We start from the raw sequence: 72,089 nt of genomic DNA on the forward strand, positions 1-72,089 counted from the left end.
CTTAACCAGGTGTGCCAAGTAGGTACACTTATTATTAATAAGTACCCCCCTTTTCTTTCTTGTCGATCTGCATCACATGTATCTGATTCTTTGTCCAGATTCTAAGGAACCCAAGGGGCATATTGGATGGTTTCTTCTCTGCCCCAACAACTGGGGCAGGAACTATGACACGCCTTTCCCAGACCTTTGTGGTGACTCAGGCCCTGTCTGCCAGCAAGCCCACAAGTCCCATGTTAATTAGTGAATCTGGGAGGAAGTAGATAAAACACAAGCAGCACCTGGGGTGGGGGGTGGGGGGCAGCAGATCCAAATCCATCTGGGTCTGCTTCTCTTGTGGCTGGGGAATGAAAAATGACTCAAGTCTTGAAAGCACCCAGTTTGACAAAGAATATATAGTTTTTTTGTGTGTGTGTGTGTGTTTTGTTTTCATCAGAGTTCCTGGAGGCACAGAGACACAGCACAACAATGACAAGAAAGGACAATGGCAGATCCAGAGAACTTTTGGCATTACCCAAATTGATGAAGTTTGACAAGGCTTCTCGCTTAAGCAACTGACCAGTGCTGGCACACAGCTGCTTTGTCTGGGTTTTGTCTCTAAGCCTTTCAGTTGGCTTGTCTGATGCTCTGACTAAATTAAATCAATGAGTTGTTGAACTTATTAGTCAGACAACAGGTGTTATTAAGGGGACAACTACGGGCCCCAAACTGTGTGTGACTTCGTAATAAAGATAGGTTCTTCATTGAAAACTGGAGATTGAGCCCATTGACATTCCCATTAGCAGTGCAGGAGGGTTCCTTTGTCCCCACTACCTCTCCAGCATTTGTTGCTGCTACCTTTTCTGATGTGTGACATTCTCACAGGAGTGAAGTGGTATCTCATTGTTGTCTTTATTTGCATTTCTCTGACAATCAATGACTTGGGGCGTTTTTCATGTTTGTTGACCTTTTGGATCTCTTCTATGGAGAATATTCTGTTGATATCCTCTCCCTATTTTTGGATGGGGTCGTTTGTTTTCTTGTTGCTGAGTTTTGTGAGCTCTTTCTATATTTTGGTTATTAGCCTCTTGTCTGATGTACGGCATGTAAAGATCTTCTCCCATTCTGTGGGAGGTCTCTTTGTTTTTTGGGGAGTTTAATTTGATTTAGTCCCATTAGGTTTATTTTTGATTTAGTCTTCTTTGTAATTTGATTCATTTCATCAAAGGTGCCTTTAAAATTTAGATGGAAGAGTTCTGCCAATATTTCCCTCTAAGTATTTGATAGTTTCTGGCCTAACATCCAGGTCCTTGATCCATTTAGAATTTACTTTTGTGTTTGGTGAAATATAGTGGTTCAGTTTCATTCTTCTGTATTTTTCAACCCAATTTTTCCAACACCATTTGTTGAAGAAACTCCTCTTTCCCCATTTGATATTCTGGGCACCTTTGTCAGAGATTAGATATCCATAGGTATGAGAGCTTATTTCTGGGCTCCCAGTTTTATGCCACTGGTCAGTGTGTCTATTTATGTTCCAATACCAAGCAGTTTTGATTACAAAGGCCCTATAATACAAGTTGAAATTTTAAAGAAATTAAGAGAAAGAGAACACATTGAAAAAAAAAAAGAAGAAGAAAGAAACTGGAGGTAAGAACTCTCATCACTCATCTGAGTATTGCTTATAGCATGTAAACCAAGTCAAACAGGAAGAAGGCAGCTATTCTTAATCCCTTTCCACTCCTGTCAAATCAATTCTCCAAGATATAGTTAGGGTGATTTTGTTTGTTTGTTTGTTTTTCCAGAACACTGCTCAGATCTGACTTAAGGTGGTGCCAGGGATTGAACCTGGGCTTTAAAAACCTCAGGCCTGAGGGTCTTTTACATAACCATTATGCTATCTCCCCAACCCCACCCCTTGATATGATTAGAAGGATTGGTAGAGGAGATGCACGAGGTTATAGCTAACCCCTCTGTGGTGACTCCCCATTAAATTGAGAATCAAATATAAGCTCTAGCTACCACCCAACCTCCCTGACCCCAACCACTGTGACTCTACTGTGACCCCAAACACTGGGCCACACCAGCCCCATCCTCAGAGCCTCCTCCTTAGAGTCAAGACACTCTTGACTTCAGAGTCCTTGCACTGGTTGCTGAATCCCTCCTTCTAGAATGTTCCCTTAGCTTTTAATAAGAGAACAGCAAAGGTAGTGTTCAAATGGACTGGTTTGGGAAAGGCAGAGAAATCAGTTGAGGGAGAACAGGTTCAGACTTGAAACACAAAGGTGTCTTGAGGAGGGACCCAGCTCAGGTGTTTTTGTCAGGGGGTGAAAATAACAAGTTCACGGTCAGACGAAGGGGCCATCAGGTTAAAATGATCAGGTGAAGGGTCACTAAATAAAGGCAGGTAAATCTTTTTTTTTTTTTTTTTGTAGTCCTTCCAAGCAGGATATTCTCATTCATGTTGGCTTTGGGGAATAATGAGGGTTTGGCCCAGCCTGAGGGTCAACTCCAGTTTAGAACAACCATAAAGTAGCTTCTGCAGCAGCAACTCTCTCCAGCCTTATTTTAATAGCATTCCAGTGATGTCACTTCTATTTTTCTTTTTCTTTCTTTTTGCTTCCAAGGGGCTCAGTGCCTGCACTATGAATCCACTGCTCCTGTGGCCATTTTTTTTTCTGATTTTTTTTTTTTTTTTGGATAGGACAGGGAGAAATGGAGAGAGGAAGGGAAGATAAAGTGGGGGAGAGAAAGACAGACACCTGCATTCCTGCTTCACCGCTTGTGAAGCGACCTCCTCCTGCAGCCAGGGAGTCGGGGCTTTGATCCAGGATCCTTGGTTGGGTCACTGCACTTTGTACTATGTGCACTTAACTAGGTGCACCACCACCTGGCCCCCAGTGATGGCACTTTTCATAGTTTGCCAGTCCCTGTTCAGGGCGCCATTATGCCAGGCTAGCTTCGCGTTCGGGAGAGAGAGAGAGAGACCAGAGACTCATGGCTGAGTGTCATGCAGTTCAGTCTTTATTCATGTGGAATGCAGCACAATCTAAGCTATCTCTAATCACCATCCTGTCCATATATATATATATATATATATATATATATATATATATACTCGCCAAGTAGTGTGGAAACAGGATGTAAGGTAGAGAGGGTGGAGCGAAAAAAGACCGGTGGAAATCAGGGTGACTACAAGAGGGGGCGAAGCAAATAGACATCATGAACCAGTGGGGATTAAACCAATGCCCTGGAGGCAGGGCGGTGCTTAGTTAACTGTGGTTATGTAAATAGAATACAGTGTTAAGCAGGGGGGATTAAATCAATGAAACAGAAGGGGTTTTAGAAGGAGAATTAGAAGCATATCAACATTTCCCCCTTTCTTTTTAACTAATGGCCATAGTATCAGGAGTGTGGGGTGAACAGAAACCTAGATTGTACAGGCATTTTCAAAAGAACTGGCACAAGACAGGGAGGAACAAGTAGGAGAGCAGCAAGAACCAGTATGATGCCAAGGGGAGGCCTGAAGGGGCGCTTCCTGCCTCGGAGCCTTTGCTGCCATCCAGTCTAAAGTATCTTCAGCATCACTCTGGACAGTAATGTTCTGATCTTGCTTTCCTTTCACTGGAGTACTTGCCGTGTTCTGCCTGACATTCTCTGGTTGGTTGGTTGACTTTCTGTTTTCCTCCAGTGGAGCAGCCAGAAGAAGTCCTGTCCTCCACGGACTCTGGCGCTAGTGCAGCAGGTTAAGCGCATGTGGCGTGAAGCACAAGGACAGGCATAAGGATACCGGTTTGAGTCCCCGGCTTCTCATTTGCAGGGGAGTCTCTTCATAGGCGGTGAAGCAGGTCTGCAGGTGTCTCTCTTTCTCTCTCCCTCTCTGTCTTCCCCTCCTCTCTCCATTTCTCTCTGTTCTATCCAACAACGACAACAACAATAAAAAATTGCAACAAAAGGGAAAATAAATAATAATAATAATAATAATAAAAGAAGTTCTGTCCTCCAAGTGGGACTTTGCCCCATTCACCCTATAAAGTCTGCAATTCCTTTACAAAGCTCAACTGGACCCTATAATATCTATATATCTATGTGTGTGTGTGTGTGTGTGTGTGCGTGCGCGCGCGTGTGAAAGATGATTGAATTAGTGAGAGAGTTTGGGGACAAGGTAGCTGTTATGCAAAGATCCAAACTTCAATATAAAGTTTAACTATAATCTAAGTTTTCTTTTTTAAAAGTACAATTAGAGGATTAGTTGTCTGACTCCTCTGAGTATAGGCTTTGGATCTTTCTGGACTTCTGTTTCCTTTTCTCTAAAGGGGGGGGGGGCTTATTTCAATAACCTAGTGAAGGTGTTTAGAAGAAGAGTGTTTAATTAACTTTAAAAAAATGTATGAGAGGTTTTCTTGAGTGAGTACAGATTTACAGATGGCCCCATACCTTGTCCTGAATGGCCACTTGCCCCTTGAATTTTAGTGTTTAGATGTTTTACGGACTCCTTCAATAACATCTTCCATGTTCCTCTTTTTTAATCTTTGATTTTTTTCTTATTTATTTAAAATACTTTTTATTATCTTTATTTAGTGGATAGGGGTAGCTAGAACTCGGGAGGGAAGGGGGTGATAGAGAAGGAGAGAGACAGAGAGACACCTGAGGCCCTGCTTTACCACTAGTGAAGCTTTCCCCCTGCAGGTGGGGAATGCTGGCTCAAACCCGGGTCCTTGAGCATTGTAACATGTGCACTCAACCAGGTGTGCCACCACCCAGCCCCCCAAGGTTCCTTTGAAAACCCACAGCTGCCCATGTTCCCTCTTTCATGAATGACATAGTCATTCTTACCCCTCTGTTCTTTTATCTCCATATTCAAGAGCTGATGACTTGTCATTTAAATCCATTTATATCCATTGTCTTTTCCCCACACCCCCTACTGTGGCCCAGGCCTAATTTTATATCTTGGACTTGGACTACTGAAATGGTTTCTTTCCTGGTCTCCTTGCCTCCGTTCTATCTGATCTCCATTTCTCATACCACGGATACCCTTGGAGACTGTGTCATAAAATAGGGAGGTGGCTGAGTAGGAGAATGCATGTCTTGCATGCCTAAAGCCCTGACTTAAACCCCCCCCCCCCCGCACCATATAAAAACAGGAAAGACAAAAACAAAGAACATCGTAAGTAGTGACATGATGCTGTAGTCTGTCACTCTCACTATTTCATACAAGATGGAGAGGGAGAGACAGAGAGAGAGAGAGAGAGAGAGAGAGAGCTAGAGAGAGGGAGAAAGAGAGGGGGGGTTTCACACGAGCAAGAGAAGTCAGAGCACTATTCTGGTACATATGATTCTGGGGAATAGAACCAGAAGCCTCAGGCATGCAAGTCCTGGTCATTATCAGAAAAAGCAAAACTCTTGAACCTGCCTTATACATTCCTCATTTCTTGCACGTTCTCTTTCCTGCTACATCTTAGCTTTTTCCTATTCCCAGGGATCCATGTGTCTCCTGTGCAATTGCTGGTGTTTACATTGTCCTCTCTGCCCAGAACATTCTCTTGCCCTTTGCTTTGTCTCGTTCCTTCAGCCTCACATCTGTGCCAGGATTTCAGGTCCCCAGGTTGTTCAGTGTCCCTCTTTAGCATACTATGAACAATTGCTACCCCTTTTCTCCCTCCCCTCAGTCATACAGCAACACACAGATAAACAATAATCTACAATCCAGGGGGAGATCCTTTGTCAAGAACTTAATCCAGCTGGAGATCTTATGTCATACTTCAAGTTCCAGAACTGTGAGAAGCAAAGATGTGTTCTGAAGATACCCAGTTCATGCCATAGCAGGTGAGATAGAGGGCAGTGAAGAGACCAAGTCCCTTCTTCCTGGTTCTCTCCAAGCGTCATCTGGAGATAATCACCAACTTACACGGAGCTGGAACACAGCTAGGACAGCTTGCCCTCTATGTAGAGCACTGTGTTGACACGCCTTTTCCCTTGTGACCCTCTCAGCCATCTTCTGGGGGAGGTGTCCTTCCTCTTCTGATCCTCCCTCCCTGTGTCTTTTAAAACAAATGTTGTTTTATCAACAAGTCAGTTTGGCAAAGCTGTGAAACAGTAAGAAGGGACTGTTGACCCCGCTCATCATGTGATGGCAGTTCTTTCTCAGAAAAGCTTGTGTGTGATAGTCAATGTGACTCTGATGTTTGTGAAGAAACATAGGAAGAGATTTCAACACTTTCGGATCTGCAGTGGCCACTGGTTTTGAATCTAGTTTAATGTTTGTCGGAGTCATGTGTGCGCACAGAGTCAGGAGTTGCACCCGTTGTTGTTGGCACTCCTCCTCACTGCTTTTTTCTATTGTCCAGAGAACCATTTCGTTTGTTTATTTATTTATTTCACACTCTTTTTATTGAGGGCTGGAGAGATAGCTCACCAGGTAGGGCATATGACTTGCCATGTGTACAGCCCAGGTTCAAGTCTCGGTGTGGGAGTAGCACATCACCAGGGGAAGCTCCACCACTGTAGTCTCTGTCTCTGAATGAAGAAGACGACTTGAGAGTGCATTAGTGAGGTCCCAATTCAACATCAATGAGATAAGAACAGTCTTTTTACGGATGGCATTGCTTTACAAGGCTGTTTGTGTCTTAGGAGTTCAGGTTCACATCTCTTCAAATGTGACCACAGAATTGATAGCCTTCCACCTCAGTTCTTTGGATCTTGTCCACCCTTTTACTCTTTCCTTTCTGTTCTGGTAAATTCAGTTCTGCAGTAAGAATCCAAAGGTTCACTTTGCTTTGGATTTTTATTTTATTTTATTTTTAATCTCTTTATTGGGGGATTAATGGTTTACAGTTGACAGGAAAATACAATAGTTTGTACATGCATAGCATTTCCTAGTTTCCCACATAACGATTCAACCCTCACTAGGTCCTCCTCTGCCATTATGTTCCAGGACCTTAACCCTCCTGCCCATCCACACCAGAGTCTTTTACTTTGGTGCAATACAGCAACTCCAGTGCAAGGTCTGTTTAGTGTTTTCCCTTCTGATCTTGTTTTTCAATTTCTGTCTATGAGTGAGATCATCCCATATTCATCCTTCTCTTTCTGGCTGATCTCATTATGATTTCTTCAAGCTCCATTCAAGATGAGGTGGAAGGTAAAGTCACCATTTTTAATAGCCGAGTAGTATTCCATTGTGTATATAGACCACAACTTACTCAATCACTCATCTGTTGTTGGACACCTGGGTTGCTTCCAGGTTGTGGCTATTACAAATTGTGCTGCTAAGAATATGTGTGTACACAGATCTTTTTGGATGGATGTGTTGGGTTCCTTAGGATATATCCCCAGGAGAGGAATTGCAGAGTCCTAGGGCAGGTCCACTTCTAGCTTTCTGAGAGTTCTCCAGACTGTTCTCCACAGGAGTTGGACCAATTTACATTCCCACCAGCAGTGCAGGAGGGTTCCTTTGTCTCTACAACCTCTCCAGCATTTGTTGTTGCTACTTTTTCTGATGTGTGACATTCTCACAGGGGTGAAGTGTTATCTCATTGTTATCTTTATACTTTGGGTTTTTATTTATGCATTTACTTTAGCTTAATAAGACACAGAGAATGGGAAGGAAGGAGAGGGAGAAAGGGAGAGAGAGAGAGAGGGAGAGAGAGAGGGAGGGACACCTGCAGCCCTGCTTCACCATTTGTGAAGCTAACCCTCCCACAGGTGGGGGTCAGGGGTCTTTGTACATGGTAATGTGTGCACTCAATGGAGTGCACCATGACCCAGCCTCCCTGTGCTTTGATTTTGAAGTAATGACTTTTGAGTGTTATAGCAAACTCTGTTGTTTACTTCTGTATCTCAGTCACATGCCTTGATTGCTGTCCTATGAATTTTTTTTCAATTTTACACTTTCTCCAGAGTCTCTGCCAATAGGAGATGAGGATATAGCTTTGCATCAATCTGTCATTGTGCAAGGTGTTTGTACACACACACACACACACACACACACACACACACTTTCTCCCCATTCTTCTATCCTCCCTGTTTAGATGCAACTTAATTTTAGCCGTGATCAGTATTTTCACAGCTGTGTCATCTAGAACACTAGATTTATTTTACTTTTGCTGCACAGTTTTAAGAAATCCCCCTGCCATTATTTCTTATTTTTCATTCTCTCTTGATTTCTGTGGACATAGCTCGGAGTCAACCTCCAGCGTGCAAATACACTTGGGATCCTGCCAATCTCATCTTTTCAAAGAAATCTCTCTGTGGGCTTGCAAAGCAGCTCTGATCTATACAGGTGGTCTCCGGGGCTGCTAGATTGCTGAGGTCCTAGGAACCCCTGTCACCATCATTCTTGGTCATGTTTAACCTCTCCTCTGAAGCTAGATCTCCTCACTCCTGGGCTTCATGCTATCCTCTTCTGTAGACTAGTCTGTAATTTTTGAGCACTGGAGAGAGGTCATGGAAGTCTTCTGACCTGAACCCATGGACATGAGTTTACCTTGCCATCTTTAACAGTAATTTTTAGCTTCATGTCAGAGATGAAGCAACTGAATTTCAGAGAGATTAGGTAACGTGGAAATGACCAACTCTGTCTACTAGGGTATTTCCCCTTTCAGGGCACTCATCAGACACTTTCCCATTTATTTTCTCTTCTCAGCCACAGGCTTCCTTAGGGCAAGCACCAAATCCTTTCTGTTCTCTCTGGCAGTTTCAGTGGCCAGTCACTCCCTCTTGGTACTCAACAGATGTTTCTTGAATATGATTTTGAAAGACATCATTGTTTGCACACCGGCTACATGCATTCTGTTTCCAACTCCTCAAGCCTAAATTATCTGGACTTGCTGTAATTATTTCCCACCCCCGTGGCGTCGTGTCTGCTGTCATCTCTGGAACGAGATAGACGTCTTGTCTGCACCTGAAAGAACTCAAAGAAATCCCCAGGGAAGCTCTTGTAAGTGCTTTATTTCTGAATCATAGAACACTCCAAGTTTATGTGTGTGAGATATACAATAGTATCAGCTGCAAAATATTTTTTTCCTTTAGGAAAACAAAATCTTACTCGAGCAAAAGCAATGCTGTAGTAATGCTGTTCCTTCCCCTTGTTTTCCAGATACCTCATGGAAACTTGATAGAACAAAGGCTTTATTTTTATTAGGTTAAATTTGTGTATTGAGTTGTGTTTGCTCTTTGCCCATTAAGTCTGAACATCTCAACTTGGGAAGAAAAAAAATACTCTTTGATTAATGAAAACAGCCTGAAACAGATCCCTTCAGCCTGGTGACTCTGTATTATGTTAAATCTTAATGTAACAAACACAGCCCCAGCGCCCTCCCCAGCATCCAAACCTACCACAGCTAAAAATAGGTGTCGGTCTTTCCCCAAAGCTCAAAAACAGGAACAGCATAACTTGTTTGCTTTATTCTGTGTTCTGCACAAAGCTCCAGCCTTCCCCCCACACACACATCCTGGCTCCTTGCACACATGCCAGTGAATTCTAATGGGCCTCTTAGAACTCCCACAGGCCCTATGATAGGAAGTGAGTTCTGCATAAACATGGCTGCCAGGGGTCCCCAAACAACAATGCATTTCTGAGTCTGCCTCTCCTCCCCCTAGTGAGAACAGGCACCAGAACCAACGTTGAGAGGAACCTCTCAACATTTGCCGGGGACGTGGGCAAAGAAATAGGTTCTCTTTTTATGTATTAACTCTTTTAATCCTTACCATTCATGAGGGTAGATCCTGTTATTAGCCCCGTTTTATAGATGAAGGCGCCAAGGCCTCAGGAGATAAAGGAACTTGCTCCCTTACCAACATGGAGTAGGAGTGCTATCCACACCCACCAGGGCTTGACTAATGAGATCATACCTAGTTACTTCACCCAAGCGCCCAGAATGCTATGACCGTTCAAAAGTAAAGTGAAATGAAGAAATGCCTTCCCTTACCAGCCTCAGTCTATGACTGTTGGCACAGATAAAGGCATTGCTAGTCTGCATGAGTAAAATTAGATAGTCTTAGTGGAGGGTCACAAAGAGTATCTCTCCTTGAGTAATTTGCTTTCTTTTTAAAATATTTTTTACTTATTATTGGACAGAAGCAGAGAGAAATTGAGAGGGGAGATAGAGTAGATAGAGTGGATGGAAGACAGAGAGATTCCTGTAGTCCTGCTTCACCACCCATGAAGCTTTCTCCTGCAGGTGGGGACCAGGGGCTTGAACCTGGGTCCTCTCACAGTGGAATGTGAGTGCTTAGCCAGATGCGCCACCACCTGGCCCAAGTATCTTTCTACAGTAGACCTGATGAGTCTTCCTCCACCTTTATAGGGAAGTTGTAGGGTTTGGGATTAGCTTAAGATCTCACTGGTCTCACTTACTAATTGTTTAATATTGGACAATGTCGATAGGGACAATAACAGGTAAAGAGTGTACTAGATATGCCAGAAACTGGGGTTAAACTCTTCCTGCTGTGTTATCACCTGCAGTCCTTCTAAGTGCAGTGAAGCCTGTCACATGTCACTTTCCACTTGGACCTCTAAAGTATGAAGAGGTATAAAAAGGGGGCCAGGTTAATATGAAAATTAAAAATAAAGGCTATACACAGAGCAGGACTTGAACTGGATTTGGTGTATTCCACCAAAGTAAAAGACTGCTCTGTGTGTGTGTGTGTGTGTGTGTATGTATGTGTGTGTGTGGTGTGTGTGTATGTGTGTGTGTGTGTATGTGTGTGTGTGGTGTGTGTATGTGGTGTGTGTGTGTGTGTGTGTGTGCGCGCGGTGTGTATGTGTGTGTGTTCAGATCCTGGAACATGATGGCCGAGGAGGACCTAGGTAGGGCGTGGTAGTTAAAGTGTCATGCAGAAAATTGAGAAATGTTACACATGTATCAACTACTGTATTTTATTGTTGACGGTAAATGGTTATACCCCCTCTCCAAAAGGCTAAAATGTAGCCGCACACTGTTGTCCACCGAATTTTTTAAAAAATATTTATTTATTTATTCCCTTTTGTTGCCCTTGTTGTTTTATTGTTGTAGTTATTATTGTTGTTATTGATATTGTCGTTGTTGGATAGACAGAAATAGAAAGAGGAGGGGAAAGACAGAGGGGTAGAGAAAGACAGACACCCGCAGACCTGCTTCACCGCCTGTGAAGAGACTCCCCTGTAGGTGGGGAGCTGGGGGCTCAACCTGGGATCCTTAGGCCAGTCCTTGCACTTTGTGCCACATGTGCTTAACCCACTGCACTACTGCCCAACTCCCGTCCACCGAATTTTAAGTTCCTTTTCAGAGAGTCAGCTTTGGACTCAAAACCCTTCTGTAGTACTTGAATTGAATACATGCTTTGAAAAAAATTAAATTACTGGAAAAGACTTAAAAAATAATTTTAAAAAATGGGGTGGGGTGGGCTATAGAAAGAAACACCACTGGTTCCGATCCCCCTTCCTGCTGTGTGATTGTGGGCTGGTTCCTTCACTTCTCTGAACCTGTTTCTCCACACGTACCTGAGTATGATGATATGGTAAACAAGACGTGAGACAGACCATTAGAACCAGTACCAAATGCTAGGTCCCTGAGCCAGTCCTCCTTTCAAGAGCCCCGACCATTCTGAGCTCAAATTTCTTGAAAGGGCTCTTTACGTTTCATCTGAAAAATCTTCCTTTGGCTTGCTCCTGCTTCCTCTCACAATCAGTCTAGACACAGAGACAGCTTCTGTGAATGTGTGTGTGTTCAGGGAATGGGGAGCACATAGCTTGCAATTCACTCAGAGCTGGTAAGCTTCTGACTGTCACTCAGGTAGCTATTCTCTCCTCCTAGACTCATAGACAGAAAATGATGTAGACTTTAAGTGTGTGTGTGTGTGTGTGTGTGTGTAGATTGATACTAAATCTGCAAACAAATAGATGAAAAGGACAAGTAGTATTTGTTACTCACCATTTAAGAGACAATTCTGGCAAGATAACTGGATCGCAATGACATGCATGTGGTGATGTGGTAGGTGAACCTTAGGCTGGTGATGGTGATGAGGAGAGACCTCTTCAAGGATGCTACACTTCAGCTGAAATACAAGAAGGAGCCGCTCCTTCATGCCCTAAAGGTCTAGAGGAAAAGCACTATAACAGAGAGCAAGGAACAGAGAGGAAAGGAGGGAAGGGGAGGGGAGGGGAGGGGAGGGGAGGGGAGGGGAGGGGAGGGGAGGGGAGGGGAGGGGAGGGGAGGGGAGGGGAGGGGAGGGGAGGGGAGGGGAGGGGAGGGGAGGGGAGAGGAGAGGAGAGGAGAGGAGAGGAGAGGAGAGGAGAGGAGAGGAGAGGAGAGGAGAGGAGAGGAGAGGAGAGGAGGAGAGAGACAAGAAGTAGAGCATTATTCTGGTAAATGCAATTTCCGAGATTGAACTTGGGACTTCATACAAGCAAGCCTGGCTTTCAAGCCACTGTCCAGCTGGGCCACTCACTAAATTATAAACATGAAAAGATCAACAAATAGCAAATACAGGCTACTTTTCGAGAATCCTGTGGCAGTATTATTCCATCACCCCACAGTCTGGCTGCAGAGTAAAATGCAGTGCTTTCTTCTGTTAAGCTGACAGGGAATAGATCATCAGTGGTCAGTGATCACAGGAAAACACCCTTTAGAAGACCTGTGAAATGATGCCCCTAAAGAACTTCAAGTCTAAGAGGCTGTGGAGTGGCGCACCTGGTTGAGCACACATGTTACAATGTGTAAGGCCCTGGGTTCGAGCCTCCAATCCCCACCCGTAGGGGGAAAGCTTTGCAAGTGGTGAAGCAGTGCTGCAATTCTCTCTCTCTCTCTTTGCCTTTCCTCTTGATCCTGTCTCTATCCAATAAATAAATACAGATAATAAAATTTTAAAAACCGGGAGTCGGACTGTAGCACAGCAGGTTAAGCGCATGCGGAGTGAAGCGCCAAGGGCCAGCATAAGGATCCCGGTTTCAGCCCTGGCTCCCCACCGGGGGGTCGCTTCACAGGTGGTGAAGCAGGTCTGCAGGTGTCTATCTTTCTCTTCCCCTCTCTATCTTCCCCTCCTCTCTCCATTTCTCTCTGTCCTATCCAACAACGATGACATCAACAACAACAATAATAACTACAACTACAAGGGCAACAAAAGGGAAAATAAATAATAATAAATTTAAAAAAATTTAAAAACCAAGGTTTTCTATTCACCAGAGGGTGTACTCAGTAAAGACCCAAGGTGAATTCCAGGAGACGGACCTTGAGAAAGTCAGCTCCCTCTCTAAATTTCCAGCTCAGTTTATGCAACTCACTCTGATCTCTGATGCTACAGAGATTGCAACAGGCATGGAACGGACCAGAAGCATTGCAGGTAGAGTACAGGCAGACACCCTCCGAGCCAGGCCTAGGGTTCTAGTAATGTGGAGAGAAAGTCCTGAAGGTGAAGTTTCCAAAGTAAGTGGCTACTTCAGGGATGAAACATTTAGCAGGATGAAACTCATCAACCGGTCTAGACTAGTCTGTTGGCTTCACAGCTGTAGTTTATGAATATCAGGGTCTGTGGTCATCAGGTGGGGGAGGGCTGAGGGGTGGGGGGCATATGCATGTGACCCCTCACCTGGCTGCCTCAGGAATGATAACATGTACCACCGCAGGTCTTAGACCAAATCCTTCCAGGTTCATACTTATTCTTGGTTTAGGCACAAAACCCATAATCAGCTATTTTTAAAGCAGTGGGGAATCCCACAAACACTCTGCAAGAAAAAAGCCATTCCAGGGAAGAACAGCTCACTGTGGAGAAACACACCACATTTAGAAGTACTCTCTCAGGTCCAAGTCCTCAGGGGCTGCACCGAGGCCATAGGCTGTTTGATTTGCTGACTCCTATGCGTAAACACTGCAAGCAGGTCAAACTGTCCGTTATCTGCTGTTTGGCATATGAAGGTTATCTCCCAGGTAGTTGGGTGTCTTTTTGTTTTGGTGATGGTTCCTTTTAGCTTGCAGACACTTTGCAGTTTGATGTAGTCCTGTTGGCTTATTTTTGCTTCTGTTTTCCCTGATGGTGGGCTCCATTTTTAGATGGAGCTCAGCTCTACCAAACTGGTATGGAATATTTGTATTCGCTATCTACACTCATTTTCTAACAATCTCTGACAGAGATTAGATCCAAGAATATAACGTTAGGTAGCAAAGTTAGAGCAAAAGTGTCCTAGGTTAATTGTTCAACATATGCTAATCTCAGCTTCTTCATCTGAAAAGTGGAGTCAGAAAAATTGTTTATCATTCACAGGCTATGTGAGTGAGTGAGTGTGTGTGTGTGTGTGTGTGTGTAAGGAGATGGGGGGTAAGGAATAAAATATTTAAAAAAAAAGCCAGTCCTACAATGTTTCCCCAACTAGCTGCAAGCTCCCTAAGGACCAAGATAGCCATGGTCTGGATTTACAAGCCAGTACTCTGACATGCCTGAAGATATCACACTACTGATGAATTCTTGACAAGTGCTTTGAAATCCTTACAGGGAAAGGCATTTGCAAAGCACAGCCCCCGCCATTTTCTCTCTTTGGTTGATTGACTTGTTCAGTTTCACTGTTGCATAATGACCTGGATAGCAGCTTCTGAGAGAGAGACTAAATTCAAGTCCAGCTTCTCTCACTCACTAGTTTGGGCAAGTCACTTGACCTCTCTGAACTCACTTTTCACACTTAAGACGGCAGCATAACGCTCTCCCTGTTCAATTGTGGTGACGACTGGCTGAGATTCGATGAGATGATGTGTACGAGACAGCAGGGTTCTGTAAGTGGCCTCTGTTGTTCCTGCTCTGAAGACAGTGCCGAGTCAGAGGGCCATGCTGGGTGCTGACTCGGATGCAGGCCTGGCATGACTGGCTTAGTGAGCATTCCTGAGTCTTTTATTGACAGCCCTGAAAGATGCCAGCAGCTGGCAGCAAACTGGCACCACTGTCTGGCAGAAACATAAAAATGGGACCTCACCCCGGCAAGCCCTGTTCTTGCCCTGCCCTGCCTAGAGGCTGGTTCCAAACACTCCCTGGACCTGTGGGTGGTGAGAAGTGTCTGCTTTGAAGTTGGAGATTGCACCCATAGTCCTTTCTGCTTCATTCTCTCTCTCTTCCTCTCTCTCTCTCTCTGAACCATCAACAATAAACCTCTCTGTGAGGCCTACCACACACATGATAAAAGTCCTACAGTGTTCAGCCAGACTTTTGGGATAAAAGTATAGAAATTTCCTTTAAGAATGCAAACATCTGTCTGTTCTTTTTTTAAATTATCCTCATGTATTGGATAGAGACAGCCAGAAATTGAGAGGGAAGGGGAAGACAGAGAGGAAGAGACAGAGAGACACCTGCAGCCCTGCTTCACCACTCACAAAGCTTTCCCCCTGCAGGTGGGGACCGGAGCTTGAAACTGGGTCCTTGCGCACTGTAACATATGTGCTCAACCAGGTGCGCCACCACCTGGCCCCCTATTTTTTTTTTTATTATCTTTATTTTTTCACAGAGCATCCTTCCTATTTTCCAGAGTAACTGTATCATTTTACATTCCCAGTGACAGTATTAAGGTTTCTAATTTCTCCTACCCTCACTAGTTTATCTTTCTTTCCGCATCCCCCTCCATCTTTCTTTCCTCCCTTTTTTTTCTTATAACCACCCCCAAAGGTGTTTTTTAAAAGGTGTTTCATTGTGGTTTTAATTTGTACTTTTTTCCTTTAATATTTTATTCATTTATTTTGGACAGAAACAGAGAGAGGAAAACAGAAAATTAGAAATCAAATAGGAATTGAGAGAGAAGGGGGAAAGATAAGGGGAGAGAGCAAGCGTGGTGGTGGTGTACCTGGTTTGAAAGCACATGTTACAATGCACAAGGAGCCAGGTTCAATCCCCCAGTCCCCACCTGCAGGGGGAAGCCACATGTGGTGAGGCAGGGCAGCAGGTGTCTCTCTGTCTCTCCCCCTCTCTATTACCCCTTCCCTCTTGATTTCTGGCTGTCTCTATCCAATAAATAAATAAAGATGAAGAGAGAGAGGAGGAGGAAAGAGAGAGAAGGGGAGAGAGGAGAGAGGGAGAGGGAGGGACAGAGGGAGAGAGAGAGAGGGAGAGAAGGAGAGACCTGCAGCAGTGTTTCACCACTTATTAAGCTTTCTTTGCTGCAGGTGGGGGACTGAGGATTTGAACCTGGATTCTTGTGCTCTGTAATGTGTGTGCTCTACTAGGTGTGCCCCAGCTTGGCCCCAGGATTTGTTTCTTGAAGTCATCATTTTGCACAAGAGGAAGTTGAGCTTTTGGAATACAAGGCCACTTGCCCCAGGTTGTCCAACTAACCCACACAGAAACCAGCCACCCTCCCTGTCTGCTTTTGAGCTTAGCACTGCAGTTTAGCAGCCCAGAACTTGACCCCAGGTGCTTCTAGCCACTTGTTGCTCCAGTCAGCTCCTTTCTTCCCACCCCGGTGTGCAAAAACCCCTATGGCAGTATGGTGCCATGGGAGAGCAAGAGGACTCAGCTTGGCTGTGCGCTTGGATGCCCTGCCTTTGGGCTGCAGCCTACCCTGTCAGATCATGAGCCTTGTTATGCCTCGTGCTCATATGGTCAAAAGGGGCTTGATAAACTCCACCATTCACAGAGCTTTGCGATGAGACCTGAGAGGTTGCCACCTGCCAGGAGCTCAGACGTACAGGTAACATCAGGCAGAGGTCGACCAGAAAGCCAGTTTCAGGCTTCCTGCTCCTTGGAAGGTCCCATCAGCAGGATAGACAGCAGTTAATTTTCATGGGGACAAGGGTCATAATCTAGTGTCCGGAAGGAGAAGGCTGGTGAGAACCACTCTTTGTCACAGACTTGGGCGGGCGCTAGAACATGTCCTTCCATGTAATAATGTCCATTATTACACCCCACCTTTCTATTTACATAAACTACAACTCTGGTTAACATATGAGAGGGTCAAGGGGAAGATTAGGAGACTTCTTCTAGTATTTCTACTGTAAAATGCTTAGCTAGTTTGGGATGTTGTGAACTAATAATCCTTTTTTTTTTTTTTTTTCTTTTACCAGAGCACTGCTCAGCTCTGGCTTATAGTGGTGTGCGGAATTGAACCTGGGACTTGGAAGCCTCAGACACGAAAGTCTCTTTGCATAACCATTATGCTACCTACCTCTGCCCATATTCTTTAATTCTTAAGGTTGAAAAAAACTGTCTTTTTTTTTTTTTTTCTGACAAACATGCATGTGAGCAGTTTTTGTGGTCATTTTAACTGAGCAAACATTCCAGTGGTGTTTGTTTGTTGTTTGCCTGCAGGTTTATCTCTGGAGTTTGGTGCTGGTGCTATGAATCCACTGCTCCTCATGGTCATTTCCACCCCCTCATTATATTGGATAGGACTGAGAGAGAGAGAGAGACATCTGCAGACCTGCTTCGTCACTTGTGAGGCAACCACCTTGCAGTTGGGAAGCCAGGGGGCTTGAACCGGTCCTTGTGCTTCCCACAATGTGCGCTTAACCCAGTGCACCACTGCCCGGTCCCCTTAGTGGTGCCTTTTAAATGCAGAAATAAGAGATCAAGATGATAGCCTATCAGGAATAAATTTTCATACAGATTGTTTCATCAGCCTTGAGTGGGTCTGAAACTTGCATGTGCTGATTTCTATAAAGTGTGATGTCACTGGACATCATACACGTGGTTCTGTATATGCAGATTTGCAAATTATAATTTTACTTTCCACTGATCAATGCAGAGTTCTATTCCATCATAATAAAATATGCAATTGAGAAAAATTCACAGAGGGTGAATCTCAAAGTTCACGAAGGTTCTTATCTGACACACACATGGACTCTGTGAGGGTTCACCAGTGTGGCTGATTGCTGCAAAAACCCCATTTTTCTTTTTTTTTTTTTCCTCCTCCAGGGTTATTGCTGGGCTCGGTGCCTGCACCATGAATCCACTGCTCCTGGAGGCCATTTTTTTCCCCCTTTTGTTGCCCTTGTTGTAGCTTCGTTGTGGTTATTATTATTGCCCTTGTTGACGCAATTCGTTGTTGGATAGGACAGAGAGAAATGGAGAGAGGAGGGGAAGACAGAGAAGGGGAGAGAAAGATAGACACCTGCAGATCTGCTTCACCGCCTGTGAAGCGACTCCCCTGCAGGTGGGGAGCCGGGGTTCGAACCGGGATCCTTACGCCGGTCCCTGCGCTTTGAGCCACATGCGCTTAACCCACTGCGCCACCGCCTGACCCCCCAAACCCCATTTTTCATGGCCCGTAGTAGATAACTCAGTATTCCTTGCACGAGAAGACTCAACTGACTAATAATACAAGCAACTGTTATTCTCTAGGTATTACCATTATTAAGGAACATTAATAAAGTAATGGCTTTATTCATGTTTAGTGCAAACAAATCTAAGCCTTACAACTCTGAGGTCAGAAGTGGTATTCCCACCTTTTGATTTTTTTTTTTTTTTTTTACCAGAGCATAAGCTCTGGCTTATGGTGGTGTGAGAGACTGACCTTGGGATTTTGGAGCCTCAGGCATTAGGATCTCTTTACATAAGCATTATGCTAATTACCCCTGCAAATAATTTTTTATCTTATTTTATTTTATTTTTGCCATCAGGGTTATCGCTGGGGCTCCAAGCTCGGTACTACAAATCCACTCCTCCTGGTGGCCAATTTTTCCATTTTTTTAAAATATATTATCTTTATTTATTTATTGGCTAGAGACAGCCAGAAATTGAGAGGGGAGAGCAAGATAGAGAGGGAGAGAGACAAAGAGACACCTGCAGCCCTGATTCACTACTCATGAAGCTTTCCCCCTGCAGGTGGGAACCAGGGGCTTGAACTAGGGTCCTTTCCCACTGTAACATGTGCGCTCAACCAGGTGCGCCACCACCTGGCCCCTACTTTTTTCCATTTTATTGGGTAGGACAGAGAGAAATTGAGATGAGGGGAAGCTAGAGAGGGGAGAGAAAGATAGACACCTGCAGACCTGCTTCACCATTGGTGAAGCAACCCTCCCACCACCACCACCACCGCCCTGCAGGTGGGGAACCGGGATCCTTAGCCAGGTCCTTATGCTTTATACCGTGTGTGTTTAACCCAGTGTGCCACCGCCCAACCCCCAGCCTTTACATTTTATTTGTTTGCTTGTTTGTTTATTTATTTACATGTTGGACAGAGACAGAGAGAGAGAGAAATCAAGAGGGACGGGAGAGATACAGAGGGAGAAAGACAAGACAGACACAGCACTGCTTGGATTGAACCCTTGTGCATGGTAATGTGTGAGTTCAACCAGGTGCATCACCAACTTGTCCCAGGTTGCATCCACCTTTAGGCTCTACTTGGCTCCTTGTGGATGATGATGATGATGATGATGATGTCATTACCCAGGTTACACTGCTCCAGGTAGAGACAGGTAGAGGAAAAGACACACACAGAGAGAGAGAGGGGGAGGGGGAGAAATCATCGCACTGAAGCCCCCTCACTGTGGTAGGGGTAGGGCTCGAACCTGGCTTGTACACATGGCGAGGCAGCTTACTATCCAAGTGATTTATTTGGCCTCCCTCCTCTGCGTATAATTAATACCTATTCATTCAGATCAGCCTGTGCTGACAAAAAAAAAAAAAAAAAAAAAAGGATGAGGCTTACTTTCACTGTCTTCTCTCACTCCATTGACGTGCACACACATTTTCTTCCACCCGTGAAGGGTCCCAGAATCCTGGGGCTGGGAGAATCCTCTGGCGGTGTGCAAGTCTGGGGTGGAATCTGTAGAAAGCCCCGTCTAGGAGCTATAACTAGCACTCTGGGAGAACAAGGGGTGGAGTCCACCCTGGTTGGCCTGCCTGCGGTCATACTGGCTCCACTAATTAGATCCCCTTTCATCTACTGAGCTCCAAGAGCTTTTACCCACATTAACTTGTTAATCCTAACCCCATCCCTCCCTCTGATGATAATGACAAGCATAATTAAGTCTAGTCGGGAGACAAAACAGAAGCAGGAGACAGCGGCAGAGACAGAAGAAAAACACTGGCTAGCTTCCTCCTGCTCCCTGGCTCACTGTCTGTCTTCTACTGAAGTGTTTTCAGCTCTGTCTTGAATTGGCTTCTGATCTGCCTCGTGTGTGTGTGTGTGTGTGTGTGTGTGTGTGTGTGCGTGTGCGTGTGCGTGTGCGTGTGTGTGTGTGTATGTGTGTGTGTGTTCAGTCCTGAGAACAGAGCGTAGTTGATTTGAAGAAGGCACAAATCTGAGTGGGCAAAGAAAGGGGCCATGTTTTCTGATGAGCTTCAAGTTCAGGTGGGTTTCACTGGAACCCTCCCTCCCATGGGCTGATGGAGAGTCCGTCAGACTCTCCTTTTATGGGTGTTAACTGCACCCTAAGACCTCCAGAGGCCATATCAATCCGAGGGCCCACAGTAGAGGGGGTTATTATGGTCCTTGTCCACAGCCCTGGGGACAAGGTCCAGAATCCAAGACAGGAGGTGCTCCGTTACCTCAGAATTGAGGCCGGCTCAGTCATTCAGCTGCCCGGGCTGCAGCTAAGTTGTGGTTGCCGCAAGAAAACGCGGCTTAGCTTCCACTCAAAGTTACTTTCAGATTTCCACACCTCTTCATCTCAGAGCATCTGTGTGGTTTGACAACATAAGACTCTTCCATCATTTTCTCCTCTGGAAGGTACTCAGCAGTTTCCACAATGAATTTTACAAAGGAGAGAAAGGGAGAGAAATTATCTCCTAGCAACTTTAATGTGAGGTTAGAAAAAAGTTCCAAATACTGAGAACAGCCGTTAACCCGAAACAAACTGTTCCTTGTTCTGCATAAATATTTTCACCTGTACCCACCCTGTGATAACTATAAAATGGTGGGATTATCTTGCCCCATGAAAGTTGGGGAGCTGGTAGGATGACTCCCTGCTTCCTCCACAGGGTCTGGAGCTGTGCCGCATAGTGGCCGTGCACGTGGAGAGCCTGCTGAATGCCTGTGAGAAGCGGCTCACGCTGCCACCCAGTGAGATCACACTGCTTTGAGTACCCCTCCCAGAAGCCAGAGCCTGGGGAGACCAGGGGAAGGGAGGGGGAGCACTCAAGCTCCAAGGAACTGGAAAGGACCAGCCCAGACTCTCTGAGCCAGACTGTAGGAAGAACTTCCAGATCAGCTGTGCCCAACACACTTCCTGTCGTGAACAGAGCTTCCAGCCAAGACCCTTATCCCCACTCTCTAGTCCCTGGGATGAGCCACATGGGGTTAGAGACTGAAGAGAAAGAAGTTTCATCTCAGGGGCTGGGAGGCAAAGTCTGGTAGGACTTCCTAGAAAATGGACTTCGAGCTTAAGTTTTGAAGAGTAGTATTTTCCTTTGAATAAGGAAGGTAAGGGAAATAAACATTCCAAAGAGAGAAAATTCTTTGTTGTAGTTTCAGAGGCTAGGACAATGTCTACCAGAATGCAAACTTAAAAGATATCTGCCTTGATTTGGGGGTGGGGAGGATAGTGGATAAAGCACTGGACTTCAACCATGAGGTCTTGAGTTCAATCCCCGGCAGCACATGTACCAAAGTGATGTCTGGTTCTTTCTCTCTCTGCCTATCTTTCTCATAAATAAATAAATTATTTAAAAAAAACAAGTCTTAAAAAAAAAAAGCACTGGACTCTCAAGCAGGAGGTCTTGAGTTTGATTCCTGGCATCAATGTGCCAGACTGATGCTCTGGTTCTTTGCTTTCTCTCATAAATAAATAAATCCTTTAAAAAATGCCTGTCAGATTAATGAAAAAATAAATCAGTGAACTAACATGAGGGAAAGTGATGTTGTAATTTGGGGTGGGAGTGCTGGGCTTAGGAGTAGGATGTTGGGAGAGGTAGTTGGGCATAATTGATTCATGGTATCAAGACTGATATATTCACTCAATACTTATTCAGCACCCACTGCAAATGTAGGGAGATGCTCTGGGTTAGTACTGCTAGAGACCAGGACAAGACTTTGCAAGTTGCAGGTGGGGAGAGGAGGGAACAGCATTCTAGATAAAAAGAACAGCATACGTGGAGCCCCAAGGTAGACATTATTGAGAGGTGGTTGTTCCCAGAGACAGAACTTGAGAGTGAGCATGTTAGCTTTGATGGGCTGTTTCACTCTCAAGAGCACTCTGACCACAGAACAGTTGGGGTGGGAGGTGGCTGTCCAGAGGGGAGGCTGCTGTGGATGGGAGAAAAAAAAATGGTGGGATTAAAAATGATGGGGCTTGCAGACTCTCCCCTTGCTTGGAAGGGTGTCGGTGGCCCAAGCTTAAGCTTGATAATAAAGGCTCTTGCTATTGCATGTGATTATGGCCATCTTTGTGTGAGACTGGGACTTGAACTTCTTGGCGTAACATTTACTTTAGCAGGATCTCTTCAGGCAGCAGTGTGTCAGTGAGGGGACAGAGGGAGAACACAACTTCAGATGCTTCATTTTCCATCCATCTCCTCTTCCCTTCCCCCCTTCCTTACTCCCCCTCCTTCCCCTCCTTCTCCACCTCCTTCTCCTCCTCCTTCTCCTGAGGACCTTATTTACTTATGGGAGAGAGGGGAAGAGCTAGAGTCTCATTCTGGCATGATATGCATTGCCAGGACATGAAGTCTGGGTGTCAAGCTTGAGAGTCCAACGTCTTAACCACTGTGCCACTTCCCAGACCACTCTCTATTATTCTTTTTTTTTTTTTTTTAAATTTATTTTATTTATTCCCTTTTGTTGCCCTTGTTGTTTTATTGTTGTAGTTATTATTGTTGTTGTCGTTGTTGGATAGGACAGAGAGAAATGGAAAGAGGAGGGGAAGACAGAGGGGAGGAGAGAAAGACACCTGCAGACCTGCTTCATCGCCTGTGAAGCGACTCCCCTGCAGGTGGGGAGCCGGAGTTCGAACCGGGATCCTTATGCCGGTCCTTGTGCTTTGCACCACCTGCGCTTAACCCGCTGCGCTACAGCCCGACTTCCACACTCTTTATTATTCTACAGGAGAGAAAATGAAACAATTAACATGCCTCCCGGTTTCCCATTTCAAAGCAATGTCCCCAACAAGAAATCAAGACATATTCATTTGCTAGGTCTGCCATGATGAAGTACTGAAGTTTTGCAGGAGGGGTGGGCAGGGGGTAAAAAGCAGAGACTAGTTTTCTCGTGGTTCTGGAGGTTAGACACCCAAGATCAAGGTCGAGGTCAAGGCAACTTGACTTTCTCTTCCTATGAGACATGGGTTGCACTAGGCTAGGGTCTACCCTAATGACCACAGGTTAACTCAATAACCTCTTTAAAGACTATGGAGAATAACATGGAGAATCCTTAAACAAATACTATGTGATCCATCAATTCCACTGCTTGGCATATACCAAAAAAACGTAACAACACTGATTCGAAGGGATACATGCCCCCCCCCATGTTCACAGCGGCTTTATTCACAATAGCAAAAGCCTAGAAACAACCAAAAATGCCCTTTGACAAATGACTGGATAAAAAAAAGCTATGGGGGGAAAGAGAGAGGCAGACTGGGAGTATGGACCGATCAGTCAACATCCATGTTCAGTGGGGAAGCAATTACAGAAGCCAGACCTTCCACCTTCTGCATCCCATAATGACCCTGGGTCCATGCTCCCAGAGGGATAGAGAATGGGAAAGCTATCAGGGGAGGGGATAGGATATGGAGATTGGGTGGTGGGAATTGTGTGGAGTTGTACCCCTCTTATCCTATGGTTTTGTTAATTTTTCCTTTCTTAAATAAAAAATAAATAAAAAAAAAAAACAGCTATGAGACAGATACTCAACAGAGTATTATGCAGCAAGAAAAAGGGATGATATTGTGTCCTTTGGGATGAAGTGGATGGAATTGGAGAAGATGATGCTCATTGAAGCAAGTTACGAAGGTGAAGGGCAACTGTGGAATGCTTTCACTCAGGTGCGGAATATAGAGAATTGAGTATACGAATGTGAAAAAACAAAATTGCTAACCTATTTCTAAGACTGTGGGAGAATTATAGTATTTATCTGTGGGGGTGGGGATGGGGAGATAGAACTTTGGTGAAGGGAGTGGAATAAAAGGAAGGAAGGAAGGAAGGAAGGAAGGAAGGAAGGAAGGAAGGAAGGAAGGAAGAGAGGAGACTTTAACTGCAAATACAAGGCATAATCTAAGGCACTAGAAATCAGAACTTCAGCAATTGAGTTCCAGGGCAGGGGTGGAGGGATGGAGTTAGCTATGTTTTGGAAAAAAAAAAAAAAATTCCTGGTCTAATTGTTTTGTCCTCAGTAAACAGCAATCAACTCTTGTAAGGCTCTGGAAACTACAGTTCCCTAGGTTATCTTGCCCCAACCGTGTGGTTTTATGCAAGTTACTTGTTTATTTTTTATTTTTTGCCACCAGGTTTCTTGCTGGGACTTGTACCCACACAGAATCCACGGTTCCTGGTGGCCATTTTTTTTCTCACCCTCCACTTTTCTCTTTATGTGATGATTTAGAGTGAAATTAAGAGGGAGACAGGGGAATCAGGCGGTAGCACAACAGGTTAAGCACACGTGGCCCAAAGCGCAATGACATGTGTAAGGATTTCGGTTCAAACCCCCGGCTCCCCACCTGCAGGGGAGTCGCTTCACAGGTGGTGAAGCAGGTCTGCAGGTGTCTATCTTTCTCTCCCCCTCTCTGTCTTCCCTTCCTCTCTCCATTTCTCTCTGTCCTATCCAACAACAACAACAACAATAATAATAACTACAACAATAAAACAACAAGGGCAACAAAAGGAAATAAATAAACATATATATAAAAAAGAGGGAGACAGAAGAGAGAGACACCTGCAACATTGCTTCACTTCCTGTGAAGCTTCTCCCCTGCAGGTGGAAAGTGAGGCTTGAACCTGGTCCTTGGGCATCATAGTGTATGTGCTTAACCCGGTGTACCACCACCAGTCCTTGCCAGTTACTTATCGTCTCTGGGCTTCAGTGTCCCCATCTGTAAAACTAAAACATAACAGTATCAAACCTGGAAGTTGTTTCAGGAATTAAATGAGGTAGGTCGGAGGCCACTCAGCACATTAAGTGCTCCGTATTCAAAGCTGATTTCCGTTTATCCCAGTCAGACTGATCTTTAACTTTGTCTTGAAATCTCAAGACTTTCCCCAGGAGGTCCTCTCTGATGATTCAAGCTTGAGCTGGGAGAAGGGTTCACCCATGACCCTGGATATATTTTCTCAGTCATGACAACATACTGAGTTATAAGCAGCAGTTGAGGTAATTATATTCCTCTGTGCAGGAAGTTCTGCCTGAAGTAAGTCCCCTGTCTTATCTTTCTCTTAGCAGACTGTCTTGATGCTTATTACCAGCTACTGGGTGCTGAGAAAATATTATAGGAAAGAAGGAAGGAGGGGGGTTGGGTGGTAGTGCAACGGGTTAAGTGCACATGGCAAAGTGCAAGGACCTGTGTAAGGATCCCGGTTTGAGCCCCGGGCTCCCCACCTGCAAGGGAGTCACAGGTGGTGAAGCAGGTCTGCAGTTGTCTTTCTCTCCCCCTCTCTGTCTTCCCCTCCTCTCTCCATTTCTCTCTGTCCTATCCAACAACGAGCGACATCAACAACAATAATAACCACAACAAGGCTACAACAAGAAGGGCAACAAAAGGGGGGAAAAAGGCCTCCAGGAGCAGTGGATTCATGGTGTAGGCACTGAGCCCCAGCAATAACCCTGGAGGCAAAAAAAAAAAGGAAAGGAGGGCTGGGTTAGAAGAGCTTCCTCAAGATAATCCTTTTTTGTTAGTTATGAATTTCTGATTGAAGTAATATTGGTTTGCTGAGGTTATTTACTTATTATTATTATTTTTTACCAGATTACTGCATAGCAGTGGCTTATGTTGGTGGGAGCGGGGGAGAGGATTGAACCTGTGACTTCAGAGCCTCAGGAAGATAACTCTTTTGCATAACCATTATGCGACCCACTTCACCTGACTGATACTTAAAAAAAAAAAAAGACACAAAACTTCTATGTACGAATCAGATCACTTACACAATATTTGTCTTTCAAACTGGGAAAACAGCATAATGGTTTTTCAATAAAGACTCAGAGCCTGAGGATTTGAGGTACCAGGTTAATCCGCAGCACCACCATAATCCAGATCAGACCAGTCCTCCAGTTAAAAAAAAAAAGTCTCCCAGTCTAAATTCTTTCACTTAGCAAAATACACTGTGACCTCCTACAGGGGTATTAAAAATAGCAAGACTTGATCTTTTCTCTAAGCTAAAGACTATTTATTTATCTATCACATTTTCTTTATTCACTCTTCTGCTGATGGGTACTTATGTCATCTCCATATCTTGCTATTGTAAATAATGCCACAGCAAACATTATGGTGTGACTCTCCAAACTGCAGTTTTCATAGCCCTCAGATAGATAGATACTCAGTGTGAAGTAGCTGTGTAATATAGGATTTCTATTCTAATCTTTTATTTTTTATTTTTTTTTATAAAACTCCAGAGTTTTCCATGGAATCTCTGAGAAATTTCTACCAGCTGGTTCCCCTTTACCAGCACATTCACCCAAACTTGTTTTGTTCTTCTCTATTTAATAGTAGCCATTCTTTTTAAAAAATATTTATTTATTTATTCCCTTTTGTTGTCCTTGTTTTATTGTTGTAGTTATTATTGTTGTTGTTATCCACATTGTCGTTGGATAGGACAGAGAGAAATGGAGAGAGGAGGGGAAGACAGAGAGGGGGAGAGAAAGACAGACACTTGCAGACCTGCTTCATGGCCTGTGAAGCGACTCCCCTGCAGGTGAGGGGGGGGGGGCTTGAACCGGGATCCTAACTCCGGTCCTTACGCTTTGTGTCACTTGCGCTTAACCCGCTGCGCTGCTGCCCTACCCTCAATAGTAGCCATTCTTATAGGTGTGACGTGATGTCACACTGTGGTTTTGATTTGCATTCCCTCAATAATACGTGTTGATCACCTTTTTATATGCCTGTTGGTCATCCGGGTGCTTTCTTTGGACAAGTATCTATTCTGATCCCTTTCCCTTTTAAAAATCAGATTCTGGGCGTTGGGTGGTAGTGTAGCCGGTTAAGTACATATGGTGTTGAATTGCAAGGACCGGCTTAAGGACCTTGGTTCAAGCCCCCGGCTCCCCCCCCCCCCCCCGCAGGGGAGTCGCTTCTCTCCCCTCTCTGTCTTCTCCTCCTCTCTCCATTTCTCTCTGACCTATCTAACAGCAATGACATCAATAACAACAACAATAATAACTACTACAATAAAAAAATAAGGGCAACAAAAAGGGAAAATAAATAAATATTTTAAAATGTATTAAAAAATCAGGTTCTTGTTGTTGTCAGCTTATATGAATTATTTATATACTTTAGATGTTAGCCTCTAGTTAGCTTAGTGATTTGTAGATATTTTTTTGTCCATGTAGCAGTTTTCTTTTTGCCTTGATGACTGTTGTCTAAGCTGTGCAAAAGCTTTGCATTCTGATCCAGTCCTGTCCCTTAATTTTGCTTCCTATGTCCCTGAACATTGTGGAGAGGAGTCCACAAAGACAACTCGAAGGCCAGTGTCAAAGATATAATTCCTTGCTGTGTGGCATCTCTAGCTCTACTTGCTAGTTGCCAGTAACACAAAGTGCTTTCAGAGTTACGATGGCTGAAGCTGTCTGTCATTAGAGACCTTCTAATTTCCCCAGGGTGGAGGGAGAAGGCTAGAACAGTAGCCCCATTTGGAAACCACTGTCCCTAGTCATTCACAAAACTTAGCATTTATTGGGATCTCTGGCATCAAATCTTACAAATTTGCTGGACCTCCATTATGATCTAAATGTGTCCCTCCAAAATGTGTGTGTGTGTATGTGTTTTGAAACTTAACCCTTAGAGTTAAGGAAGTAGGACTTTTGAGGAGAATTATATCTGAACTCTCATAAATATCATTGGTACCTTTATTTATAAATCAAAGCAACAACAACAGCCTTAAGAGTTCCCTTAACAATTGGGTCTCAAAGAGGCTTGGTTGCTGACTTCATCTAGGACTGCCAACCTTGAGAGTCAGGAGTAATCAGGTCCTGAGTTTTATAAGCTGTCAGTCTTTGGCAGGTTGCTACAGCAGCCAGATGGATTAAGAAAGCTTCATCTGTGGTCCGGGAGGTGGCGCAGCAGATAAAGCTTTGGACTCTCAAGTGTGAGGTCCTGAGTTCAATCCCCAGTGGCACATGTACCAGAGTGATGTCTGGTTCTTTCTCTCTCTCTCTCTCCTCCTAACATTGCTCATGAATATAAAATCTTTTAAAAAATAGTTAAAAAAAGGAAGAAAGCTTCATCTGTTGTATATACCTATGTTTATAGCAGCACAATTTGTAATAGTCAAAACCTGGAAGCAAGCCAGGTGTCCAACAACAGATGAGTGGCTGAGCAAGTTGTGGTCTATATACACAATGGAATACTACTCAGAGATTAAAAATGATGATTTCACCATTTTTAGCCCATCTTGGATGGAGCTTGAAGAAATCATGTTAAATGAAAGAAGTCAGAAACAGAAGGTTGAATATGGGATGATCTCACTCATAGACAGAAGTTGAAAAACAAGATCAGAAGAGATAACACTAAGTAGAACCTGGACTGGAGTCGGTGTATTGCACCAAAGTAGAGGACTCTGGGGTGGGAGGGTTGGGGAAGGTTCAGGTCCTGAAACATGATGGCGGAGAACCTAGTGGGGGTTGAATTGTTATGTGGAAAATGGGGAAATGTTATTCATATACAAATGATTATATTTACTGTCTACTGTAAAAATTAATCCTCAATAAAGAAATAGAAGAAGGAGGAGGAGGAGGAGAAGGAGAAGGAGGAGGAGAAGAAGGAAAGGAGGAGGAGAAGAAGAAGGAGAAGAAGGAGGAGAAGGAGAAGAAGAAGGAGAAGGAAGCTTCCTCTGGCTGGGCAGTGGTTAATCTGGTTGATCACAAACCTTACCATGCACAAAGACTTGGGTTCAAACCTCTGGCCCCCACCTGCAGGGGGAAAGCGTTGCAAGTGATGAAGCCGTGTTGCAGGGGTCTCTCCATCTCTCTTCCTCCTTCCTGTCAATTTCTGTTTGTCTATTCAATAAATAAATAAATAAAGATAATATATACATATATATATATTTGAATTAATGTTTTACAATTGACAGTAAATACATTAGTTTGTACATGCACAACATTTCTCGGTTTTCTATATAACAATACAACCCCCACTATGTCATTCATCATCTTTCATGGACCTGTATTCTCCCCACCCACCGACCCACCCCAGAGTCTTTTACTTTGGTGCAATACGCCAATTCCAGTTAAGGTTCTACTTGTGTTTTCTCTTCTGATCTTGTTTTTCAGCTTCTGCCTGAGAGTGAGATCATCCCATATTCATCCTTCTGTTTCTGACGTCTTTCACTTAACATGAATTTTTCAAGGTCTATCCAAGATTGGCTGAAAACGGTGAAAAAATATATATTTTTAAAAAGAAAATAATGATACTAAACAACAAGTTGTTGTCTGGTAGAGAGTAGTCTATTCTGTGGTAGAAAGAAATCAGCGTTAAGTGGAGTTGAAAGTATGAAGGCAGCTGGAGTTTTAATCCCAGTGGCTAGCAATATGCTCTGGTGATGTAGAGTTTCTGATTTGGAGTGGTGTTCTGATTGTAGCAAAGGCTCATTTCGGTGGTGTAAATATCCTCATCATTGCAGATAGCAAGTGGCAAATGTGGCATTATAGGCTTGAAATCAAGAAGTGCACAGCAGGACAACATAGAGTATTGTTGCCACACAGATACAGTCACAGTAGATAATCTTATGTAGAGATATTAAAATAAAATAAAATGTAAAGAAACATGGCAGAACACATGCCTTGCTGCTATGTACGCAGTCCAGGGTTCAGTACCCAGCTCCAAAAAAACAAGCAAGCTAACTAACACAAAACAACAGCAATGTGATGAACTTGGGTGTTTTTAATTGCAGTTCCAATTTCTTGTTGTTGTTGTTGGAGGGATTGATGGTTTACAGTAAGTACAGCTGTTGGCACATGTGGAAATGGTCTCTGTTTTCTGCAGAACACTCTCACCCTCACTCTGGGAGAGGCCCTCCTCCACCATCATGCCCCAGGACCTGGAAGCCCCCCCCCACACACACACACTTGCTCCCAAGAGGTCTTTGGTTTGCTGCAAACCCAGTCTAAGTTCTACTTTGTGTTCCCCCTTCTCTTCTTATTTCTCATCTTCTGTCCATGAGTGGGATCATCCCATATTTATCCATCTCCTTTTGGCGTATCTCACTTAACATGATTCCTTCAAGCTCCATTCAAGATGAGGTGAAGAAGATGGATCTATTATTCTTAGTAGCTGAGTAGTATTCCATTGTGTATACAGACAACTTTCTCAGCCACTCATCTGTTGTTGGACAGCTGGGTTGCTTCCAGCTTTTGGCTATTACAAACGGTGCTGCTGTGAACATAGGTATAAACAGATATTTTTGGATGGGTGTGTTGGGTTCCTTAGGATATATCCCCAGGAGAGGAATTGCAGGGTCATAGGGCAGGTCCACTTCTAGCCTTCTGAGAGTTCTGCAGACTGTTCTCCACAGGGGTTGGACCCATTGGCATTCCCACCAGCAGTGCAGGAGGGTTCCTTTGACCCCACACCCTCTCCAGCATTTGTTGTTACTGTCCTTTCTGTTGTATGACATTCTCACGGGAGTGAAGTGATATCTCATTGTTATCTTTATCTGCATTTCCCTAACCATATCAATTTGGGATATTTTTTGATTTGTCTGTTGGCCTTTTGTATCTCTTCTGTGGTGAATATTCTGTTCACATCCTCTTTCCAGTTTTGAATGGGGCCATTTTTGTTTGTCTGTTTTTGTTGCTGAGTTTGGTGATCTCTTTCAATATTTTAATTATCAGCCTCTTGTCTGATGTATGGCATGTACAGATCTTCTCCCATTCTGTGAAGAGTTTTTTTGTTGTTGTTGTTTAGGTGTTGGTTCTTTTTTCTGTGCAGAAGCTTTTCAATTGGATGTAGCCCATTATTTTATTTTTGCTTTGTCTTCCTTGCAGTTGAGGTTGCATCCTTGAAGATATCTATAAAATCTAGATGGGAAAGAGTTCTGAGGATTGAATCTAGCACCTAGAAACCTCAAACATGAACACTTTTTTTTTTTTGCCTCCAGGGTTACTGCTGGGGCTCAGTGCCTGCACCATGAATCCACTGCTCCTGGAGGCCTTTTTTTTCCCCCTTTTGTTGCCCTTGTTGTTGTAGCCTTGTTGTGGTTATTATTGTTATTTTTGATGTTGTTTGTTGTTGGATAGGACAGAGAGAAATGGAGAGAGAAGGGGAAGACTAGAGGGGAAGAGAAAGATAGACACCTGCAGACCTGTTTCACCACCTGTGAAGCGACTCCCCTGCAGGTGGGGAGCTGGGAGCTCTGACAGGGATCCTTACGCCTGTCCTTGTGCTTTGCGCCATGTGCACTTAACCAGCCTCGCTACCACCTGACCCCAAACATAACCTTTTTTTTTTTTTTAAATTAACTATTATGGTATTTCCCCAGCTCATTTTCATTAATGACCATAAATACTAACTGGCTTAAAATTACTCTGGAAGTTAAAATAGACTCTCTTAAGCTAATACTAGCCAGACCCAGCACACCTCTGTGATTGGCAGGGACCTTATTGGGAAAGTGACACTTGAACCAAAACCCCAAATAAGTGAGGGAACAAGGTGTGTGATTCTTAGGGGACTTTGGCACTTTGCTTGTGTCCTGGGAAAAGTAGCTTCTTGTACTTGGGGTTTCCACAACAGCCATGATCTTATACCTGGCCAAGTTCTCTGGGCCTGGGGAAGGAACCTCTGTTCTCACTTGATCCCTAGAGGCAACTTTCAGAATTAAGCTCACAGATGACCTCTCTGTTCAAGTCCCTTATTTTTTCCCTCCGAATTCTGTTAAGTCCTTCCACGAAACACAGGTGGTTGTGAAGGTGAGATGAATAAAGCAATGGCTACAAGCCAGCATGTAGTGTTCCTCCTTGATCCCAAAGCACTTCACACGCTTTTTTTTTTTTTTTCTAATTTCTTTATTGGGGAATTAATGTTTACATTCGACAGTAAATACAATAGTTTGTACATGCATAACACGTCCCAGTTTTCCATATAACAATACACTCTCACCCGTTTTTATTATTGCTCTGGCCACCTTGGTCCCTTTGTGGGACCCTTTTTTTTCCAGGAGTAGGAAATGTTTTGATGTGCTTATCTACCTTTGTGGCTCAATACTGGTTGTAATGTGGAAAAGTTTAAGGCCTGAGTGGTCATCCTTCAGTTAGGTAAAGTTCCAGGGTCTCTTCTGCTGTGGCTACACTGTCAGCATGACTGTCTCTTTGTACAGGTGAGGTCTAGGTGAGCTTGGTCAACTACTCACGGTCACATCAGTCTCCACAGTAGCCTTGGCCTCTCAGGTCACAGGCCTGAGGTCATGAAATCTTCACGGCTGTGTGTCTTATCCTCACTTTGACAAGGAGGAAAATGAGGCTGGGAGAGGCTCAGCAAGTCAGTCAAGGTCACCTGAGCAGCAAGTGGCAAAGGTTTCACTTTGCTACATGGGCTGAGTAAGAACTGGTTCCAGGTGGTAAGGAGGTCCAGCCGTGTGAAATATTAACCATTAGGACATCAGGCAGCAGAACTGTGTGTGCTTACTGAACCACCAGTTATGTTTGGGAGCAGACAGGAACTGAGCTCTGGTTCTACCTGGGGTAGTATTTCCACTGTGGAAGTAGCAGCCCTGGGTTCTGGGAAAGGTGTGCAGGCCTCAGGCCTTCCCAGGGGAACACAAGTCCTAGTGGAACTCTGGGGACAGACTTTCCATGAAGCTGCTGGCTTCAACTCTCTTAAAAGCTTTGGGCTAGTGCCATGTTTTCATTATTTATTTATTCACTGAAACAAACTGGAAAATACTTTTTTTTTTTAATATTAACTTTTTTTCTCCTTTCCTGGTATATCCCCCCCCCCCCCCCCAGGCAAGTAGCTGGTCTGGGCCCACGCCTCACTAGGAGGGAGGGAGAAAGGGGAGGGGAGGAAGGGAAGGAAGAGCAAAGAGCCCACTGGTTCCTTCCGGGCTTGCTTTTCCAAAACTCATGCCCTGAAGGGAACAGAGGATGGGGGATGGGAGGTCCTCAAATGGTCTGTGGAAAATACAGTAAAAAGAAATAAAAGAGTCTTCCCCCACTTTTAGTTCAACTGAGAGGAGTTAATGAGAGAGGCAGGGACAATAAACAAACGTTATGTAAAAAGAGACGCTCATGCCTGAGGCTCCGAAATCCCAGGTTCAATCCTGAACATTACAGCAAATCAGAGTTGAGCAGTGCTCTGGTAAAACAAATAAACAAACAAGGATCCTATGGGGCAAAGCACAGGTACAGTCGTACTCTGTTTCCTCCCCAAGCAGAAGCCCTATGAAGGGGTGATTACAGCAATGTGGCCTTACAGCCTGAGAGATTCTTTGTTCCAGTCTGGAGCAGACTGGATTGAGGCAGATGAACATGGCGGTGGTAGGGAGCCCTCACAACTCCAAGTACCTTGGCACAGGAATAAGACCTGTGGGTTAAGGCCAAGCAGGACCCTGGGTTGGGGTGGGTGCAGGGTGTTTCTCCCCAGAAGCCTGGTAGACTAGGGAAATTAGAACCAGCTGTCAAACCTCTGCTCTGAGTCCTGGGACAATGTAATTTACAGAAATGGAGTCACAGTCTCAGGAAGAGGGAAAGAGCAGTCCTAAATTGACAGAGCTTCCTTTCCTGTTCTCTTGGGGAGGAGAGTAGCTGAGAACTGAAAGGAAGTTCAGTTATGGATTCTGTGAAATCTTAATAATATACCGAGCCCTTAAGGTTCTAGGCACTTCTTCTTCTAGCGTTTGCCCTTCTTCCATAGCCAGTCAACAGAGTCAGGTTGAGCCTGATGTAAAGTTTCGAGACCTCCTTTGAATCTGGAGAGGTGGCAGTCATTGACTATGTGGGTCATAGGCTGTCTGTAGCCGCAGGGGCAGTTCGGGTCGTCTCTGGCTCCCCAGCGGTGGAACATAGCGGCACACCAGCCATGGCCTGTTCCACAGCGATTGAGGAGGGCCCAATCATAACGTGCTAGGTCAAAGCCAGGTTGACGCTTGCAGGGGTCTGTGATGAGGTGTTTGTTCTTTACCTCGGCTGACTGCCAACTCTGTTTCCAAGAGACTGGAACAGAGAAGTTCAGTGTAGGCGTAGGGGACCAGATTGGGTGACGAGACGTCAAGCGTTGGACAGGGTGGGCGAAGATATCCACGTATATTGGCAGGTCCGGTCGAGCGTAGACGTGGGAAATGAACTTAGATGATGCCGCATCCCGACGAATATCTGGTAGGGTGATGTTGCTAAGAACTGGCAGCCATGGAACCGGGGTGGAACGGATGGTTCCAGAAATGATCCTCATGGAGGAATATAATTTGGAATCGACCAAGTGGACATAGGCACTGTGGAAAAAGACTGAGGAAAAAAGACTCCTTCAGTGACCCCCTCATCTATCATCCCGAAAATGTGGTCATCATCTCTGGTCTTCAGTGTGTGCTTACTTTTTGGTGACAATCCCTGTACCCAGGATGCTCTTCACTGCATCTTAAAAAGGTTACTGGGCATAGTTATGTGTCTTATAAGTAAATGGACCTTAGTTATATGTTTAGAAAGTGGGCCAATCCCATATAGGGCTTCTCAGAGTTTGAACTTGAACTCCATGCATGCAAATCCTGTGCTCTATCCAGTGGGCCTTAACCCTGACAGCTTAAACATGTTTTTGCAAGACCACACAGCTAGTAAAAGTGACTCAGTAGGGATTCAAGCTTCAGCGGCAATGATGGGTTGAAATGGACCCCATCCACAATCCCATCTGGAAAAAAAAAAAAAGTTGTAGTCCGAAGTCCCAGCATCTGGGAATGTGACCTCTTTAAAGGGGGCGTGGGGTGGGGTGAGAGGGGATCTGGACACAAAGATAAGTACAGACACGGGCAGACTGTCATGTGAAGATGAAGGCAGATGATGGATGACACATCTACAAGTCAAGGAGCGTCGCAGAAAGCCAGCAGAATCTCAGAGTGGGACCTGCAACAGAGTCTCACTCAAGAGGTCTGAGAAGTCCAGTCCATGGATACTGGGGATTCCAGAAACATCTTTTACTGTCCCAGACCTTTGGGGCAGAGCCCATTTCCTGCTGTACATGCTCTCCACTGTATGCCAGTGATTCCCTGATTCATTTCATACTCTGGCTTCGTCCCAGAAAACCATCCCCTAGCCAGATACACTTGTCCTCACGTAAAACACCAGCAGCATTCCCGCATCTTCTCATGGCATCACTGTTGATCATGCAGATGGCCGACTCCTTTCAGTGTCTCAAATGCTTTTTGAAGGCCCAGCAGCAGTTAATATCTGAAGTCTTTTCACAAGACAATAGAACCTGCAGACTTTGTTTACCAGAGCAGTTACCACCGCTGACGACTATTGGTGCTGGGGATCAAACCTGGAACTTCCTGCTTGCGAGTAAGGCTTTGTGTACTACCTGTGAATGACATCCCCTTGTCTTAAGTCTGTGCCAATGCCCATGCCCAATGGAGAAGCAGTTACAGAGCCCAGACCCTTCACCTTCTGCAACCCCATACAGTATTTAGGTCCATACTCCCAGAGGGGTAAATATTAGCGGAAGATGACCAGAGGGCTCTGAACTCCAACTCCATCAGGACCTGGAGAGAGAAGAGAGAGAGAAAAAAAAAAAGTATGTGCGTGTCGGGAGAGGGCACTCAGAAGCAGTAGGTGTGACATAGAAAGAGAAGGCAGGACCCTTAAATATATATATATATATATATATATATATATATATATATATATGTGTGAATATATATAGTTATAGAAATAGTAGTCAACCCGTATCTGTGATCTTGGGAGAACTAATGCAGTTTCCAGCAGAGGGAATGGGAACACAGGTAGTGGGAAAGGTGTGGAATTATACCCCTGCCACCTTATAATTTTGTAAATCAATTTTAAATCACTAATAAAATTTTTTAAAAATCTGTAGACCCTACCCTAAAATACACACACACACACACACACACACACACACACACACTTTTTAAATTTTGGTTTCTCAAATTTGCTTTGCCATGAAAAAAAGAAATATCTTCACATTACTCTATGCTTGGCATAGATTTGTCCTATTAACAGATTTTTCAATCCAGGAAGAAAATCGTACCCCACTTCCCCTTTCCTGTATTTTAACAAGGTTTTGTCATCTCCTTGAGCTAGCCTCAGCAGAGCTGACTTGGCCGGGTGTGGATTTTATTTTGGCAGATGGTGTTGGTTGGAGCCTTCTGTTCGTGTACTGTAAGAGAACACAAACAGAGCAAAAACATTCGGTTTCAGGCCATGGAGGCTCTCCAACTGCAGATGAAGACAGGATTGCAGGGCTGGCTTACGTTCTGAGAACGGGAAAGGGGGGAGGGAGGCCGGTAGTGGCCCCAGCTGCGCAGTGAGCCACCTGCCCCTGGGGGGGGGTGCCGAATTTTGGAGGCATCAACGCCGTTTGCAAGGGTTGTGCTGAGGTCTCTTTTCCTTTTTGGGAGACTGTATCAACATCCTGTAAGGAAACCTCAGTCTGTGCAAACTTTCCTTGAGAAGAAGCCCTTTGCCTTGGGTCTCCTGTTGGTCGCTGACTTTCCCAGACTGTTGAAGGTCAGGTCGAGGCTTCTTTATATTACGGTGAGCTGCTCCTCTGAGGTGCTCGAGAGCTATAAAATATACAAGAATTAGTCCATAGGGGACTCGGGCGGTAGCGCAGCGGGTTAAGCACATGTGGCGCAAAGCACAAGGACCGGCATAAGGATCTCAGTTCGAGCCCCCCCACCCCTCTCCCCACCTGCAGGGGAGTCACTTCACAGGCGGTGAAGCAGGTCTGCAGGTGTCTCTCTTTCTCTCCCCCCTCTGTCTTCCCCTCCTCTCTGCATTTCTCTCTGTCCTATCCAACAACAACGACATCAATAATAACTACAATAATAAAACAACAAGGGCAACAAAAGGGAATAAATAAATATAAAAAAATTAATAAAAAAAGAATTAGTCCAGGAAGCTTGTGCTTCCCCTGAATGACGAGAAAGGTGGTAGTGACTTAAAAACACTACTTTTCATCAAATAACATAGCAAGTCACAATTTGTCTTGAAAATTTCCTGTGAAATTCCTGTATCATGTTTTAATGTTTTAAACCTTAAATGCATTTTCTGAGAAACAAAGAGAGAGATAGAGAGATCGAAGCACTGCCCCCATCAGATGGGGTGCCAGGGATTGAACTCAGGGCTTCATGAATGTAAGGCATGCACTCTACCATTGAGTCACCTCCCTGATCCACAATGTCACGTTTAAAAATATGGGGCTAACGTGAGAGATGGAAGGAATGGTTGGAGACTTCTTGCTTGCTTGCTGTTATTCTTATTTACCTATATTATTATTATTATTATTATTATTATTGCATAAAGTTACTGCCTGGTTTTATTAGGAGGAGTCAAGCACATCAGCATATCGTGGCTGCAGCTGCACCCACATTCAGTTCCCTTAGCAATGACGGGGGGGGGGGGAACAGCACATACGAGCCACTTAATGCAGAGGCTGTGGTGAATGGTAAGCCGTGTTTGCCTTCTTTTAAAATTCGGTACCAGGACTAGGGAGATAGCTTAACACGCTAGAGGCCTGAAATCCCAGAGGTCCCAGGTTCAATCCCCCAGCACCACCATAAACCAGAGTTGAGTGGGGCTCAGATCTCTCTCATAAAAACAAATCTTGAACTTTTTTTTTTTCCTCCAGGGTTATTGCTGGGGCTCCATAACTGCTTCTGGCAGCCATTTCTTCCCAATTTTGTTACCATTGCTGTTGTTGTGGTTGTTGTTGGATAGGACAAAGAGGAATAGAGAAAGGGGAGACAGAGAGGGGGAGGGAAAGACAGATACCTGCAGACCTGCTTCACCACTTGTGAAGCGACCCCCCCACCTGCAGGTGGGAAGCCAGAGGCTCTAACTGGGGGATTGAACCAGCTTCTTACCCTGGTCCTTGTGCTTCGCACCATGTGTACTTAACCTGCTGTGCTACCACCCAGCCCCTAATTTTTTTTTTATTATCTTTATTTATTGGATAGAGACAGCCAGATGGTGAGGAGGGAGGATAGAGAGGGAGAGATAAAGAGAAACACCTGCAACACTGATTCACCACTTATGAAGCTTTGCCCCTGCACGTGGGGACTGGTGGCTAGAACCCAGGTCTTTGCCCATTGTAAACATGCGCTCAACCAGGTGTGTCACCACCCAGTCCCTTAAATAAATCTTAAAAAACCTAAAATGAAACTGCAGCAGAAAAGGAATATCTATGTGATATGGCAGCAAGTCTCTGAACAGTAAAGTTAATCAGACAAAAAAAAAAAAATGTTTAGCTCTGCTTCAGGTGCTAATCCAGAGAGAGATTCTCTGATAAGAGCATCTTGTCACTTTATTCATGAGGGCACTTCAGAGTTAGGTGAGCGCACAGCAGTTCCGGCCATGTGGAGCTAGCAAAATGGCCGCCTCCTGCTATGTGCAGCAACCCTTCTCTGCATCTGGTCACCGAGGTGAAAAGGGGCAAAGAATGGCACCGGGCTTTATAGGATAAAAGCCGGAAGTGGCAAGTCGGGACGGAATTGGGTAGGAAACAAGTCATTGGGGATAGGGTTATAGCTCTTGCGGGAATGGGAAGGGGGAGGAGGAAACAAGGCACTCTGGGAAGCTTGGGTCTCAGCTCTTGAGGGAATGGGTGATGCCCTGAAGGTATCTGCACAATACCCAACACACTCACTGTAATTCCTCCCTTCTTACAGCTTCACCTACACCTCTGGATCACAGACTGTTGGGCACTAAGCCAGCTCCCCCTGCTCCACCCTGCATTCCTGCTACTATGGCCTATTGACATAATCGTTGTTTGGCCTGAAAGAGCCCCACCCATTCCATTCCTTTGATCTTCTTCTTTCTACCTTTAGACCCTCCCTGCCTGCAGGGTAACATTAATCCCACCAGTTAAAACCCTCACAACAATTGCTAAGGAAGTTTCTACCTTCCCAGCCCGCTTTTGCCTTTCTCCACCCCCTTTCCTTTCCTAGCCATTTCCGTTTCCGACTTGCCACTTCCGGTTCTATCCTATAAAAGCATTGTCTCTCTGATAAATAAAGACATTGCATTACCACTCCTCCATGAGTTCACGACTCTCTCTCCTGCGTCGCTGAATGAGTAGCAGCCCAGGCTGGCTCCGGTCAAGTTCTTTCCAACCTAGAGAGCACACGCCCAGGAAGAGGCACCTCCAGGCTAGCCAGGCAACAGACCTGTACCTCAGGGTCAATGGAGAAAGGAAAGTATTTGCTTGTTTACTCTGTCTGCCCAGTCCAAAATTGGTTAGGTGGTCGCCACTAGTTGTAAGGACTTACTGGAGAATGGAATCTCTAGGGGAGCATCTATGTGATTCAGTACAGAGAAGCTTTGGAAAGACGTGCTCTAGTCTCTGCCGACTTTCGTATCTTCACCAAGTCAGCAACTATTTATTGAGTCCCAGGCAGATGTTCCTTACTGGTTTTGTGCAGTTGTTTGTAACCCATCTGAACATATGCTTAGCTAAGAAGTCACTCTGTACTGTCTTTGGCTCCCCCCTCCCCCCAGTTCATGGGTTTCAGTTCTCTATATTTCATATATATATATATATATATATATATATATATATATATATCACTCTGTGTTTTCCTCATTAATAAAAGTTCAAATGCTATGAATTTTGGGGATTCGTATTGACTTTTTTGGCAGAACTCATTCTTAGAGAAATGCATACATTTGCTTTTAAATTTTTCTTATTTTACTTCAACTTTAAAAAATAATTATCATTATATTTTAAATTTATTTATTGAGGGATTAATGGTTTATAGTCAACAGTTAAATACAATAGTTTGTACATAAATAACATTTCCCAGTATTCCACATAACAATTCAACCCCCACTAGGTCCTCCTCTACCATCATGTTCCAGGACCTGAACCTTCCTCCCCCCACCAACCCCAGAGTCTTTTACTTTGGTGCAATACACCAACTCCAGTCCAAGTTCTGCTGAGTGTTTTCCCTTCTGATCTTGTTTATCAACTTGTGCCTGTGAGTGAGATCATCCCATATTCATCCTTCTCTTTCTGACTTATCTCACTTCACATGATTTCTTCAAGCTCCATCCAAGATGAGGTGAAGAAGGTGAATTCACCATTTTTAATAGCTGAGTAGTATTCCACTATGTAATTATCTTTACTTATCTATAGAGACAATCAGAAATTGAGAGGGAGAGAGACAGACAGACACCTGCAGCCCTGCTTCACTGCTTATGAAGTGACCCTCCTGCAGGTGGGGAGCCGGGGGCTCGAACAGGGATCCTTGAGCCAGTCCTTCTGCTTTGCACCACATGTGCTTAACCTGCTGCGCTACCTCCTGACCCCTAGTTGCCATGTTTTAAGGAACTCTGTGGAGACTAATATCTTTGGTCACTAGTCAACAAGAGGCCAAAAGCTTGCTGACACCCTGGTGATTGATGTGCACAACTCATTTTCCTTCTTTTTGCTTTCCGGATTATTGCTGGGGCTTGGTGCATGCACTACAAACCTACTGCTCCTGGAGGCCATTTTTCCATGTTGTTGTTATTGTTGTTATTGCTGTCATTGTTGTTGGATAGGACAGAGAAATTGAGAGAGGAGGGGAAGACAGAGGGGGAGACAAAGATAGACACCTGCAGACCTGCTTTATGGCTTGTTAAGTGACCCCCACCCCCAGCAGGTGGGGAGCCTTATTTTCAGTGTGAATTGGGGAGGGGTCATGCCCTGTAGAGGGGCTCAGACACATCTAGGGATGAACTGGTGTGTCTGGTGGGAAGAGTGTTGTGGTTTATGAACTAAGCTAAGCCCCAGGTGATGGACGATGAGGCCGGAGAGCTGAATAGAGACATGTTTACACATGCGCCACCCATCTATTTTTAATCAATGTTACTAAGCTCCACTTTGAGTGAGAGGAGGTAAAAACAAGAGTTAATAAGAGAACCTTCTTCTCAGTATTCCAGCTTCTGAAGTTTAAGAAGCCAAATTCAATTATCACTGGAATACAAATGAGCGTAATTTGCTTCATTGTTTCTGCTCGTAAAATTGAGCAGAGAGCTGTTGATGTGTTTGCACGCAGTAATTGTGGCTCAGGTGGTGCTTGATGTATCTACAAGTGTGAAATTGGCCTTCTCAGTGTTAGGAGTTCATGAGTCTATAATTTGAAAATCTGAGGAGAGTTACAGGAAGCATTGTTATGTTTCTAGTTTGGTAGGTTGCTTTTAGAATTTTTTTCTTCTTCCTTTCCTCTCTTTCTCCCTCCTTCCCTCTCCTGTTCTTTTCTTTTCTCCATCTCTTTCTCCACCTCTCTTGCATTCAGTTCTTTATAATATTAAAGACTTTAATAATATTTATTAGGTGGTAAGTGCTGAAAATAGAACAAAAGCATCCCTCTCCCCCCTCGTCTGGGGGATCATTTCAGAAGATTCTGAGATCTCTGGATCCTTCTTGCTCAGGAGCAAGTCTAATTACTTAACAGGTGATTAGGCTATCAGTATTAGATTGCTTGAACCAAGATTTATTTACTTATTTATTATACCAGAACACTGTTTATGGTGGTGCCAGGGATTAAACTGGGGACCTTAAAGCCTCAGGCATTAAAGTCTTTTTGCATAACTATTATACTGTATCTCTGACCATTGAACCAAGATTTCTGTAAAACTGCATTGGTGGGGGAGTAGGGCTGTAGCACAGCACATGGCACGAAGCACAAGGACCGGCGTAAAGATCCCGGGTCGAGCCCCAGGCTCCCCACCTGCAGGGGAGTCACTTCACAAGTGGTGAAGCAGGTCTGCAGGTGTGTATCTTTCCTCCTCTCTGTCTTCCCCTCCTCTTTTCATTTCTCTCTGTCCTATCCAACAAACAACAACATCAATAATGACTACAACAATAAAACAGCAAGGGCAACAAAAGGGAATAAATACATTTTTTCCCCTCCCTCTTCCTCCCCCCCCCCTCAGTTTCTCCCTATCCCACCCAATAAAATGGGAAAATGGCTGTCGGGAGCTGTGGATTCATAATAGGGTACCAAGCCCCAGTGATACCAGTGATAATCCTGAAGGCAAAAAAAAAAAAAAAAAGGAAACGTAAAGAAAAATCAGAGTTGGCTTTTTCAATCCAGTTACCAGATTCTGGTAGAAGAAACTGTTTTATTAATGTCGAAATTCCAGTATTTAGCTCCAAACAGGCACTTAGTCAACCTTTGTCAATTCACGATCAGTTTGTCCTCTGGGTGTTTGGAGCTGCTACAGGTCACTCATTGTCCACTTCTCCTAAGCCGCCAGTCCAGCAAGGCCCTCAGAATCACTTCCAATGGCCCAGACCCCTTTTTATGGAGTCAGAAACTAAAGCCAGTAGGAAAAGAATGCCTTGCTTTTTCACTTGCCTGTTTTAATCAAAGGAACTAAGGTATTAAAATTAGGTCCCTGTTGTCCCTATCAGATCATCTTTTCAAGGCAATTACAGGGTTGCGAGCCAGCAGAAACCTTTGCAGCCATCAGAACCCGTGTTCTCCATGCTGAAAAAAAAAATCAAGTAAACAAGTGTGTTGTGGACTTCCTTGACCCAGACTTTCAGGAAGGAGCTGACACATTGCCCAGACTCGTACTCACCCACACAGCTCTGCAGCCAAAGGAACTGGAGAAGCTGTGTTTTCCCAGCTGTATGATGCAGTCACTTCACCAAGTCACCAGCCAGAAAATAAGCAGGAAAAAAAATGAGAGGGGAGGGATTGGGGTGGGGGAGAAAGAGAGAGATTGCTTAGATCAGGCAAGTAGAGAATTGCTTCAGCGAGTCTTTGTGTTTTTATTTTGATGAAATTTTGATGAAAGCAGCAAGGACTAAAAATGGAGGAAGTTAGGTCTATGGTTTTGGTTACTGAAAAGGAAACATATTTTTGTTTTTTCCTTTTAGAGGTGGACTGTGTTCTTTCTTTCTTTCTTTCTTTTTTTTTTTTTTTTGCCTCCAGGGTTATTGCCAGGGCTCGATGCCTGCACCACAAATCCACGGCTCCTGGAGACCATTTTTTTACCCTTTTGTTGCCTTTTAAAAAAAATTATTGTTGTGGTTATTTTTATTGTTGTTGTTATTGTTATTGATGTCATCGTTGTTGGATAGGACAGAGAGAAATGGAGAGAGGAGGGGAAGACAGAGGGGGGAGAGAAAGGCAGACACCTGCAGACCTGTTTTGCCACCTGTGAAGCAGACTCCCCTGCAGGTGGGGAGCCGGGGGCTCGAACCAGGATCCTTATGCCGGTCCTTGTGCTTTGCGCCAGTGCACTTAACCGGCTGCGATACCGCCCGACTCCTCAAACTGGGATTCTTAACGCTGGTCCTTGCGCTTCCTGCCACATGCACTTAATCCGCTGGCTGCGCTAACCACCGGACTCTAGGACTGTATTCTTATTCAGCTTTAAAACTTCACTGACTTTCTGCTTTCTGATCTTCAACCCTTTGTGTCTCTTCCAGGGCTTTCAGAACTGGCTCAAAGCAAATCTTTCTGGCCATGTAGGTTTCACTCCCTCTCACTCTTAAGTCATTCTAAGGCTTTGCCAGGCTGCCGTTGTTTTCTGCTTTGTGCCCATGTGTTTCTTCTTTCTGCTTGGAATAGCCTTCCTAGCTCTGATTACTAGGGAAATGCAAACTCATTTTTCTCCTTTTTTTTTTTATTGGATGGAGACAGAGAGATATTGAGAGGGGAGAGAGAGACAGGGAGAGAGACAAAGAGATACTTTTAGTCCTGCTCCACCACTTGTAAAGCTTCCCCCCTACAGGTGGGGACCAGGGGCTTTGAACCTGTGTCCTTGCACATTGTAATGTGTGCGCTTAACCAGGTGTGCCACTGCCTGCCCCCTCCAGCTACTGTATTTTACTGTCAACTGTAAACCATTACCCCCCCATAAAGAAAAAAAAACCAAGTCTCTTATTAATGGAAGACTCAACAAGTACATCAGTTGTTGCAGGACAGAATTTCAATTCCTTTGGTAACGGCAAAAGGGTTGTTTGGAAGATCAGATCATATGGTCATTTCATTTCTGATTGACGGGTATTGTTGTAGCGGGAGCGGGTGAGGAAGAGGCACCTGACTGGTCTACGGAACCAGAAGGGTTGTAACCATTTCATTCTTGGCAGAATCGTCCCTGAGGAGTTAAGCCAGTTCTAAGCCATATAAAATCAGGCCATTCACTATACAAGTGTTCATTGAGTTTCTTCCTAGCTGGCCTACACCGATCAACTTCCAAGAACATTTCGGAGACTAGGAAGTAGCTTTTTCTAGTATTCTTGCCTTCACAGTTCCACAGTTTGCAGTAGACTTTATTCCTCTGCTCCTGTTGGACTTTGTTTACTTTCAAAATACAGATACACAGAGAAAGAGAAAGCGGGGTAGGGCAGGGGGAGGAGAGAGAAGGAAAGACACATAGCACTGCTCGATGGGTGCCATCCATGGTGCTCCCATGTGGTGCTGAGGCCTTGAACCTGGACCCTTGCACTTAATAAAGTGTGCATTCTACTCGAAGAGCTGTCTCCCAGCCTCCTCCAATTTTCCCTTTGAGATAGCAGAAGAAACCTAAACAGATATTCATATTACAAAAGATTCCTTACCAAAACAAATAATCTCTTCAGAACATTTTAAAAAGACATTTGCAACACACCTGAGGTATAATCCTTCCCTCTTACTGAGAAGTTTGACTCTAAAGTATCCCTCGGTTTTGTATTTGTCTTCCTGCTACATGTAGGTGGAAATATAAATCCTTTTTTTTTAATGTTTTATTTATTTATTTATTTATTTATTCCCTTTTCTTGCCTTTGTTGTTTTATTGTTGTAGTTTTAATGTCGTCGCTATTGGATAGGACAGAGAGAAAATGAGAGAGGAGGGGAAGACAGAGAGGGGGAGAGAAAGATAGACACCTGCAGACCTGCTTCACCGCCTGTGAAGTGACTCCCTTGCAGGTGGGGAGCTGGGGGCTCAAAACAGGATCCTTACGCCAGTCCTTGCGCTTTGCACCACGTGCACTTAACCCACTGTGCTACTGACCCGCAGTGCTACTGACCGACTCCCAATAAAAATCCTTTGAACAAACTATTTAGAAACATATCCAGACCTCTCAGTGTGATCAGTTCTTCATTGTTTTGGATTGTTCTCTTTTGTCTTTTCCATCTTTCAGAACAACTGGACGCCAACATATGTACCCCATAAAGGGAGAGGAGACATTCACAAGAGACAGGACAGGACTTTCAACTTCCACCCCTTTGCGTCACCTGCTTTTCTTTCTTTATTTTTTAAAAAATTTTATTAGTGATCTACAAAATTTTAAGACAACAGGAGTATAATTCTGCACCGTTTCCCACCCCCAGAGTTCTGTGTCCCCACACCTTCCATTGGAAGCTACACAGTTCTACCAAGGTTGCAAATATGGGTTGACTATTATTTCTACAACTATCTGTCTATATTTATATAGATTTGCTCATTCTCCCCCCGCCCCAGTCCTGTTTCCTCTTTCTTTCCAAATAATACACCTACTACTACTTCTGAATGTCCTTCCTTTTTTTCTCTTCTCTCTTAGGGTCCCGATGGAGTTGGAGTTCCGAGCCCTCTGGTCATCTTCCTCCCATCTTCTCTCCCCCTCTTGAGTATGGACTGAGTTCTTCGTTGGGTGCAGAAGGTGGGAGGTCTGGCTTCTGTAATTGCTGGACATGTGCATTGGCGGGTCGATTCCAATCCCCAGCTTGTTTCTATTTATTCCAAGTGGGGCAGGGCTCTGGGGAGGTGAGGTTCCAAGGCACATTGGTGAGGTCATCTGCCCAGGGAAGTCAGGACGGAATCATGATAATAGCATCTGTAGCTTGGACACCAGCTGCTTTTCTTCCTCACCCCACACTGATAACTCCTTTCATTTGCTTTCTGCTACATGTTCTGGCCTTTTTATTTACACACATTTTTCTCACCAACTGTGTGTCTCTTTTAAGCCACTAGATTGTGGCTTGCATTATCTTTCTGTTCACTAACTTTAGGAGAAATCTAATTCCTAGGTTAGTAACTTTGGATTCCAAACATATGTCTTTTGTGACTAAGAAGAAGAGAGGGGCTACAGTCACCTTTGTGTCCTGTTTGTTGTATGTGAAGGTTTTCTGGGTGCATGTCTACCATGCAAGACAGTGACTATAATTAGCCTTTGAAAGAAAAATGGCAGTAGAAGCACTATTTCTACAATATTATTCTTAAATTACTTGGCATTTTTATCTATTCATTTTATCTATTCACGATAATATAAGGCAAGATTCTTTCATATATATATTTTTGGTAGGAGGGGGCGGTGTGGCTCCTCCTCAAAAGTTGAAAGCTACATAGCCTCATTAATTAGAAAGTAAACATCTAAAACTATCTCATGGTAGCTTTGAATACTTGCAAAGGATGTGATTTTTGACCTATGATAAATAGCGCTACTTAAAAGTAAAGCTCTTACCTTACCTTGTAAATGCTTCCCACGAAATTCTAAATTGCACAGTGATTCGACAACAACCACTGAGTTTTGCTACCCATCATCATCCAGTTTAAAAGTCCAGGAACAATTTCTTCTTGAATATTTTCTTTCTTTTTTTCTTCTTTTTGAATATTTACACTTATTCAATAGGATCTGATTCTAAAAGGGTCTCTTAACAACGAAAAGTTGTTGTTCTTTTTTTTTTTTTTTTTTACTGGTCACTATTATACTTCTCTACCTGGTCCTACTGACAAACAGGTAGATATTAAAACCTGAGGAAACACCTTCTTCTGGATTTAGTTATCTTTAGTGCAGAATTAGCTGAGACAACAGGCAGAGGTTGCAAGTTTTGATGCAAAGTTACTAAACAGAGAAGGCACATTTTTATTGGAATCCCATCCATTAAAAGTTCTTTATTCATTGTTTCTTGTATCCATGGATGAGTTGTTTGTTGCTAGAATGAGACAGGTGTAGCATTCATTCTGTTTCTATTTATTATTTTTACAGATATATGCATTGAGAAACCGTCTGCACGACTAAGTACGTGAGAATGGATTTAATAGCAGTGCCACTCAAGTCTAAACTATTTCAGATGTACAAAGAGAAAACACATAAGTAAAAGACAAAAGGGTTATAAGATACAATGTTTCCGTGATCAGTTGACAGTTTATTGAAGACATAGTGCAGTTGTGTTGAAAGTAAAGTGCTGGGAACCACACAACTCACAAAAGGATTTAGCACCCAGTCATTCAAGTTCAGTTAAACTCCAATATTTGGGACTGTTTCTTTGTACCACAGAGGTGTCCACATTTCCAAAAGCTGCAGTAGGATATTCATGGTTTGGTAGGACGTATGCCTTTTGTAAGGTGGGAGAGTATAGGTAATCAATGGGCAGGAAGGAGACGAGCAGAGACCTTTGAATATATTAACTTTTTACAAGACTTACTGATGTTTATTTTATTTTATTTATTTATTTTTTTCCTCCTCCAGGGTTATTGCTGGGCTCGGTGCCTGCACCATGAATCCACCGCTTCTGGAGGCCATTTTTTCCCCCTTTTGTTGCCCTTGTTGTAGCTTCGTTGTGGTTATTATTATTGCTCTTGTTGACGCAATTCGTTGTTGGATAGGACAGAGAGAAATGGAGAGAGGAGGGGAAGACAGAGAAGGGGAGAGAAAGATAGACACCTGCAGACCTGCTTCACTGCCTGTGAAGTGACTCCCCTGCAGGGGGGGGAGCCGGGGGCTCGAACCGGGATCCTTAGGCCGGTTCCTGCGCTTTGCGCCACATGCGCTTAACCCACTGTGCCACCGCCCGACCCCCCTGATGTTTATTTTTAAATTTTTGTCTACTATTTTTTTAGTTTTTATTGCTAGTGCTTGGAGACTGCACTGCAGTAATTAAAAAAAAAAAAAAACTTCCTCAGAGGGGGCTGGGTACAGTGCATTAAGCGCACATGGCACAAAGCACAAGGACTGGCATAAGGATCCCGGTTTGAGCCCCTGGCTCCCCACCTGCAGGGGGGGTCGCTTCACGGGCTGTGAAGCAGGTCTGCAGGTCTGCAGGTCTCTCTCTCTCTCTCCTTCTCTGTCTTCCCCTCCTCTCTCAATTTCTTGCTGTCCTATCCAACAACAACAACAATGGATAAAAGATGGCCTCCAGGAGCAGTGGATTCCTGGTGCAGACACTGAGCCCCAGAGATAACTGTGGAGGAAAAAAAATATATTTCTTCAGGCTTTGAGTGGGGTTTAGCAGATGAGAGTTTAATTACATCGTGGTTACTTAGGTACAGTGAAATAGGAGAAGGGGCAAAAATTGGCTAGTCATGATGGTGGGAGCCATGGGTCTGTAACATGAGTTACGGCACTCTGTGACGTGTGCTCAGACAAGAGCTGCAGGAACTTGCTTAAATCACTTCCTATAAACCCACAATCCCTTGTGGGTTTATGTAAGTCTGCAGTAGGCTCTTCAGGCTGACATAAGCTATATGCTAATTATGTTCATGTCCCAACAGTTCTGTTAATTACATTCATAACCTGACACTGTACAATGAATCAGTTGACTATGCTTGACAGTCATACCTCTCCCTCGCTCCTCCCTTTATTATTTATTTATTCTTTAAGCCAGCAACTATTTGAGATGGAAGACAGAGAGAGAGAGAGAGAGAGGCACCAGCAGCACTACTTACAGTACTCATAAAGCTGATCCTCTGCAGATGGGATCCAGGGATTTGAACCAAGATTCTTACACATGGTCATATGTGATCTGTCAGGTGGACAACCTCCCAAACTGTTTTTTTCTTCTATTCATTTATTTATTTAGATATAGATAGAGGCAGAGAAAGACAGTGAAGGAGGCCACAGCACTCAAGTTCCCTTCAGTGCTGTGGGGACTGAGCTTAAACCTTGTTCACACACATGGCTAAGCAGTCCACTATCCAAGTGAGCTATTTCACTGGTCCTAAGACTTATTTATTTTTATGAGAGTAGATGTGTGTAAGGGGGGAAGAGGGAGGGGAAGGGAAGGAGGAGGGGGAGAGGGGGAGGGGGAGGGGAGAGGGGGAGGGAGAGAGGGAGAGGGAGAGGGAGAGAGGGAGAGGAAGAAGGGGAGAGGGAGAGGGATAGGGGGAGGAAGAGTGAGAGAGTGAGAGGGAGAGGGAGAGAGGGAGAGGAAGAGGGGGAGAGGGAGAGGGGGAGGGGGAAGGGGAGAGAGAGAGAGAGATTGAGATGGAGAGAGAGAGAGACCAGCTCGGCTCTGGTTTATGGCAAAGCTGAAGACTGAATCAAAGGCTCTTAAGCTTCAGGAATGTAAGCCCTGTACTCTGTGTACTTTTCCTCCAGTGCCCAGATGTGTGTGTGTGTGTGTGTGTGTGTGTGTGTGTATAGATAGATAGATAGATAGATAGATAGATATACATATATATAGATATAGATATGGATTTTGAAAAGAGGCGGATTGAGAAATGTTATGCATGTACCACCTATTGTATTCACTGTCAAATGTAAAACATTAATCCCCCAATAAAGAGAAAAAAAGAAAAGAAAAAAGAGAGAGAGAAAAAAAAAGAATCACCCATTAAAACTTTCTGCAGACATGTATGGCTTATTTGGGCTAATAACGACTTGTGTTATGGAGACAGAGGGAAGTGGAGAAACAGGAAAGGGTCACATCAGTCATACTCTTGGTCACGAGTAGATTCTTGACAAGTAAGGATACTGTTTAAGGCTGGGGAGAAATTCTGGGTTCAGTGTCGCTGAACTTCATGTAAACTTTGAGCAGTATGAAGGCAGTGAACACCTGGGCAGATGCTACCAGAGTGAACTGAGGAGCAATGATATCAAAGGCAAAGTTGGTTATTTCACAGCCTTGAATCAGGCTTGACTAGCAAGTGGCTGGCATGTAGTATAACTGGAGGGGCGGGGGGAAGAGAGATGGACTTATGATGCATGAGGGTCTGATATTAAACATTTTCTTTTTTTCTTTTTCCTTTAAGATTTTATTTATTTATTTATTTATTTATTTATTTATTTATTTATTTATTTATGCGAAAGGTAGGAGGAGAGAGAAAGTACCAGACATCACTCTGATACATGTGCTACCGGGGATCAAACTCAGGACCTCATGCTTAAGAATCTAATGCTTTACCCACTGCGCCACCTCCCGGACCACTTGAACACTTTATACATAACCTTTGCAGTACTCACAAATACTAAATTACTTTGTGAAGAGCTCTTCCAGCTACCATTATTCGTGCATGTGACAAATACAGGTTTTTTTTTAATTCCCCAGAATATCTCTTAATATCTAGAAGAATCAATGTTTCTTGGAATGCTTCCTGGGAAATACATCCTGAAATCTTAATTAGCTTCCCAATTAGTTAATAAAATCTAACGCAGTGAGCTAGAGGGTGATGCAGATGTAGAAAAACAGATATAATGATGATGGTCGCTGTTATTGTCTTTCTCTCACACAGCAGAACGCCTAACAAATACTGGTAAACATCAGTGAAGAGGCACTTATATTACACAATACATTTCTGGGTCAGGTAGCTATAGATTAAAGTAGTGGTTCAATGATGTCACCAACTGTTTAACAGTTTCTGTCTTGCCAGCTAAACATTCTTTGCTTGTAATGCTTTTTTTAAGAGCTGTTGTTTCTCATATATATATATATATAATATATATATACATAATATATATATAATTTTTTAAAATTTATCATTGGATAGAGACAGAGAGAAATTGAGAAAGGTGAGAGATAAAGAAGGAAAGAAGCAGAACACTGCGTCACCACTCATGGAGCTTTCCCCCTGTGGGTGGGGATCAGGGGCTTGAACCCAGGTCCCTATGCCCTGTAATATGTGCACTTAACCCGGTGTGCCACCGTCTAGCCCCTGCTTGTGATTCTTGCTTCCAAACTACAAGATGACTGCAGTGCCTCTACCCTTGCAGTTGAATTCCAAAGAGAAATGGATGAGGGAGGGAAAGAAGAAGGAGAACTTGATGTGAAAATGTTTGCCTTTGTATTTGGAAAGTCAAGGAATCTCCTTTGCTCTCACTGACCACACGGGCTTATGTGGCCACCTGTAGCTACTGGCGAGCTGAGGATTTGAGTTCTGTTTCCCATCTTTTCCCTTATAAAAGAGGAAGGCAAAAAGAGGATATTAGACCAGATTGTGAGTCCGCCAGAGCGGTCACGCCCTCCTTTTCTGAAACAGGCGTTTGGTGTACACTACGTCTGTGGGAACATTTCTGTGTGATAGTTTTATTACTCTAATTTCTCAGATAGGGAAACTGAAACTTACTGAGGTAAAGTAACCCTACAAGGTCCCATACAGATGAAGCTTCTGTAATTGCTTCTCTGCTGGACGCGGGCATTGGCAGATGGATCCACACCCCCAGCCTGTCTCTAGTTTTCCCTAATGGGGTGGGAAGAGCTCAAGTTCCCAATCTGCCTCCTATTCTCTCCTCCTTCATAAATCTCCCCACCTCAGGGCCTATGTGAAGACAGCTCTCTCTGCTGAGCACTACCATTCTCTTAGGATCCAAATAGCAAATGCGTTTTCCTTTCTTTCTTTCCTTCCTTCCTTCCTTCCTTCCTTCCTTCCTTCCTTCCTTCCTTCCTTCCTTCCTTATTCTCTCTCTCTCTCTCTCTCTCTCTCTCTCTCTCTTTCTTTTCTTTTGCCTCCAGGGTATCACTGGGGCTTGGTACCACACTATGAATCCATGGCTCAGGTTGGCCACTTTTTTCCATTTTATTTGACAGGACAGATAGAAATTGAAAGAGAGGAGGATAGAGAGAGAGATAGGAAGGGAGAGAGAAAGATAGACACCCACAGATCTGCTTTGCCACTTGTGAAGCATCCCCCCTGCAGGTAGGGAGCTGGAGGTTCGAACGCAGATCCATGCATAGATCCTTGAGTCAGTCACTGCCTGGCCTTCTGCACTTCCATTTAAAAAAAATAAATTGAAGGAACGTTATATCAGAACATTACATAGGTTTCAGGTATGTATTGTGGAAGATCAATATCTATGTTTCTTTTATTCTGACTCACAGCTCTTGCATCTCTCTTTTTATTGTTGTAGTTATTATTGTTGTTGTTATTGATGTCATCATTGTTGGATAGGACAGAGAGAAATGGAGAGAGGAGGGGAAGACAGAGAAGAGGAGAGAAAGACAGACACCTGCAGACCTGCTTCACTGCCTGTGAAGCGACTCCCCTGCAGGTGGGGAGCGGGGGGCTCAAACCAGGATCCTTATGCGGGTCCTCGTGCTTCGCACCATGTGTGCTTAACCCACTGTGATACCACCCGTCTCCCTTGCATCTCTTTTTTAAAAAACATCCTTTTTAGGGAGTCGGGAGGTAGTGCAGTGGGTTAAGTGCACACGACACAAAGCGCAAGCGCAAGGAACGGCATAAGGATCCTGGTTCGAGCCCCCGGCTCCCCACCTGCAGGGGAGTCGCTTCACAGGCGGTGAAGCAGGTCTGCAGGTGTCTGTCTTTCTCTCCCCCTCTCTGTCTTCCCCTCCTCTCTCCATTTCTCCCTGTCCTATCTAACAACGATGACATCAATATCAACAATGATGATAACTACAACAATAAAACAACAAGGGTAACAAAAGGGAATAAATAAATTTTTTTTTTAAATCTTTTTTTTTAATTTTTTATATCAGAGCACTGCTCAGGTCTTTGGCTATAGGAGTTGTTGGGCGTCAAACCTACATGCAGGTCTCTCCTTGGCCTCCTAAATCTCCTTTTGGGCTATGCTCAAATGCTACCTCCTGGAAGCCTGCCATGACTGCCCTGCTTAAAAATGCTATATTCTTCCTTCCTTACCCACACTAGCAATCCTCCTTAATGTGGCTGTCCTTTTCCTATGGTGTTTACCACCTTGGGATACAACATAACATTTATTACATCTGTAGATTGTTTCTCCAGAGGAACAGGAAAGACAATGCTCACTGAGTATTCCATTGCCCTTTTTTTTTGTTCTTCTAAAACCATTATTTTATTCCCCATTTCTCACCAAAGCTGCCACTCCCCCTCACTTCTCTCTGTAACCCCCCTCAAGTCTTCCTTTCATGCAATGACCACCAGGAAACACCACAGGAGCACTGTAACAGGAGTCCTTCCGGACTCTCTTCCTTACCCGCTTCTCCAGCACCAGGTTTGAACCTCTTATCCTTCTCAAAATGTGTTCACATACTCACTCACCAAAGATAAAGGAAACACTCATCCTGTGGTTGAGTAAGCTGTGGTCTGTATCCACAGAGGAATACGACTCAGCTATTAAAAAGGGTGACTTCACCTTCTTCACCTCATCGTGGAGAGAGCTTGAAGGAACCATGTGAAGTGAGATCAGCCAGAAAGAGAAGGATGAAGATGGGATGATCTCACTCATGGACTACGTTAAGAAATAAGAACAGAAGGGAAAACACAAAACAGAACTTGGATTGGAGTTGGTGGATTGCACCGAAGTAAAGGACTCTGGGATAGCGGAGGAGGGTTCAGGTCCTGAAACATGATGGCAGAGAAGGACCTAGGGGTGGAGTATGTTGTTATGCGGAAAACTGAGAAATGTTACACATGTACAAACTACTGTATTTGACTGTTGACTGTAAACCACTAATTCCTTTAATAAAGAAAAAAAACATGGAGAAAAAAGAAAAGAAGGGAGCTGGGCGGTAGCGAAGCAGGTTAAGCGCAGGTGGCACAAAGCGCAAGGGCCGGCGGAAGGATCCCGGTTCGAGCCCCCGGCTCCCCACCTGCAGGGGAGTCGCTTCGCACGTGGTGTTGCGGGTTTGCAGGTATCTATGTTTCTCTTCCCCTCCTCTCTCGATTTCTCTCTGTCCTATCCAGTAACAACAATACCAACCTCAACAAGGACAGCAACAAAACGGGAAAGATGGCCTCCAGGAGCAGTAGATTTGTGGTGCAGGCACCAAGCCCCAGCGACAACACTGGAGGCAAAAAGAAAAGAAAAGAAAAGAGAAAAGAAAGGAAAGGAAAGGAAAGGAAAGGAAAGGAAAGGAAAGGAAAGGAAAGGAAAGGAAAGGAAAGGAAAGGAAACACTCATCCTGAAATGTGTGCCTTTTGTCCCTGTAGAGGCCATCCTAGTATCCCAACTGTTGCAGAGTCAACAATCACAGGGTATCTCTGGGCTTGCAGCTTCTGATGCAGAGATCACAGGACAACTAGTTTGTATGGAAACAGTGTCAGGAACAGAACCAGCCCTGAGGGTTCAGTCAGAATGCCTGGGTCCTGGACTGCTCTGCTCAACCACTGAGCAGTGGCCTCTGGTAAATTGCCTGGATTTTGCACACAGAGTAGGAAGACACCACCTGGTTGTACAGGTCCTGTGAAGTAGGCAGAGAAGACGGCCAAGATGCCGCTGCTGAGGTGTGACACGGAGCATCATTGTCTGCAGGGACGAAAGGAGAAGAGGGTATCTCACAGGCTGACCATGGCCACAAGCTTCACGATATTGCTGCATGAAACCATTTCCTGTGTTTCAACCTCACCCTCACCCTACAAACAATGCAAGTTCAGGACTTTGGGATAAACACTCAGAATTTTATGAAACGAACACACTGAGCTATGACTTTCCCCAAACTGGACTGAGCATCTGACTGTCTTTTGCCCTGACGTGCTGGGCGAGGAGGCGCCCAGTGGGTGGACAGTGACCTCACCAGCCCTCATGTCAGCCTGCTTCTCCTGCTTTTAGAAGAAAAGAACTGGTTGTGTCCTGAGCCAGGATATTAGAGAAGCTGCATTATTTGCACTTTTTTTTTGTCCAGTATACAATAACAATGAGGATAATTCTGTCTAAATTAGTAATCCAGATTTTTTTTTTTTGGCTTGAATTAGGTTATTCAAATCTCTGGAACTTGGCTGTGCAATAACTGCCAAGTGGGACAGACTCTATCTGTATTGGAGTGAGGTCAAATCCAAAGCAAGTCTGAGACTTACTAGCTGTCCCCCAAAGGGGATCCCATCTTTTCACTCCTCACCTACTGGTGTCTGCACATGTCTCAAGGTCCAGGATTGCCCCTCACGCCCTTCTAGCCTCATCTATCAGCAATGCCTCTGCTCTGACTGGATGGTTCTGTCCTTTGGGTCAGCGTGTTTCCTTTCATCCTCCAATACCTTGTCATTATTTTCCACGAAATGAGTTCCAGTTTGAAAGGAAAACGAACATTTGGGTGGGGGTGGGGGTGAGGTGGGGGATTTGGTGGCAGTGCACCCCCTTGAGAGTATGCGTTATAACGCACAAGGACCTGGGTTCAAACTCCGGGTCCCCACCTGCAGAGGGGTGCTGAAACTTCATCAGAGCTGAAGAGGGGCTGCAGGCGCCTCTCTGTCTCTCTCTCTCTACCACCTTTCTCAATTTTTCTCTGTTCTATCTCATAAGGAAGGAAGGAAGGAAGGAAGGAAGGAAGGAAGGAAGGAAGGAAGGGAGGGAAAGAGAGGGAAAGAAAGGAAGGAAGAAGAAGAGTATGGTCATGGGGAATGGTGGACTCATAGCTCAGGCACTGAGCTCCAGTGATAACCAAAAAGAACCCAGGAGAATACAGGTCCAAAAAGGATGGCAGAGGACCTAGTGGGGAGTTGTATTGTTATATGGAAAACTGGGAAGTGTTATGCATGTACAAACTATTGTATTTACTGTTGAATGTAAAACATCAATTCCCCGATAAAGAAATTAAAAAAAAGAACCCACCTGCAGGTAGAGAGCTTCACAAGCCGTGAAATAGTGCTGCAGCTGTCTCTCTCTCTCTCTAGCTAGTTCTCCCTTCCCTCTCAATTTCTCTGTCTCTATCCAAAATAAATAAATCAATATTTTTTTTTTTAAGTAGAAGGAAGTGTGGGTAGAGCTGTAACTCAGTGCTGGAGCACATATTTTGCATTTAGAGAACCTAGTTTTAACCCCTAGTGTCAAGGGGGAAAAAATAAAAAAACAACTTAAGGAGTATGTATGTTCTGAATATTTCTCCTTTTTTGTTTATGACTGAAAGTCACATCACCCATTTTTTATTTTTTTTTATTTTCAGAAATGATCATCTTAACATGGGTTTTTTTTTACATGTTTTTAAAAAATATTTTTATTTATTATTGGATAGGGACAGAGAGAAATTGAGAGGGAAGAAGGAGAATGAGAGGGAGAAAGACAAAAAGACACCTACAGCCCTGCTTCAACACTTGTGAAGCTTTCCCCCTGCAGGTGGGAACCAGGGGCTTGATCCTGGGTCCTTGCACACTATAATGTGTAAATGTGTATTCTCTTCTTCTCCTTCTCCTTCTCCTCCTCCTCCTCCTCCTCCTCCTCCTCCTCCTCCTCCTCCTCCTCTTATTCTTTTTGGTAATGTGTATTCTTAACCAGGTATACCTCTGCCTGGCCCCAACATGGGTTTTCATAATCCACTGCTTCATATATGGTAGAAATAGAACACAATACCTACATTGGATGTGGATGATAAGATACTTATTTGGCATCCACTCTGTCATGACACCAGGTAGGAATTTTTCTCTTTTATCCCCAGAGCTGGAGGTTCTGGCACTATGCGCTTTTGCTCAATGAAAATGTGAGAACAGAAAGACTAGGTTGGGGGACACTTGGCTTTCATGCTTTTCTCGACACTCCATACTTCAGGTACTCGTAATAGTTATTAATTAACCTGGATGTTGCATAACTGGGGGAAAGGATTGTGTGGATAAAGGGGAGATATGTCCGCCCTAGCTTTCCCTTTATGATGGTCTTGTCATGTTGAAAAGCATTGTGTTCATTCATCCCACAGGTAACTAACTACCAAGTGTGTACTCTGTATGTGTTGGGTTCTTTTCTAGATTTTTATTCTATAGTTTGAGAAAGAGATAAAGAGGAGAAGACAGAGGAGAGACACACACACAAACACAAACAGAGACTCCAAAGCTGCCGGCCCTACGTTGGGCGCCATATGCCAGGCTAGCTTCGTGGGCGGGAGACAGACGACCAGGGACTCATGGCTGAGCTGGGAACGCAGTTCAATCTTTATTGATGAGGAATGCAGTGCAAGCTCGCTATCTCTAATCACAATCCTGTCCTATATATCTCCTGAGGTGGAAGTGTCAGTTCGGAAGAGGATGTACGTAGGATAGGGGTTGAGGAGAAGGAAAAAGTGCATGAACCAGTGGGGATTAAAATGTGGAAAACAGGAAGTGACTAGGAGAGGGGGCGGAGTGAAAAAAGAGCTCGAACCAGTGGGGATTAAACCAGTGCGGGGAAAACAATGATGATGTAAATAGACCACAGCATCAAGCAATGCAACAGAAGGGGTCTTAGAAGCAGAATTTAGAAGCAGACCAACACAAAGCACTGTACCAGCCATGTAATTCCCCCAGGGATCAAATTCAGGACCAGTGTAAGACATGCGTCCTACCCACTGAGCCATCATTTCTTGGGCCTCAGTCTTTCACTTTAGAATAAACATCTCATTAACAGAAAGATCTCATTCCCATTGTGGTCTCTGTCACAATACCTAGTTTATTAGCAGAATTTTTTCATAAACATCTTTTAGATAAAAGGAGGGAGAGGAAGAGGGATGTAATAATAAACAAAGTTATATGGAAGAAACAGAGAGAGAATGAGAGAAAAGAGAAGGAAGGGGAGTGGGAAAGGAGAGTAAGAGAAAGAAATGAGAGGAGAAGGAGGGAGAGTGTACCATTGTGAAGAAGCACAGACTATATACAAGGAAGCTGGTGTTGGGAAAGAAAGGAAGTGGTTGAAAGTGAGAGGAGGTCAAGGTGCCCAAAGCTGAGCTGTACAGGAAAGGGGATATTTCATTTTGGAAATTTGGGTGGTAGGATGTCTGGTAGATTCCACACTGGAGAGTAGACACTGGCCACAAACGTACCCTTCTGACCTGGGTCAGGAGGCATCCTGAATGCGTAGAAGTGTGACTTTGGTATGGTCTCCTGCCAACATCTGTGATGGAAACTGAGGCTGAGAACTCTTGATTTTGGACTGGGACCTGCTTTGCCTGTGGTCTATACTGGCAAGGATCTAGAGTTGCATCTTCCAAGGATTCCATGGGTGAGGAGGTTGTACTAAAGGGGACCCATCCAGTACCCCCTAATGGGCACAATATAGGATCCTCTTCATGAAAGGGGATTTAATCTTGACTAAGTGATGTCATCTGCTATCATTCTGTTTCTCGTACTTAGCCATGATAACTCCACTGTTGTATCTTTCCCATCATTTTTAACTTTTATTTGTTTAAGATAATTTATTTATTTTTATTTTGAGAGATGAAGGAAAGAGTGGCCAGAATCTTGCTCAACTCTGGTATAAGGTGGTGCTGAGGATTGAACCTATGGCTTCTGGAACTTCAGGCATGATAGTTAGTGCTGTACTGGCTATCTCCCTGGCCCCTCCCACTGCTTTTAGCTGAGATATTTTCTCTGCTAAGTTTAACTCTGGTTCTATAAAAAGTAATAATAACAAATAAATAAAAACATTCTCCCCACACATTGGGGAAGTATTCTGAAATACGTCATTCTCACAGAATGTATACTGTGTGCTCCAACCTGTGCTAAGCACATGCATTGCAATGCCACAGTCAAAGCAAGTGTTATTGCTGTACCCAGTGAGCAGGAAATGGGTCCAGTGAGCTGAAGTCACTTTTTAAAAATTAATTAATTAATTTTTCCCTTTTGTTGCTTTTTTATTGTTGTAGTTATTATTGTTGTTTTTAATGATGTCATCATTGTTAGATAGGACAGAAAGAGAGAGGAGGCGAAGACAGAGAGGGGGAGAGAAAGATAGACACCTGCAGAGCTCCTTCACCGCCTGTGAAGCGACTCCCCTGCAGGTGGGGACCCCTGGCTGGAACCGGGATCCTTATGCCCGTCCTTGCACTTTGCGTCACATGCGCTTAACCCGCTGCGCTACCACCCGACTCCCTGAAGTCACTTTTTAGCAGTTTCTCGCCCACAGATGGCAGAAAGTGGAATGACAAGCAAGGCTAATTCTAGAAACTCTACTCCCAGATAGGCCATGGTGAGGCAGGAACTCATCAAGGACAGTGAGGCGAGAACTTAAATAGAACAGATAGACCTATTTTTACTTTACTGATTCAGTCTATTTTTTTCAATCTATTTTTTAAAATATTTATTTATTTCCCCTTTTGTTGCCCTTGCTTTTTACTGTGGTTGTAGTTATTATTGTTGTTGTTATTGATGTCGTTTTGGATAGAACAGAGAGAAATGGAGAGAGGAGGGGAAGACAGAGACGGGGAGAGAAAGACACCTGTAGACCTGCTTCACCACTTGTGAAGGCGGTGACCCGGCTTGAACCGGGATCCTTACAATCTCTTATTTAAAAAAAAAATTAATTATGGGGGTCGGGCGGTGGCACAGTGAGTTAAGCGCACGTGGCGCAAAGCACAAGGACCGGCGTAAGGATCCCGGTTCGAGCCCCCGGCTCCCCACCTGCAGGGGAGTCGCTTCACAGACGGTGAAGCAGCTCTGCAGGTCTTTCTCTCCCCCTCTCTGTCTCCCCCTCTCTTCTCTCCATTTCTCTCTGTCCTATCCAACAACAAACAACATCAACAATGGTAATAATAATAACCACAAGGAGGCTACAACAACAAGGGCAACAAAAGGGGGGAAAAATGGCCTCCAGAAGCGGTGGATTCATGGTGCAGGCACTGAGCCCAGCAATAACCCTGGAGAAAAAAAAAGTAATTATCATTATTTATTTATTTATTGGATAAAGACAGCCAGAAATCAAGAGGGGAGGGGTTGGTGGAGAGGGAGAGAGACAGAGAGACACCTGCCACATTGCTTCACCACTGGAAAAACTCTCCACCTGCAGGTGGGGACTCGGGGCTCAAACCCAGGTCCTTGTCAATTGTGACATGTGCATTCAAGCAGGTGCACCACCACCCGGCCCCAAGGCTTCCTTATTCTTGACATGTGATCCTAAGCTTTCTTTTGAAAAATTCCTGTAAAACTGATATATAGCATCGCATTGGTTTCAGCTGTACAACACAGTGACTTAATATTTGTAGACATCGTGATATCATTGTCATGATGAGTCTGGTTATAATCACCAGCACACAAAGTTAATTTTTTTTTTAGTTTTTGAAAAATATTTATTTATTATTGGATAATAACAGAGAGAAATTGAGAGAGGAGATGATGATAAAGAGGAAGGCAGACAGGGACACCACAGCCCTGTTTCACCACTCGTCATACTATCCCCCTGCAGGTGGCGACTGGGGGCTTGAACCCAGGACCTTGTGCACTGTAATGTGTTTTGTTTTTTTTTTTGCCTCCAAGGTTATTGCTGTGGCTCAGTGCCTGCACCATGAATCCACTGCTCCTGGAGGCTATTTTTTTCCCTTCTGTTGTCCTTGTTGTTTTATCGTTGTTGTGGTTATTATTATTGTTGTTATTGATGTCATTGTTGTTGGATAGGATAGAGAGAAATGGAGAGAGGAGGGGGAGACAGAAAGGGGGAGAGAAAGATAGACACCTGTAGACCGGCTTCACCGCCTGTGAAGCGTCTCCCCTGCAGGTGGGGAGCCGGGGGCTCAAACCCGGATCCTTACCCAGGCCCCTGCGTTTTGCCACCTACGCTTAACTCGCTGTGCTACCGCTTGACCCCCTAACGTGTGCTTTTAGCCTAATGCACCACTGCCTGGCCCCTAAAAGTTTTATTTTTCCTTATGAAGAGAACTTTTAAGATTTAGCCTCTGCAACTTTAAAATATACAACACAGTATTATTGAATTTATTCACCGTGCTTCATATCACACCCCCAGGACTGATTTAAGTTTTCAAAGTTGTATTCCTTGGCCCTCTTTACTCATTTTACCTTACCTAGCGCCCCCCCCAGGTTTACCAGAAACCACCAATATATTCTTTGCATCTTCCTCTTTCTTTTGATAAACACCTGCAAGTAGAATTGCTAGGTCATATGATAGGACACTTAATTTCCAGGGAACTTCTAGACTGTGTTCTGTAGTCACTGCTTCAACTTACAGTTTCACCTACAGTGCACGAAGGGCTCCCTTTTCCACATCCTCATCAACCATTTTCTTACTTATCTTTACTATAATATCCATCCTAACAGATGCATGGTAAGGCCTCTTGTGGTTTTGATGTGCATTTCCCTAGTGGTGAGCATCAGCACATCTGAGGGACGCATTGGATCGACCTTCTCGTGGTGCATCCCGTGAGTCCCCATTCATTGGGGAAACTGACGATCCTTCCTAGCCCACTGAATCCACATGGATCCCAGTCACTTTCAAAGCCAGCAACAAGCAGCTCCTGACAGCTTTCAACCTGACGCTGTTGACTGGCTACGGAAGAAGGGCAAACGCTAGAAGAAGAAGCACGTCTGAGTCCCTGAGCCCTTAACACTGGCAGAAGAATCAGTGCTGCTGTGTCTGTCCTTTTCTCTCTGTCTCTCCCTTTCTTTACAAACATTTTTTTAAATTATCTTTACTTATTTATAGGATAGAGACAGCCAGAAATCTAGAGGGAAAGGGGAGGTAGAGAGGGAAAGAGAGACAGAGAGACACCTGCAGCCCTGTTTGACCATTCGCTAAGCTTTCTCCCTTGCAGGTGGGGACCTGGGCTCCAGCCAGGATCCTTACACATTGTAATATGTGCGCTCAGCCAGGTACACCACCACCTGGCCCCCTAAGCTATATTTTTTCTTTTCTTTTTTCTTTTTTACTTATAAAAAGGAAACATTGACAAAACCATAGGATAAGAGGGGTACAACTCCATACAAATCCCTCCACCAGAACTCTGTATCCCATCCCCTCCCCTGATAGCTTTCCTATTCTTTATCCCTCTGGGAGTATGGACCCAAGGTCATTATGGGGTACAGAAGGTGGAAGGTCTGGCTTCTGTAATTGCTTCCCCGCTGAATATGGGCGTTGACAGGTGGATCCATACTCCCAGCCTGTCTCTCTCTTTCCCTAGTGGGGCAGGACTCTGGGGAATCAGAGCTCCAGGACACATTGGTGGGCCTGTATGCCCAGGGAAATCTGGTTGGCATCACGCTGTCATCTGGAACCTGGTGGCTGAAAAGAGAGTTAACATACAAAGCCAAACAAATTGTTGACCAGTCATGAACCTAAAGGCTGGAATAGTGCAGATGAAGTGTTGTGGGGGTCCTCCATTTACAGATAGCTAGTAGGCATATTTTAGTTATATTCCAAAGGGCCTGTGGCTATACTAGTTTTTTTTTCCCCTGACCCTGAAATCTGATACGCAGGTGGACCCAAGTTATTGTCTGGAGAGATGATGTCATGGCTAGAAAGAGGACCAGAAAGCTGGATCAGGGAAGATTTCCTAATATGGGAAAGGTGTATAAATATTGTTGACTGTAAACCCCATCGATTTGATTTGGTCTGGGGCCCATATTCAGCTTAGGAGCCTATGTGACCTCTGCATAGATTTTTTTTTAAGGGCTCATTCTGTGGTACAGGACCCAATGTTTGGGGTGTCTGATGTGAGACAGAACCAGCTTGCTCCCCCCAGAGTAACACTGGACTTAGAGATCCCTCCCTGCTGTGAGTCACTGTGGGGAGTGGTGGGACTTGGTAAGAGCCGTCTCTACCTCTTCTGCCTGTGCTTTTTTTTTTTTCCCTTTTGTTGCCCTTGTTGTTTTATTGTTGTAGTTATTATTGCTGTTGTCTTTGCTAGATAGGACAGAGAGAAATGGAGAGAAGAGGGGAAGACAGATGGGGAGAGAAAGACAGACACCTGCAGACCTGCTTCACCACCTGTGCAGCGACTCCCCTGCAGGTGGGGAGTGGGGGGGGGGTTTCCAACAGGGATCCTTACGCCAGTCCTTTTGCTTTGCGCCGCCTGCGTGCTATTGTGCTATTGCCCGACTCCCTGCTTTTTTTTTTTTTTTTTTTTTTGAAGGGCCTCTTCCATAAGAAGCTGCAGATTAAGCAGAGGAGTTCAGGAATTTCCTGTCCCGCCATCTTGCATCAATGATCGTTGACTATACTGACAAAAAAGCTTGACTTCATGAAGTTAAACAGTGCTTGTGGGATGAAACCAATCCCAATTCCTAATCTGACTTGCTTTTTTTGTGGCTCTGTCTGGTTTCTGGGCCATGGCTAAACTCCAGTTGGCTGAGCAAACATGAGAAATTAGGTAAAAGGTGATTTGACAAAGGTCATGAAAGAAATTCTTCAAATGCTGTCAGTGTTTGCTGACAAGAAGCACCAAAGAGGAGGATCCTTACTGCCCACAGCCCAAAAGCTGGAACAACGCACAGGGGGTAGGTAATTGGGTTGGTGCACACACTGAGGGAAAGATTTCATGTGTGAAAGACTTATGACTATTTTTTAAAATTATCTTTATTTATTTGTTGGATAGAGACAACCAGAAATCAAGAGGGGAGGGGATGATAGGAAGAGAGACAGAAAGACACCTGTAGCCCTGCTTCACCACTCACAAAGCTTTCTCCCTACAGGTGGGGAAATGGGGGCGGGCTTGAACCTGGGTCCTTGTGCATTATAATATGTGCACTCAACCATATGTGCCACAACTGACTTATTACTATTTTGCCAGAAGACTGCAGTATTACCAATTTTGTGTTTTGTCATAGCAAAGGTGAACTACTCTTGCCTTGTGGAACTACGGCTCTGACCTTAGGAATTTTTCTTGATGCAATTTTTCTTTTTTTTACAATGCGAACCATTCATTAAATTTGCTCTGGATTTGTTCCTTTTACTACTTCCCCTGCAAAACCTTTTACAAAAAATGAGAGCATCGTACCTAGAAGACACATTGGGTTTATGAGGAACCCAGTTCAGTTAAAACACTACTAAGGAGATTAGCAGCACCTAAATGCCAGTGTTTATTCAATATTTCTTTCGCTTAATCCTGTTCACCTCAGAACATTCCCTCAGTGAATGGATAATCAGGTCCTCAGTCTACAAGGTTCTAACCAGTCCTTAGGAATTAAATTACAAAGCTAGCTCTTGAGGTATTTCTGCTGCTCCCTCCAGCCCTACTCTCCAAACAGCAGACTAGATGGAAATACTGCTTTAACCCAGTCCACTCAGCAATAAATAACTATCCTTTTATGCTACTTACAGTTAAACCATAGTGCTTAACATCAGACTAGCAAGGCCAAGTCCCTCGGTCTGCTAACTTGAAAACTGAGTGCCCCTGGTGTTTGTTTAAGGTGGAACTGATAGTTTGCAGGTAGATTACTCCTATTGCTGGAATAGTCGTAGTAGTACTGTTTGCTTAAGGGTGAGAAATTTGAGGTCACGGTAATTTGAGCTTGAGTTTCTGCTCTGCCAACTAGTGATGGCAGTTGGGGAGAGTGAGGCTCTTTTCCTTCACAGGGACATACTGAGACTCTCTTGCATGGAGCAGAGAGCTTCTTCACACATTCTGCTAATAAGCCCCTGGGAAGGCCCAATGGGGGAGGCAGCCTGGCATGCAAAGTCGGGTGAAGGCATCTCTCTGTTGACTGGGTTTTTGGAGACTGGAATTGGAGCCAGACTGGTACTCGTGAGCCTTTTCCTTAGTGCTCATCCTGCTCATGACTTATTTTCTTTCCAAGTGCTGAATTCTTCTTGAATCAGCTTCTCTTTCTTCTGTGAACCAACTTCCAGATCCGTCCCCAGGGTGGCTTTCCTCTACCTCAGAGCTTCTGCTGACTTAGACAATCCGCTCACTCATGTCCTCATGACCACACATGACCTCTGTGGTCTCTCATTTTTCAGCGTTAAGTAGCTGCAATTAACTGATTTCCTCCCTGCATCTCAAACTGAAATTTCTAAAAGCAAAAATCTGTTTGGATAAGTTTTTTGTGTTATGATGCCCTAAAAACTGGTGGACCAATGGATAGTGGGCTGTCAGCTTCAGGCTCACTGATGATCCGGGAAGAGGTGTGTGTGTGTGTGTGTGTGTGTGTGTGTGTGTGTGTGTGTGTGTGTGTGAAATCAGAGGCATTGGAGACAGATACATTTAAGGCAGGAGTGGGAGTTTCCCATATTAGAGTAGTAGATATGGTGAATATGTGATAAAAAGATCTCATAAAGTTATCATGAACATTAAAGGAGACAAGACTTGTGGAGGACCTTGCACAGAGATAAGACATTTATTGGGCTGTAGGAAAAGCCAGGACATATTTTTGGCATTAAAAAAAACCCTGCTTTTGTGACAACCCTGTAGTAAATGTTAAAACATTACAGCTTACCCCTTTGTGGGCCCACATAGGACCTTGCCCTCAATGTGGATCAACAACAGTAGAGAATGTTCCATCCTTGGAAGGGAGACTGGACAACATACTCTTATTTCCACCTGAAGAAGATGGGTCCTGATATTGGGGCAGCTTGGAACATTCCTACTTGTGACCGCAGAATATGAGCTCGAGTTTACAGGGATGCAGAGGCCACATAGGCTTCTAAGCTGAATATGGGTCCCAGATCACATCAAATCAATGGGGTTGACAGTCAATGATATTTATATATCTTTCCCATATTGGGAAGCTACACTCTTCCCTGATTCAGCTTTCTGGTCCTTTTTCCAGCCATGACATCATCTCCCCAGACAATAACTTAGATCAGCCTGCATATCAGATGTCAGGCTCAGGAAAAAACAAAAACAAGCTAGTATAGTCATGGGCTCTTTGGAATATAACTAAAATAGGACTACTAACTATCTACAATATGGAAACCCCTCCAACTCTTAATCTGAACTATTCCAGCCTTTAGGTTCATGATTAGTGAACAATTTGTTTGGCTTTCTATGTTAACTCTTTTTTCAGCCACCAGGTTCCAGATGCTAACATGATGTCAACTGGACTTCCCTGGACAGATGACCCCACCAATGTGTCCTAGAGCCTCACTTCCCCAGAGCCCTGTCCCACTAGGGAAAGAGAGAGGCATGTTGGGAGTATGAATCAACCTGCCAAAGCCCAAGCTTATCGGGGAAGCAATTACAGAAGCTAGACTTTCCACTTTCTACATGCCACAATGGCCTTGGGTCCATACTCCCAGAGGGATAAAGAGTAGGAAAGCTATCAGGGGAGGAGATGGGATACGGAGATCTGGTGGTGGGAATTGTGTGGAGTTGTACCCCTCTTATCCTATGTTTTCTGTTAGTGTTTTTTTTTTAATAAAAATTTTAAAAAATATGAAAATATCAATTTAAAAGGCATCTGCAAAAAAAGTTATGGCTTCCATTCCTATTATATAATTATTTCTATGAATATTATAATCTATAGTCAATTACACATAATGTGCCAAGACATGGTCTGTCTACAACCTGTCATTATTTCAACCTATAACAAGCAGACTTGGAGCCAAAAGGAGGCTCATCAGGTTAAGCGCACACAGTACAAGCGTAAGGACCAGCACAAGGATCCTGGTTCGAGCCCCCTGCTCCCCACCTAAAGAGGGCTCACTTCACAAGTGGTGAAGCAGGTCTGCAAGTGTTTATCTTTTTCTCCCCTTCTCTATCTCCCTTTCCTTTCTCAATTTCTCTCTATCCTATCCAATGGGGAAAAAAATGGCCGCCAGGAGCAGTGGATTTGTAGTGTTAGCACCAAGCCTTAGTGATAACCCTGGAGGCAAAAACAAACAAACAACCAAAAAAACACCAGGTGCAGACTTGGCATGGAAAGTATAGGATAATTTGTAGACCTCTAATAGAAATGATCAACTTTCTTGAACATATTTAATTCAGTTTTGCTAGGGGAGAAGAAAGGAAGTAGGACTTTTATATGAACAACATCAAGGAAGTTTAAAAATTTTCCTGGAGCAAGTATAACAAGTTGTTTTCAAATTGTCTTTTGAAATATTAATTTAGGCCCCTGTAAACTTTCTTAAAAGACATTCTTTTTAAAATTATTATCTTCATTTATTTAATAGATAGAGACAGCCAGAAATCTAGAAGGAAGGAGGTGATAGAAAGGACAAGAGACAGACACCTGCAACACTGCTTCACCACTCGCAAAGCTGTCCTCTTACAGATGGGGACCAGGGGCTCGAACCCGGTTTCTTGGGTATTATAATATGTGCACTCAACCAGATGTGCCACTACCTGGCCCCTCTAAATTCTTTTAATGTCTTCCCACTTTCCTCAAACTGTCTTTAACAAGCATTTTTCATGGGCTCTTTTATGGTACACATTCCCTGTTTTCAGCATCTTATCTCTCTCTCCCCCACCTCTTCCCCTCCCTCCCTCCCTTCCTCCCCAACTTCAGGCAGCACCACAAGCACTAGCCTGAGATGCTGCAACTGACTTGGCCTGCTTCCAGCAGTGCACCTTGTTCACTTTCCACAGGGCCTGACAACATGCTGTTCTACATATGTTTTCTTCCCTTCCCCAACCCTTTTCCTAGTTGATTTTTTTTACCCCTCTTTCAACTTTCTGTTCAAATATCAGGACAGCTTTCCTCGGGGCAATATCTTTTTGATAAGCAGTCACTGAACAATAAATGAAATTAACTCATTGCCGCACAAAGGGGGCTTTGTGACTTGTGCCTGCACCGCATGGACACTCACAGGTAGAGACTATCCTGTTTTGTGTCTTCCAAAGCCCCTGGAACCAACAGACACTCAACAAAGAGCTGATGAGCAAATGAATCAGTGAACACTTTGCCATCAAATGCAACTAAATTGTTGACTACCTCAGAAGTTATGACCACCCTGGAAGGAAAAAAAGGGATTCAATATTAATTTTTATTTTGCATGCAGAGCTTACCAATTTTGGCTCTGTTCTATGTCCAAAGAAAATAACACATTTTAAAAAAAACTGTTATTATACAAGCCACATCTATTGACCAGAATATAGTAAATTTAGAAGTTAACAAACAGGAAGCCAAAAAAAATCTATACTCCTGCAATATAAAAACATATTTCTAAAGAGCTCTGGGTTTGAAAAGGAAATAATCTACTTAGAATTGGACCACAATGAAAACAGCACACATCAAAACCAATGGGTCATGGCCAGCACAATTTCCAGAAGAAAATTGTAACATTACTCTTATTTACTAAAAGCAAATAATGAAAAAGGAAAGCAAGATAGTTAAAGGAGTTAACTATAAATGAGAGTAAATTAATTTAGTTAAAGGAGTTAACTATAAATGAGAGTAAATTAATTAGTATAGAAGCAGTAATTAATAAAATAGACAAAAACCTCTGTTAAATTGATCAATAAAAACCACAGTCAAGTAATTACTCAGTGAAAATAATTTAGGAGGAGAAAATACTTAATAGGAAATATCAGATGTAGGGGTAGGGGGAAAGGAAGTTAATGGTTCTGAAAAAAAAGACTCCTGCCTGAGGCTCTGAGGTCCCAAGTTCAGTTCCTAGCACCACCATAAGCCAGAACTGAGCAGTGCTCTGTCTTTCTCTCTTATATTTCTTTCATTAAAATAATAAATAAGTAAATAAATAAATAATCAGACACAAAGTTCCATCCTGACTTCCCTGGGCCGACGACCTCACCAATGTTTCCTGGAACCTCCACCTCCCCAGAGTCCTGCCCCACTAGGGAAAGATAGAAACAGGCTGGGGGTATGGATCCACCTGCCAACATCCATGTTCAGTGGAGAAGCAATTACAGAAGCCAGACCTCCCACCTTCTGCACCTCGTAAAGATCTTCGGTCCATACGCCCAGAGTGAAGCTTCCAGTGGAGCAGATGGGGCACAGACCTCTGGTGGTGAGAACTGTGTGGAATTGTACCCCTACTATCTTACAGTCTTGATAATCATTATTAAAACACTAATAAAAATAAAAAGACTTACTGTTAGGGACCAAGCAGTAGTCGAGACTTAGCAGTCTTAACATCGCAATCTGCAGTTCATTTTTGTTGGAGAAATCTCTCTGGGATAACATCTCACATCTGTTCAGTAAATGTACTTGAACCCCTCACCCCTGTTCCCCGCCTGCAGGGACTCTGCTTCATGAGCAGTGAGTCTCTGTCCTGTATAATAAAATAAAAATAAATAAGTTAGAGGGGCCTGGTGGTGGTGCACCTGGTTGAACACAGATATTATAATAAGCAAGGACCTAGGTTCGAGCCCCCGGTCTCCACCTGCAGGGGGAAAGCTTTGTGCATGGTGAAGCAGTATTGCAGGTGTCTCTCTGTCTCTCTCCCTCTCTATCACCTCCTTCCATCTTGATTTCTGGCTGTCTGTATCCAGCAAGTAAATAAAGATAATTAAGACAATTTAAAAAAATAGAAATAAAAAATGGCTGCCAGGAGTGGTGGGTTTGTAGTGCTGACACCTACAATAACCCTGCTGGGAAAACAACAACAACAACAAGAAAAAACATGCCTGCATGCTATCTGTGAAAAGTAAACAAATGAATAAATAAGTGTAAATTGCAGGGAGCATTCACACTCACATTTTGAAAGTGGATTCCAGTGATGGGGATGGTCTTTCATTCCAAGAGCCACACTTCAGGGGCAAAGTGGGCAACAGTCATGGGGTCTGGAAAGTCCTGAGGACCCTCAAGGAGGCTTGTCCTGCCCAATACAGAGACTTCTGTGTCCATCTCAAGGTTCTTTGCAGTGGTGATTATGAGTTGCTCTGATTGCATGAAGAGAGATGATTTTATTTTATTATTTTATTTTACCAGAGACCTTCTCAGCTCTGGCTGAAGGATTGAACCTGAGATCTTGAACCCTCAGGCATGAGAGTCTGTTTGCATAACCATTAATGCTTTCTAGCCCCACTCTAACAAAGGTGAATTTAAGAAGGAGACCAAACAACTTCTTCTTTTTAAAAAAATTTTTTTTTCCCTTTTGGGAGGATTAATGTTTTACATTTGACAGTAAATACAATAATTTGTACATGCAAAACATTTCTCAGTTTAACAAAACATTTCTCAGGTTCCAGGACCTGTATTCTCCCCCCCCCCACCTACCCCAGAGTCTTTTACTTTGGTGTACTACACCAACTCCAAGACTGATCAACTTGTAACCTGACTGGCATAAAACAGCAACTGTGATAATAGTGATCACACTCATCTTAGATGGTTACTGAAGATGCACTGTCATGCGGAACCTTTCCTAGAATCCTATGAAGATAGCTACTTCTTTTTTTCCTTGATATTTATTTATTCCCTTTTGTTGCCCTTGTTGTTGTTTTTTTATTGTTGTAGTTATTATTGTTGTTGTTATTGATGTTGTTGTTGGATAGGACAGCAAGAAATGTAGAGAGGAGGGGAAGACAGAGAGGGGGAGAGAAAGATAGACACCTGCAGACCTGCTTCACCGCTTGTAAAGCGACTCCCTTGCAGGTGGGGAGCCGGGGGCTCGAACCAGGATCTTTAGGCCAGTCCTTGCACTTTATACCATCTGCGCTTAACCCACTGTGCTACCGCCAGACTCCTGAAGATAGCTACTGCTATAATCACCTGTTTTACTGAGAGAGAAACAGAGGCTTCAGTGTGGTGATCTGTGAATGTGGACACAAATTCTCCTCACAGTCACACCCTCCTCCCACTAAGCACTGCAGCACAGAGTCCCTCCCGGGAGTCTTGGCCAGCCCATGTTCGCTTCAACACTGAATAGATTGCAAGGGAGGCTAGACCCCCATTCTGGCCTGCGTCGTCCCAAGACAAATAACAATTTCCACGGCTGCTCTCTTGGAAGTCAGTGGCCATGTGAAAGATGTAGGAATAGCTTGTCGAGAGAAAAACATCTCACAGGGAAAAAAAAGGGGCCCAGTTTCTATGACAGACTAAGAAAATGGAGGAAGGCCCAGCCAAACCTCACTACCAGCCTCCCCCCAAACCCCTTCCCCCCCCCCCCCCCGCCAGCAACTGCAGCCAGCCTGACTGGACTGCTAGTCCAATGAATCAGACTTTCCTGGTCACTTGGAGCCTGGCCCATGTAGAGGCTGGAGGTGTCGTGGGACTGGACACATATGTATCCGGAGAGCCCTTATTTTCAAATCCGGGTGGCAATTATGCTATTTCATATAAAGATAAATCTTAGTTTGTCTGGGTCTGATCCATGTGTATAGGAAATCTACAGGGCTGTTGGGAAAGCCATGATGTATTTTACATGCTATTAATAAATTCTTCTTTTTTTTCTTTCTTACCAAAACACAGGTCGGGAAGGTGGCTCAGTGGGCAAGATACAGGCCCTGTGTGCTGTGAGACCCCACTTTGACTCTCTCATACCTCATATGCCAAGGCGGAGACAGTCTCTGTTTCTCTCGCACCCTCCCCCCAAATACTTAAATGAATAAGTTGAAAGACATCTTTGGATCATTCTCTCAAAAGCCATCCACGTTGCCAGCAAGACACCTGGCCTGGGAGAATGCCTTCTTTCTGCTCTGTCCTGTGCGCCCAAGTTGGAGCCCGACCGTTACCACAGTGGTGGACAAGCCTTCAGTGCTGTGGTCTTTCCCTCTACCTCCCAGTCACTGTGTCTTTATTTCTCTCTCTTTTAAAATCCTTTTCAAAATTACCTTGATGTATTGGATAGAGATAACTAGAAATCTGGAGGGCAGGGGAGATAGAGAAGGAGACACCTGTAGCACTACTTCACTACTTGCAAAACTTTCCTCCACAGGTGGGAGCCAGGGGCTCGAACCTGGGTCCTTGAGCATTGTAACATGTGCACTCAACCAGGTGCTCCACCACCTGTCCCTCTCTATTTCTCTCTGCTTGAAAAATATCAACTTGAAGCTGAGAAGCTCTTGCAATGACAAAATTTTTTTTAAAAATCCCCTGCCTCTGTCCCATTTGATAGTTCAGATAGAGGATAGATAGGTAGATAGATAGATAGATAGATAGATAGATAGATAGATAGATAGATAGATAGATGATATATAGGTAGGTAGATAGATGACAGAGGATAGATAGGTAGATAGATAGATAGATAGATAGATAGATAGATGATAGAGATCTAGGAAGAGAGCATAAATGATTATACAACTGACTTCTGTAACTGGGGCTCTGAATCTCAGGTTCAATCCCCTGGACCACCATATATCTGAGCAGG

This window comes from Erinaceus europaeus, chromosome 13 (genome assembly GCF_950295315.1).
Source record: "Erinaceus europaeus chromosome 13, mEriEur2.1, whole genome shotgun sequence".
NCBI lineage: Eukaryota > Metazoa > Chordata > Mammalia > Eulipotyphla > Erinaceidae > Erinaceus > Erinaceus europaeus.